Genomic DNA, 72,089 nt, shown 5'->3' with positions numbered 1-72,089 from the left:
TTTGTTGTGCTTCTTGGTAGAGAGCGAGCTGTAATGTCACAAAGATAAATCCCTATTGGGGAGGGGTAAATTCGGGTGTTTCTCAGTGGATGAGCTCAGTGGTTGAGTGTCGACCCATGAACCAGGAGGTCACGGTTGATTCCTGGTTAGGACACATGCCCAAGTTGGGGGCTTGATCCCCAGTAGGGGGCGTGCGGGAGACAGCCAATGGGTGATTCTTTCTCATCATTGATGCTCCTATCTCTCTCTCCCACTCCCTTCCTCTCTCTGAAATCAGTGAGAGCATATTTTTTAAAAAATGACTATAAATGTAGCTGGCCTTAATTCTGTTCCTAAATGATTTATTTGCAGAGTTATGTGATAATTTTTTCATGGCTCCTTAATGAACAGGGTGAGTCACCAAGAAATTCCTAATGTGAATAATTATTTTGTAACCTGAGTCACAACTCCTGCATGTATCCGGCTTCTAAGTTTGGATTTCCAAATGTCAGGTTTTCCTAAATAGGATCACATGAATACAGAGCCAGAAAACAAAAGAAATGCCTAAGCAACTACTAGGAAGGGATGCCTGTAGTCCCTGCCAAGGCATCGGCCCATGAACATTTATTAAATACCCATAACGGTAACCAAAGAATACTTAGCGTTAGAAGTATATTTATGTCCTCTCTATGCAAATACCTCACCAACATGAGGGGAAAGATGATAGACCAGTTTTACAACTAGCAGCGATGCGAAGACATAAATATAGTCAGCTTTCACTTTACTGATGGGTTTTGTTTAACTCTTTTGGAATTGCCATGTGTTTTCGCATAGACACACATTTATAAAGGGTAGTTCGGTTTCCCAGCCAGCCCGCAGAATCCGCTTAACCCATATGCCGCTGAACACTACTATGAAAGGAGTTGCTCGCCAAGGTTTTGGGATTTATTTATTTCAAAATGTGCTGAGTACTTACTTGGTGGGTATACACAGGCGACATAGGTCCCGGATGGTAAGGTCATCACGTTTGAATCAGGCAGTAACTTTCCATTTCTTAGTCTAAGTGCCGAGGTGGAAGGTAGAATAGTGTGTGTGCGAGTCCATGAGACAGCCAGCCGAAGGTGAAGGGGGTCAGGACAGAGCTCCCAGAAAATGTCTGAGCTCATTTTGTTTTGCTGGAAGACAAGGTTGGAGTCATGGAAGGGAGGGAACGTGGGAGTTTCCTAGGGTATGCGAAGGGGCCTCAGATCTGAGCCTATTGAGGATGGGCGGGGAGGGTGATTACCACGTACGCAAGAGGGAGATCCACAGGAGTTGACATAAATGGGTTTGTCTGCCCATTTGAAGATGAGACGTCAAGTAAGGGACTAACATGATCATGTTTTTACTCTAAAACTTCATTGGTCACGTGTTAATACTGGATGGGAGGAGCTGTAAATACAGGGCACCTGTTAAAGGACTGGCTAATGTAAGTTGGGGCTGTCTATGGATCTTATTTTTTATTATTTTTAATTTTTAATTTTTTTATTGATTTCAGAGCAGAAGGGAGAGGGAGAGAGATAGAAACATCAATGATGAGAGAGAATCATTGGTCGGCTGCCTCCCACAACTCAGCATGTGCCCTGACCGGAAATCAAACCATGACCTCCTGGTCCATAGGTCGATACTCAACCACTGAGCCACGCCGGCCAGGCTCTGTGTCTTATCTTTCCAATTGATTTCCAGCCCCCATGAACATGCACGTCTAAGAGGGAACTACCTCAAAGTGGAAAGCAGGCCGACCGATGTGTCTTCTTTCCCCCCAGGAATAGCCTCCCATTTTGAAAAGACAGAAGCTCCCGGGTGGTAAAGGGGGTCAGTTTGCTGCATGAGCATCTCTTTGTTGTGGCTTCCAGATCGCAGCCTGGTTTCTGGGAAACGAGAAGATGTGGAAGTGAAAGAGCCTCTGGGCCCCACATGCCCAGCGGCCGCGGAGCTGTAAGTACACACGGGGCGCGCTGCCTATTTAAAGGAGAAAGGAGAAGTGCGAGCTGCAGGCAGGTTGGCCGTTATCTCGGGGTTCCTGCCGTTCCTTCTGCTCCGGAGCCACTCGCTTTTCAGTGGCTTGTTGAGAGCTGGTTCGCTGACCCCCAAGCAAACAGACAAACTAATGATTTGTGGGAAGCGACCTTGTCCCATAGCTGCCTTTCCCTTGTTCTGAGCATGCTCACATAGATCCCTTGGGCAGGAATTACTCACAAGGGCCTGTCTACACAGCACATCTCTGCAGAGAGAGGTGGCCACGCTGTGGAAGTGTGTTAGCTGTCATTCCTCCGCTCCTCTGACAGACCGATGGATGCTTTGAGTTGTCCAGGTTCTCACGTGCTTTCTCAATCACTGTAATTAGGTGAGCAGAATGACAAACCATGTGGCCTGCGGGGCAGTGCTTTGCAGATCTCTGCAACTATTGGATAAGAAAACATGTTTCCATGGTCAGAAATCCTGATTTAGGTGAAGGACGGTTGGAATCACCTTGACGATCAATCCTTGGGAAGCGCCTCATTTATTTCATCTTGTTCGGTAGGTCTTGGCACAGGTTACTCCAGTCCGAAAGACACTTTAATGGAGCAGCTACTGAAAGCAGGTCTCTGTGTAGGTTCTCAGGTGTGTGGGTTAAGGGATCATTGTGGAAGTAAGTCAGAGGAATATGGGAACTGCGAGAAAAGCAGAGGAACCCCATCAGGAAACAGATGACCTGGTTCCTGGCCTTTTAGGGAAAATGACAAAATTAACTAAAGATATTTTTGAGTAAACCTCAGTGGGAATGCATATAGTGCAAACTGTGGACATGTGCATTTGAAAGAATGCTTTGCTCGATACTGTAGGATAACCTTCGTGAGTCGGGACTGGTCTGGGAAGACATGGTAAAGAGGTGAAGAAGTGGAGGGAGGTATTTCTGTATGAGGGTGGGTTGTGTAGGCAGGCCAGAGTGCATAGAGCGGTAATTGGTTATTGGTGAGAAGACAGCGCTGGGGAAGGCAGGACAATTTTCTAGTGAGAGTGGTATTGCCGTAAAACTCTTCTTGCTGCTGTTCAAGTTAGGTGTAAGGCAAGGCCATCGGTCTGCTTCTACTCCTCTGTCCAGTTTGCCTGAGGTGTCTCATAGGAGTGATGATAACCAACAGTCATCGGGCCCTTAATGTACCCACATGCTGTGTGTGAGTCATCTCATGTGGTCTTCAGGCTAACCCTGGGTGTTACTGTATGTCATCATCATCGCCATTTTATACACAGGGCATGCGCCAATCAGGATGAGTTAGGTTATGATATGTAATGAGCAACCCTCAAATCTCAGTGGCTTAAAATGTACCCGCTACCATGGATGGGTTACATTCTACATGGGGCAACAGAGGGGGCTTGGCTCATTAAAGTCATACAAAGACCCAGGCTGGCAGTGGCTCCATCTTGAAATACTTTTCTATTCTCTTTGGGGGAGGGGGAGGGGGAGGGGGAAGGGGGAGGGAAAATGAACCTGGTGACCTGGCTCCGAGTTTTTGTTTGAAAGTGATACATGGTATTTCAACTAACATTTATGGGACAAAGCAAGTCGTATGCTTATGTGTAACTTCAAAGGGAAGGGATATTCTAGCATGTAACTGGGAGGAGAGAAGAGTAATATCCGCCCAGGCTGTAGTAACTTACTACAAGGAGCCTTAGGCACAAAGAGGGGAAGTGACTTATCAAAGCTCTCTCAGCTAGTGTGCTTTCGTAGCCCTCTCCTCTGCAGAACCTACATTTTGCCTTATATACAAACTGGGGGGAGTAAGAGGGGATGGTTGATGGAAAGACTGTAATTAGAAATGAGATTCACTTCTTAACCCCTTGCTCTCTGCTTCTAGATTGTAGTGATCAGCATAGAATCTTTGAAAACATGATTTCATAGGGTATCTTTGGCCAAGTGAGAAAAAAAAAAAAGATCGAAGGTGTAGAATGCTGAAACTGTATTCACATACTCCATTTATTTGTCAGAATGCTGTGGACTTGTCCTTGTTGGAGGATGTTGGAAAAAGTCATTTAAAAATAACAGAATGTGTCACAGTTGGCCTCCTTTGATCCTTAAGATGTTTAAAAAATGAAGAAGACGATTCTGCTGCTTGCTTATTTTGGTTATCTTGATGCCTGAATTACTATAGAGTTCCCTAATTCAGGCATCAATTGCTGGGTCTCGGATAGAGGAAACCATCAATGAGAATAAAAAGAGAGAAAGGCCTTGAAGGGCCAGGAAGGCTCACAAAGAGAAGTACATGTTGGAGGAAAAGAGTGGAGAGTGTGAAACAGGGGGTGGGGTGAGAGTATGACATGAGTAGGCCCACCCACATTTATATTTTCTCTTCCAAGAAAATCAAATTTCTGGGATAGAAGATCAAAAATAAAAAACATCCTCTGAAAAGAAGCTGTTAAATCATTGGGCCCAGCCAAGAATTCGAGCACTTCTGTGATCTAACCCCTCCTTGTTGGGGTTGGCAGACCCTTTTTCTGGAGCACTTCTGCGGAGTGACTAAAGCATCCGAGGCCAGAGAGAAGTCAGTGTAGGAATTTTATCCTGCCTTCTCCTCTCTGAGTGAGGCGCACAAAGGCTCACATGGCTTCCTGCGGCCCGTGGGTCCCCTGGTGTCCAACATAACGCCCAAAATAGCATTTTGTTTTTAATGGCCACGGGTGAAGAACTATTTTCTGTTCCAAGAATTGAGACTATGTTATAATTGGGAATTTGCAGTAGGGCCCCTTCCAAATATGATATTGAAACCTAGATTTTAAGGCCAAATATATATTATATGGGTGGTACTGCTAAATTTTGTGAGCAAAGTGAAAAAAATATTAAAATAAAAAAGGAACTTTCTCTGTGGTGTAGCAGAGTCAGAAATTATTATAAATGAAGTAACGTTTGGGTGAATGAGATAGCTTTATTTTATGGAAGAATTTTAAAGATTTTAAGGAATGATGCTTTATTGCACTTGCTATGCTGACCTCTCTTCCTCTTTTCTTTTTGATGGTAATATTGAAGGAACTTAATTTAGGTCAAGCATTGAGGTAAAGAAAAAAAATTAGTCAACATTATAGGATCACTTTTCTTTTCTTTTTCCTTTTCTCCTCCTTCCCTTCCCTCTCTTCTTTCCCTTTTCAGGACTGTTTGAGAGTAAATTGCAGTTATAGTACTCTTACCCCTAAATACTTCAGTATATATCTCCTAAGTACCAGATTATTCTTGGTTGAGGAAACGTACCATTGGTACAATACTATTTTCTAAAATGCAGTTGAGATTCCAAGAGATTTTCTTTCAGAAAATAAAATGATGCTCATTTAAAAAAATGGAATAGGGTAATAAGAAGGGAAGTCTTCTAGAACTTTCCACACCCTCCTTTCTTTGCCTTTTTCTTTTAGATAACCCATTTCTTCTCAGGGACTGGCACCCATATTGTTTTCCACCTCCACTGGTCAATGCTTTTAACCATCAATATTCCGGAAACTTCCCCACGTCTCTATCCATTGAGCCAGACCAGCTAGGGCAGGAAGCCAATATTTTCAATGAGTTTATAAAAATCTTTTATGAAAAATAAAGCAAAGAAAAGCAAGTTACAGAGCAATGTTTATGGAATGAGTTCATTATTATAAATAGAGATAATTTCTCTCTCTATGAACATACGCTTGTATGAACATAGAGAAAACAATAGAAGGATATACATGAAATTAACGTCAGTTACCTTAGAGAAGTGGGATTGGCTTTTAAAAACATACACTGCTATACTTACACAGTACACACATTCTTTTTGTAATAAAAAATGAAAGAATAAACTGATGAACAAAATAGATCCAGAAACTTAGAAACATGGAACAGATTGTTGAATTACAGAGGGAAGGCAGGGGAGAGTGGGTTGGAGGAAAGAGATCAACCAAAGAACTTGTATGCATATATGCATAACCCATGGACACAAACAATAGGGTGATGAGGGCCTGGGGGAGGGGGTGGAGGTGGGCTAGAAGAAGTCAATTGGGGGAAAAGAGGGGACATATGGAATACTTTCAACAATAAAGATTTAAAAAAATAAAACAAAAAGATTTTGAAAAGCAAAGTATTCAGAGCAAGCACACAGACCTGGTTTATTACAAAGTTCCCAAATACCGGAAGAGGAGGCTATTGGTGGGGCCTCAGGCAAGCACATTGCTGGACACATAGTGATTGATTGCTGAATGAATGAATGAATAAGTGATGTGGGATTGTACCTGCTCTCATTTTGTATAAATCCATGTCTCTAGAGAAATCATCTTGGTATTCTTCAATGCGAGGTCACGTTTTGCTGATCTGAGAAGAGAAGCAGATTTGGAAGGAAGTAAGATTTCATTTTGGAGAAATAAAACTTGAAAAGCCCATTTTCAAGAAGTGAAATGAGGCTTTCTAGTTGAATGCTAGGAAAGGCATGAGCATGTGCCCTCTGGGTTTTCTATATTGTTGCCCCCAAGTGCCCTCTGGGCCTTATTACTTCTGGATTCCGAACACTCACCTTCTAGCAGCATCCTCTTTTTTCAAGATGCTCTAAATGCCAGACTGTGCCCCAGGGCACCACGCTAAGCTGTTAAAATACAAATGGTTAAAACAGCCTCGCTTTGTGTTTGTCTCTTCACAGCACAGACTCCAGTAAGTCTGTTCCATTATCCAACGAAGAAACCCTTCATCGTTGGGTTCAGTCGGCCTCTACGAGACCCTAGCTTCTGTTTGAGTTCAGTCTTGGAAACATCTGACTTGAATTTTCTTTAAACATCAGCTACATTCAATGGAAATGACTTCTTTTCTCCTCTCTCCTTTCCTCATCCTACACTGGGCTGGCCTTCAATTCTAGCTTCTAATTGTAACTGCTTTGAAGTCAGCTCATTGGGGGCCTCACACCAAGGAGTGGGACATGTGGCCATGTCAGAAAGGCATCAAGCAAGGAGGGGTCAGTGCCTGAAGCCCACACCTCTCCCCCCACTTGGAGCACCCCCCCCCCCCACCTTAGATATCCCACATCACCGCGAGGGATAATGTAAGCCATCCGATACTCCTTCGTACCTTCTCAAATGCTTCAACACAGGCCTGGAAAATCTGCGGGCTCCTCGCACGTTCTCAGATACATTCCTTTGTGCCTGGCTGAGGTGAAATGATACAGGCTCAATGGAAGTGTCTGGGCCATGCCAGCGGGTGGTTTGGGGAGTAGTGAACGCCCTCTCGGCTTGTCAGCTCTGACCACCCTGAGCCTCCAGGAAGGCTGGCTCAGCCGCATCCCCTGTTACCCTAACGTTCCGCGTGGGGCATTAGTACACACATGGCTGGAGCCTCGTAGTTGGATTGTGAGCATGGCTGTGGATGAGGCACAATGCCAGCGACCTGGTGGCATTGACAAGGCCTGGCATCAGCATGGTTCAGTGTGTGGGGCTGAGGAAACCTCAACTCTAGTTTTCTCCTACCACCCCTTTGATCCAAGACCTCAGAAAAGTCCTACGCCCTCTGCTCACCTCCACCCTGTCCACAGTCAAGGGCAAATTCCATGGAAGAGTGAAATGCTCTCAGTTATAGGGATGGGAAAAATGATACTCTAATGATCCGACATTCAAGTGAAATGTAATGAAAATAACTTTAGCTCGTGTACTTTTAATACATTTCATATACCACACAGCAGTTTACTGGGACGTGGATTTAACACACCACACTAACGGCAAGATAAGAATTACCGAGTTGAATGTGGGTTCACTAAATATGTTGGAACCCTTTTATGGTGTCGACTCTGAGGACCCGGGCTAACACCTCTTTATGGACGCATTGAGAGGAATTGGACTTTTACTGTGTGTAGTTGTTATGTTTCAAGGGACATGATTTCACTGGTAGCTTTGCCAAAATTTTGCAATAACAAGATTCTACCGTATTTCTATTTTAGCACCACAGTATTATGCACTGAAGTTTATTTGCAACAAACTCATAAAAAAGGAATGAATTTCCACGAAACCCAGGTTACTCAGGGTTTAAGTTATAATCCAGCATGAGGATTATGGCAACTCTTTGCTTCTCTTCTTCATCCTCACTGTTTGTCGTTTTAGGTACATGCTCCTGCTTAGCAGCTCTTTCCCCAAGAGGAGTCAGTGGAATCTAATGAATTAATTTCTTGTGAGAAACACTGCCTAGATGCTTTTATATTGTGTGTGTGTGTGTGTGTGAGAGAGAGAGAGAGAGAGAGAGAGAGAGAGAGAGAGAGAGAGAAGGAGAAAGAAAAGGGAGGCATTGGTAATATTTCTGATACCTATACAGTGAAATTCAAATTACCTGGACCTCATAATCACTTCTTCCTTTAATCCATTTTAAACAGATCATGAAGAGATTGTTGTATTTTATCATCATATACAGACCATTAAGGACAGGAATAATCCATCTGTAGGCTATGAATAACACACCATATGTGGAGAATGTGTACAAACCTTGAGCTAACATAGGGGTTAAGCTGTCTACAGAGATATCTCAGCTTTGGGAAGACATGTAAACCTTCTGAAAAGATGATTAAAAGGAGAAGAATCCTATCGTCAAAAAGAAAATCTTAACTCGGGAGAGCGAAATTGGTGTGGGGCTGGTGCTATCCATTTGATATCTGATGACATTGGGATTTCCTAACTAAGAAGAAAAAAAGAAAAGTTGCAGAACAAAGTAGTTGCTCAGTCCTTCCAGTGATGTGTCTACATTACGTTAAGCATCAGTATGTTTGATTGAATTCTTTGTCTTTGGAACGCTTACCTGGGGAGAAGTCCCTGTTTCACTGGAAGATACTGACCCCCTTGGGCTTATACACAAAGCTTAACATTCATCCCGTTGTACCTCGGTGTTCATCTCACCAGTAAGCCTGCTTTTATCTTTTCAACCCGGTTGCTACTGGGTGTTGGGCCATGTGGACTCTCTCCTTTGGATGACACGAAGGGTACATAAGCACTGAGCACTCCCAGTCTGGGCCACTGCCTATAAAAGCGCTGACCCAGCTGGTCCTCCACTGTGGGGGAGCCAGCCTGGACTCTCATTCGGCACAAAGCAGAGCAGACTCACTCAGTAGCATGATTTGTTCTCACTTTGCCGCTGGCTGCTTCGGTGCTCTTGCCAATACGCCATGGTCATCTTAATGTTGGGGGGTTAGCAGACTCGCTAACAGGCACCCCCCTCTCCACCTCCTTAATGAAACTTTGTCTTGGTCTCCTAGGAACAGCTCCTTGGAGCCCAGTGGACAGGGAAGTGGATTAATAGCTGTAAAAAAAAAGAGAGTACACTTTAATGGAAAAATGAGGTATTTTCCATTGTGGTAAAGTGTCTTTTTTCAATCATAAAATTGCTCAAAAGAGGAAGCAAAAAGAGGAACATGTATTCATTTGTTTTAACTTGAGTTCGTAAAATGAGTTCTTGAGAAAGCTAGTAGCCATCTATTTCGAAGAATGATGACTTCTTTTTGACATCTAAATACTGTATCGTTTCTAGAATATAATTGTCTCCCATAATGATCGGAATTTGTAAACACGACTATAGATCAACAGCTAGTAGTCCTGTGGGCAGTTTCACATGCCAACATATAAAGAAAGAAGGAGGGAGAGAGGGAGGGAAGGAGGGAGAATATTTGCAGATTTTGAATATTCAAATGATAAGATCAGAAACTTAAGAGTAAGATGAGACCCTCCTATTGTGACCAGTTGACAGATACCAGAAGAGTATTGTGCTAGCAGGTGGGGAGATATTTTCAAACATGGTGTTTCTCAGTAACCCTTGTAGTCCAGAACTGTGTATGGATGTTCACGTTGGAACACATCCAGGGAGCAAAGATAGAATCAGACTTGTTATTCAAAGACCCCCCATGTTCCCAGGACTCCCTAGTTGGGGAGCTACTTTAATTACAGCTTATTACTCACAGCCGTCCCATGGAGAGCTAAGCTTTGGGCTACAGACTGTGGAAAACCACTGCATAGAAGCCACCTACAACATCCAGCCGCCAGCTTGCCACTAGCAGCAGGAGGGAAGGAGAAAAGGAGGCAGAGGTGCTCGCTAACCAGTTGGAAATTATGGTCCTAACAAGACTGTGAGTGAGGTCAATGGTAGGGGTGTGGGGTGCTATGGTCTCCCCAGAGTTCTGTTTTGAGCCCTGCCAGCTTTGGCTGGAGACTTCTTCTTACTGTGCTAACTCCCCAACGTCACAGTGACTATGGCAGTGTCAACAGTAGCACCCCAGCAGCCATTTATTTGGAAAGTGAGCCCTTTCCTTCTACACCTGCACCTGTCTGCCTGGCAGGGTTCCCCCTCTTTTCCTTTTCCTTAAGCAGATTCTTTTCCGAGTGTGAGGCTAAGGGGAGGACAGCCAAATTTTCTAGGTTGCGTGTAGTGGGGCACGTCTTTAAAAAGCTGGGGATGACTTTAAGTGGCATCAGGAATCTGCTCAGGAGTTGGTTGTCCCTGCTGGTAGTTCTCCAAGTTCATGTGTAAGGAACTCAGAAGAGGGGCTGGGGAAGGGGGGTAGCTCATCAGCTCGCAGAAGATCAGCTGACCGTAAACATGAACTTGTCATGGGGGGTCAGTAGCATAGATTGAGCTCTTTCTATGTGCTGTGTTCGTGGCCACCATCTTATTCAACCCCAATCCATCAGCAACATTTCAATGAAGATACTGTTATCCATAAGAATGAGGGCGGGACTTGGGCACACTTGTATACGCGGGGCACCTGGCATGTTTGCGTTTTGAATGATTTAATAGATATTGTCCTTACAGCTGAAGAAACAGAGGTTTGGTGAGATTTAATGCCCGGAGAAGCTTACCCAGCTGGGTAATGACAGAACAGGGAACCACGCCTAGTACCTGGTAGAGGTTTTATGCTGTACGAGGAGCTGTGTGTCCCACAATCCCCATTCCTGTGGCCCCAGATTGGGGTTGGGCAATTTGCATGAGACTTGGAAGGTGGGATGAAGCAGCAGCCATTGTGCTCAGAGGTGGGGCTTCCTCAGTTCCCATCTGATCTCCAGAAGGTTCTATGAGTCCTGGGCCAGCACCTCGTGCAGTTTTGTGGCAAAGGATGCCAGTTCTTCTGCAGGTTATCTGTATTGTCAAGGTCAGAGAGGGGAGCCAGACACAGGTTCCAGGTTGTCCTTTGTCTCCCGGCTTCAAGTCCAGCTTATCTCCCCCATCGGGGACTCTGCTGACCTATCGCGACTCCAGGGTCACTAACAGAGGCAGCGGTTCAGACTCCCATAGATGTCTTCGCCGGCTCCTGCAAAGGTGCTGATCTGATCCCTGCAATAAAGCCTTTACTTTACTTCACATCGCAGATGGTGGCTCTGCTTTCCCCATCAAACCTTAGCTGTGACCCCTCAGACTCCAACATTCTAGAACAGCGGTTCTCAACCTGTGGGTCTCGACCCCTTTGGCGGTCGAACGACCCTTTCACAGGGGTCACCTAAGACCATCCTGCATATCAGATATTTACATGACGATTCATCACAGTAGCAACATTACAGTTATGAAGTAGCAACGAAAATAATTTTATGGTTGGGTCACAACATGAGGAGCTGTATTTAAAGGGCCAGAAGGTTGAGAACCACTGTTCTAGAACATGGTTGTAACTAGGACAGTAGGGGGGTGAGGGGACGAGCTGGCTCCAGTGGGATTCGAGCCATCTGGCTCTGAGAAACTGAGGACTTCCCCCCAGTCAGATGCTCCGAGGTCCCAGGTGGGGGTGCAGTCAGTGCAAAAGAGAAAATTAATAGGTCATTTCAGTGTTTCTGTTCAGCCAAACAGAGTACGGAGCGCGTTGTTCCATGGCGAATCCTGTTTTTCAGATAGGCTACAAATAAATGGGTGAAAATATTCAGTGGCCACTTGTGGGCAAAATAAAATGACACTCCCCCCCGCCCACACACACACACCGATTTCCCAATCAATGCTTTTCAATATCTCAGTCACAAGCTTCATCTACACGCCAGTCATCTGTGGGGAAAGCTAAGGCGTTCTGTTCCCAGCGCCATGAACCACCTGGGGGATGCTCGCTCCCTACTCTTCATACATTTGGTGTCAGGGAGATCCAGGCATCAACACGTGTCTCTTTCCCCTTAGGCTCTTTTTCAAGGGTTATTTTATTTTTTTCGAGTGTGCTTTTTCTGGAAAACAATTTTGCAAGGTGCAAGCGACTCAGATGAGGTGCTGAAACCTTGGCCGGAGGAAAAGCTAAGCAGAACCGACCAACACATACTTCAGCCCCAACGGCAACAGTTCTGAGGTTTACCCTTTGCCATTCTGCACGTTCCTCTGCAGCCTGCTTGCACACTACGGACCCCGGGACTTTCCTGGGTTTCGCTACCTTCTGCTTTTGGGGTAATATGGGTTTGACCGCCTTAGAAAGGTCCAATTTTCTTCCATGGTAGCAGCAGGGCTTTAGACAATCCATTGTTTTGCTCCATTTGTACGAGCCTTCTCTGGCTCCTTAGAGCATCTCTCCTCAGCCCCAGATTCCCTGTATCTCTACCCACAATCCCTTCAGTCTGTACACAAGACAACATGCCCACAGATTGGCCCTCCTTGTTCCACGTGGGTCAGGGATGCCCACTAAAATACAGGAGGTGCAGTGAAATTTGAACTTTATCCAAACTAGCAATTGTTGGTATAAGTATATCCCCAACTCTGCATGGGACATACTTATATTAAGAAAAATCATGGTTGTATAGCTGAAACTTAAAAATAATTAAAATGTTTTTATTGATTTTTCACAGACAGGAAGGGAGACGGAGAGGGAGAGAGAGAAACATCGTTTGGCTGCCTCCCACACACCCGCCTACCGGGGCCTGAGCGCACAACCCAGGCATGTGCCCTGACTGGGAGTCAAACCAGTAACCTTTCGGTGCATGGGACGATGCTCAACAAACCGAGCCACACTGGCCAGGGTCATAGCTGAAATTTAAATTTAACTAGGTAGGCATCCTGCATTGATTTCACTTACCAAGTCTGGCAACCTTGGTGGGGATGTTTCCTGCCTCCCACGTCCCCCAAGGCCCCCCACTTTCTAAATCCTACACACGGACAGGAGCGCCAACAGTAGGCCAAGCTCTGGACAGCTGAGGGGGTTCTCCGTGAGGAGTATGTATTTGCCCTCGAGCCTTTGGATGTGTTTCTTAGTTCTGCCACCAAAATAAAACAGTAGTTTGATAGGAACCTTAGTTTTCTAACTGCTTTGGCTGTGGAGCCGGAGTTAGAAACATCCTACAAGCAGCAACCAGCTTTCCCACTTGACAAGCAGCTGGAAGGCTCTCTGGGTTACACAGCTTTTCTTCTGTTTCCTTCCTCTTCTTTTCAGAGATGCTAGTCTCCTTTTTTTCTTACCAAACTAGTGGTCTTCTCTGTTCAACATCTGAACGGGGCCGAGCATTTGTGCGTTCAGATTTGGTGACTTGGCAATGGCTGGCCGAGCAGTCCATGGAAGGCATTCCTGACCGGAAGTGTAGACTCTTATTACCCAGGTGATGCAGTATAGACAGACAGAGGCTCATGAGTCACTGGGGCAATCATGGCAATAATTTCTGAAGTCAATTGTAGGTGCCATTTATTAACACTTAGCAGGCTTTTGCAGATTCTAAAACTAACATATGCTCATGGTAGAAAAAAAAGCAAACATACAAAAAGAACAAAATTTTTAAAAAAATCATTCATATATCTGACATCCACAGATAACCTATCTGCTAGTATTTTTGGTGTGAGTTTTTAATATTTTTCTATAAATATATTCTTGGAATAAAAGCATGCCACACAAAAATATTTTGTGACTTATTTTTCTTTAACGATGAATTGTGAAATTTTTTTCAGCATCAAGTTGGCTTGTAAATCACTAGTTCTCAGTGGTGTTGGGTTGCAGGTCTCAGACAAGAAAGCAATGCAGGTTTTGAGCAGGTACCCAGATACTTTTGGATACAATTTCAGACTCACACAATGAATCTGTAGTTCCTACAGGGCAAATAGGAGTTGTTTTAAAATATCACAACGGAGTTTAACTAGGACCAGCACATGGGACATTTTGAGGCTCCCAGTAAGAATTATTTTTGAACCCAGTTGGTGTGGCTCAGTGGTTGAGCATCAACCTATGAACCAAGAAGTCACGGTTTGATTCCCGGTCAGGGCACATGCCTGGTTTTGGGCTCAATCCCCAGTAGAGGGCATGCAGGAGGCAGCTAATCAATGATTCTCTCATCGTTTCTATCTCTCTCCCTCTCTTCCTCTCTGAAATCAATAAAAATATATTTTTCAAAAAAGAATTTTTTTTTATAAGCTAATGGGCAATTTGCCACATTGAGACCTTAAGTGCTGAGCTTTTTGCCTTTGTTTTCTTAGAATCTAGGTTTAGCTTATGGTAAAGAGGAACCATTAGCGAATTTGCAGACTGTCCTCTGTTTACATGTAAGCTCTGAAGTTGTTGAGCTGATGGGTCTTCTCTTGGTCACGAGCCAACAGCAGTCATGAGCGAGAAACCTTGTTTGGATTTCGCAAGAACTTGGTCACAAGTCTCGTGTTTCCTGTAGGAAAGCTGAGTGAGCCAGCGCCCTCACTCTAAGGCTGCAGCTCGCTCTAGGCGCACGGGCTCCTGCTGGAGATAAACACTCATGCTCCGTGGAAACACAGAGTCAATGTGTTCATCCCTGCGTGCTAAAGACGTCGTCAGCTAGTTCTCTTCTCTGTGTAACTTTTAGCCTGTTTCTATAGTCAGGAGGAGATGAGGCAATTTGGGAAAACACAGAAGGTGTAAGTTCTCTAAATGAAGATTATTTGGTCCTACTGCCCCCCTGCAGGTCTGGGACAGGACCGTGGGGGTTTCTGTAGCTCACACAATGCAGCAGTACGGCTGCTAAAATACTATTATTACTATTATGAACTACAGTGATGATAGGTGCTATTTATTGGGCACCCATTACCAGTGGTTCTCAACCTTCTGGCCCTTTAAATACAGTTCCTCATGTTGTGACCCCCAACCATAAAATGATTTTCGTTGCTACTTCATAACTGTAATGTTGCTACTGTTATGAATCGCCTGATATGCAGGATGGTCTTAGGCGATCCCTGTGGAAGGGTTGTTCGACCGCCAAAGGGGTTGCGACCCACAGGCTGAGAATCGCTGCATTAGACACTGGCCATTGGGTTGGGTGCTTGACCTAAATGACTGTAGATTCTTACCGCTCTGAAGAGAAGGGATCCTTTTTCTCTTACATGGAAGAGGCAGTGAGCTGAGTGGTTAAGAGCCCAGACCTTGGCTCTCCACAATCTGGATTCACACTTGTTGGCCTTGTGACCTTCAGCAAGTTACTTCACCCCCTTGGGACTCATTCCTCTCATCTGTGAAATGGCGGGGGAAATAAGGATTTGAAACCAAGTCGGCCGGACTACAGATACCTCAAGGGTTCAGAAGTCAGAGCCATCTTCTCCTTGTTCTTAAGCACGTGAAAGCGTTCTGTGCAAATGGAAAAGCTGCCAAGGATGATGGAAATAGCCTGAAATAGGTAGCGAGAGGTTTGAGTCCGGGCTCAGTTACTAATGAGCTATGTGGCCTTTGACCAGTGGGAGTGATGTTTACTCTGTCCACTTTGCAGGGCTGTGGGAGCTATTCAATGAGATCGTGTAGGTGAACTTGCTTATACAGACAGCAATTACTGTGCTTTTTGTCGCTACCATATCTGACTACACTGTTGGCTCTTGGCAGAGAGGGAATATTTATTAAATTCTACTCTGCACTAAGTTTGGCATAAACATCTTCGCTTCTGCAACACCCCCTGGCCTAGGGAGGGTCAGTACTTTGCCAGAGGCACCATGGTTGGTCATGGAGCTGGAGACTGCAAATGGAGACTACGTCCCCTTGTGTCCCTACAGAACAGCTCTCTATTGCATCAGCACTAAACACATTATTTTTGTATTTTTAAATCTCTGAAAACGAGGTTTTCTCTAAGACCTAATGTGAATAAGTTTTAAGACTACTTTAGCATTTTATTTTTCATGTGTTTTTCTTTTCACGTGTGCACACAAGTTTATATGATACAAAAATCCACATAAAATGTCTACAAAAAGCACTTTCAATGTGATAAGAAAGCAAAGTGACATAGTGTCTCTGGCAGCATTTTGTTCTTTCTTTTGGGTCGATAAAATAAAGGTGCATCTTAGGATGGACAGTATGCTATTTCAAATGACATAGAATGATTACTTACTTAATAAATGCCTAAGTGTGAGATGGTTTACATATATGATCTCTAGTCTATTGAGATTAAGTAGATAGCATCATTACTGTTCATTTGTTACAGATGAGGAAACTGAGATGGAGAAATGATAAAACTTGCCCAAGACCACACACCAAGTACATAGAACTAGAAATAAAACTAGATCCATCTGGTTACAGAGCCTGGGCTCTTTTCACTATACCATACTGCTCTTTGCTTCCAGAGGGAATATAAATTTGGTAAAGTAGTCAGAAGTACTGACTTATTTAGTATCCGGCCTCATATAATCCCATGACCACATCTGAAACCAAAAATTGTTATCCGAGACCTGATATCTGTGATATGTTTGGACAACTGGACAGACTATTTTGGATGGGAATCCAAAATCTCATATTGTGGGTTGTATATTTCCTCGCATATCCTCACCCCTCAACCGTAAAGCCACAGGACTTTCTCGAAGGCGCCGGGGAGGCTGTGCAGCTGGGATGGGATGGAAGCTACAGGCATGAACAGAAGTGGCCTCTGCTCCACAGTTGAAACCACTGGGCCTTCAGAGCTCATGGGCTTCCAAAGGGAAGCGGCCTTCACAGCATGAGGGTCCTATGTCCATCTTAAGCACACCACAGTACTGTTGCTACAAACAGGACCTTTCTGAAGGGTGTGGTGACTCTCACCACCAGGGGGACAGTAGTGAAGTTGTTGGTGCAGATTCAAGAACTCTGGGAACGTGGTTGCAGGCCACATTCATTCGTTCATTCATTCAAAGTCAACTATGCATTGGGCAGTGGGTATCTCAAAGCAAGTTGGAGGCAGCCTTACCCTTGAAGAGCCCACATCTAGGGAGATAGAGGGAGATACTGGTAGAGCTGAGATCCAGGGTTTCTAGATAAAGCAGCACGGGAGGAGCTGGGTGAAGGAGAGACTCATTCTTGTTGGGGCTTCTGAAAGTCAAAGTCATTGAGCAAGGCTAGCTTGGAGATAGGAACAGAAGAACTGAATTTTGATAAGGCCTATTTCTGTGGCCTTCAAAATCATATCGCAATTAACAATACTCGTTCATCTACACGCATTGATTGAAGAGAACTATGACTAAGAAATATGATACAGTCTTGGGCTCAAGTAATTGTGATCTAGTAGGCTTCTGTTACACTCCCTAAAATAATGCCTTGGGAATTAAGTAGAGGGCCCAGAAAAGCCGACTTCCAGAGCCATTCCTTGACTACCTTATAAAGGTGTCTTGGATTCATCCCTTCACCCTTTCTTCTCTGTGGGGCATCCCCTCTGCCCACCCTCACTAGCCACATTGCCCTCTTACTGCACCTTTTCTTCACAATGTGCCCTTCCCTGTTCCCAGGCTGCACAGAGAAGCCTGCTCTCAAGAGTGAGCACTGCTGAGAGAGAGGTACAATGTGTGATGGGAAACAGACAGCCAGGGGATTCTTGGGACCCCAATGCCTTGGGGAGACAGGGAATCATTTTCTAATAGAATGATGTCTGAAACAGTGACAGGAGCTGTAGGAGAGATCTGGTGGCAAGTTCCTACTTAGTGCTCCCCCCAAACACACAACACCGGAAGGGACCATCCTACTTTTCCCTGAGTTAGTTGGGCTTTGATCTGAGTCTGGAAGAAAATCCTGCTCTCCAGCTTCTCTTTGGGATCTTACCGTCCCCCGAACAAGTGTCCTTTTTTAAAGGTGAGAAATGGAAGAAAGAAAATCTTGAGGTTAGAGGATAAACAAGCCTGCATTCTTGTGGGTGAAAAAGCATATAAAAAACTCACTTCCCCAGAAGGAGAGATCTTTGAAATGAGTTCTGAATGTAGCATTTTAGGATGAAATTCCCACAAATTCTGCAGGCATTGCTTTTCGTCTTGTCTTCTGGAATTCAGAGTTGCTGCTAAGAAGGGAGATACCTATCCAGTGCCCAATAAAATAGTTCCCAAGAACTGTTTTCTTAGAAACTTTTTGCCCGATCTTCTAAAATTTCAAAATATTCTTGGGTAGTCATATTTCTTATTGGACTCTTAGTGGCATTTCAATCTGGATACTCAGTACTTGGACATTTCCTCATATTATCTTTTTGCTAATTTTATATTTATATATTTTTTCTGTTCTCTTTGAAACTGCTATTAGTTGGATGATGCGCTTCCTGAATGAATTTTCTCTTTATCTTATGTTTTACGCCCTCTTTTCTGTCTATCTTTTGGATTTTCTTCTGCAAGAATTTCTTCATTTTATTGTCCTACTCTTCTATTGAATATTCTTCTGTTTCTGCTGATATATATACATATATGTGTGTATGTATATATATATATGTATATATATAATTTTAAGGAATTTTTCTTGATCTTTGAATATTTCTTCTTATATAGTATCTTGTTTTTTGTCTCATGAGCACAATATTTTTTATCTCTCTTAGTTATTAATAATAGGGTTTTTTTGAGGTTTTTGTTTTATTTTGTTGCTCCCTGCATTCCTATATTTCTGGAATTCAGGCTTCAGATTGAATTCAGGTCTTCTCCATGTACCTTTGTTTTGGGCCTGGGATAAGGTTCAATGATTATTTAAAACATGTTCTCATGTAATATCAAGGGAACACAAAAGACCAGGCCCTAGGAGCACTTTTAAGGCATCTGCTCACATCACATCTTCTCATACCCCATTGGCCAAAGCAAGTGACATGGCCAAACCCAAAGTCAGGTGAGCAGGGAAATAATATCTGGTAGATACTATTTAGACTATGACTGTGAAATTTTAGGACATCAGGCAAAAAGAGAAGATAGGATCTTAATGATAACAGATACACACACGTACACACACACACACTAACATGTAAGCACAAGTCATAAAGCATGCATATTTATACGCCTTTAGCTTTAAGGATTAAATGTGTTTGGTTTGGCAGATATGGGCCATAAGAATTGCTTATTTGGTTTATAAAAGGACAAGAAAGAGGAATAACTTCTGCATTTTAATTTTCATGGTGGTCATGGTAAAGGTTATTATCTTATCAAAGTTCAGAAAATGGGGCCCCTTCTCTTTGTTTATCAAGGATTCCAGGACACCATTTGTTTTCCAAAAACAATCTCTCTTCATTTGGGTTCTGATCTATTATATCTTCATATTCATATTCATTGAATTGACCAAAGAGTCATTTCCATTACTTGAGCAGTAATATTTTTCCTTCAACCAATGCAAATTGGAGCCAATGAACACACTCTTTTATGGGAAGAAACCTACTAGGGCTCATGTAGGTGGCATGGTGGGTGAATACCCAGCCAGCTGCTTGCCCTTGGAGGTCTTGTTGGAAAGCTTGGCTCAGCTTCCGAGTGGAAACATGTCTAGTGGTCTCATCCTCTTCTCAACATCTGTTCGCTTCACTAAAACCACTGCAGGTCTTGGCACCGTGTCCTGGCTTGTCGGGCGAGGCCCCCGGAGTGGTAGGCGATATATTCTGTACGTTAGGAGTGAGGCATTGGGGAAGAGTTTATAGTATCTGTCCACATTGATTTCTCACAAGAGCATCTGAAGGCCCACCTCTTTCATGTTGTGAGCTCTTGATGGAGATAGAGCATGCTGTCTCAGAGTATAGATTTCAGAATGAGATGGCTTGCAACTTTGGACTCTACCTAAGATGTGTGAAACTTAGGCAAAACATACATACACACGCACTCGGTGGGATAAAGGAACATACCAGAGTTTATGAGCATTGGGATTGAATTCTGGGAAACCTTGTTCTTTGGCATCTGCCAATACGCCCTCTGGAATGTCTGGTGTGCCCACAATGTCTCCCACCAGCCATGCTTCCCTGTTTTCCACAGTCACTAGTGTAATTTCAGCCCTTGTCACTTCACACCTGTATTATAAAGACAGCTTAGTCCCTTGTCTCTCTGGCTCCAGTCTTCTCCAGTTCTTTGATTGATGGAAGAAGACTCCAAGACACGGCTCTTAACACATCCCTCTCTCCTCTGCCTTTGCTGAAGAACTCCGCCACTTCTTCACTCACAAGAAGGTGTTGTCCCTGCATCATTTCACCAGGCCCTTGGGGGGAGAGGGGACCCCAAGAATGTCTCCTAGTTAGGATCACCTGGGATATATTAAGACAGGCAGTTGTCTATCTCCCTTCTATTGATGGGACTATGGGAGCCACATTTAAAAAAATCTTTTCTTGCCTAGTCGCCATGGCTTAATGGTTGAGTGTCGACCTATGAACCAAGAGGTCATAGTTTGATTTCCCATCAGGGCACATGCCTGGGTTGTGGGCTGGATCCCCTGTGTAGGTTGTGCAGAATTGATGTTTCTATCTCTCTCTCCCTCTCCCTTCTTCTCAGAAGTCAATAAAAATATCTTAAAAATATTTTCTTGAAGTCTTATGTATAGATAGAAATGTGACAACTAGGATATTTTCACCTTGCATCCAGCACCCAATCAAGAAATAGAAAGCTAACAGCAAAAAAGGTAGCCACTATGCTCACTTCTAAAAGAAATCTCTGTATTTTTTTTAAAGCTTTCCAGGTTATAAGCTTGTTTTTTGGGGGCAACTCATTGTTTCATGAGAGTTAACAAGGAATAGTTTGTGGCGTTGAGGTTATTTCCAGATTCTTTTTTTATGTGCATATGGTTTTTGCCCAACCAAATAGTAGGCTTTAAAGATCAAGGATTTCTTTCATTTATTTCACATTCATTCCATTACTCTCTTCTGCGATATACCATTAAAATTGTTTTTGCCTTTGTTGACTTATTTGAGACAGACTTACTGTGATTATTATACATTGGTTCTAAATACAGTATGTATACATCTATTCTTAGGCATATTGGATACCTGATACATCTTTAACAAATTGACTTATTTTGTCTTTTTCCCTCTGTATCTCAGTAAATGGATAAAGAAGGGACTCACTCATGGCTGTGAGTTCGAGGCAGTCAGGTCTCAGTTCAGGGACCCCTAAATCCAAGGCTGAGCCTCCTGCACTGGGTTCTGCGCCCCACAATTTGAGGCTTCATTAGCATTTCTTAGAAATAGTTTTAAAAAGTGGAAATGACATCTAATACAGGGCTAGGCACATGGTATACAACCCATACACATTTACTGAATGGAGTAAATTTGAGAGAACTCATTGAAATAATGCTAACACATTATCTCTGATTGAAAAAAAAACCACACACAGCTCCTTGCATGATGTTTTAGTGACCGAAAGGTATGAGCTGATCATATTATTGCTTCCAGTGATAACTACCCTTTGCCACCTACCTGGTCTTCAACTCGATTGGCTATTGTTGTGCGTTCACGTGATGAAAACAATTTGTTCTTTCTGGGGTCTTAGGAAGGTGGTCACTTCCTCTCTGAGACATCATAACTCTGCAGTCAGGAACTGGGCATGAAACGGATAAATGTTGGCTCAAAACTAGAGGTCATGTTTTTAGCAATCTCCGTCATGTTGGCACAAATAAGACCCCCCCCCCCAAAAAAAATCCTGGTGGCAGGCACCTTTTTATATCATACAGAGAGATCGGGTGTTTACAAGAGCCACGGACAGGAGATGGTCCCTGTAAAAAGGAACTTAAGAAGCCACCGTGAGGCAATAGAAGATGAGTGATGAGTGACTCGTTGGTCCAGGGCACAGAAACTGGAAACATCAGCTCTGGCTGGAGAGGGCCAGGCAGCTCCCTGGGGAAGATGATCCTTGAAATGGATCTGGAAGGATGGTGATGCATTCCACAGGTGGTGATGGGGGAGAATACGACGACGGGGGTGAGAAAGTGCAGGGCAGTTTTGATGGCGAGCTTGGCTGGAGCAGAAGATTCAGACGGGGCCTTCAAGGTAGAGAAATCTGACGAGGTAGCTGGGTTGCAGACTGTGTGAATTCTGGGCCAAAAGTTAGGAAGTTTTTGCAGCGGCCACGTGTGAAATAGAAAAGCTATGACTTAAGGTGCAGTAGTGAACATCGAAGGAAGTTTACTAATCTTAGACGAACTGATTTGGAAAAATTCCATCAACTTGGTGATTGCATTGTAGGCGGTGAGGATTTTTTTTTTAAATATATTTTATTGATTTTTTACAGAGAGGAAGGGAGAAGGATAGAGAGCTAGAAACATCAATGAGAGAGGAACATCGATCAGCCGCCTCCTGCACACCCCCCACCGGGGATGTGCCTGCAACCAAGGCACATGCCCTTGACCGGAATCGAACCCGGGACCCCTCAGTCTGCAGGCCGACGCTCTATCCACTGAGTCAAACAGGTCAGGGCGGCGGTGATTTTGAGAGAGGATTTTGAGATATTGAAGAGGCCCAGGTTTTGAGCCTCGGTGCCATGCACAGAAACCCTCCATGTTTTCCTGTTACAGCCATGCTTCTGGAGACCGTAGTCTATGTTTACTGTCTTCCCTTTCATCTCAAATCACTGCTCCATCTGCTGGCATCTGCCCTCTCTATCTCATTTAACTCGGCTTCCAGCCTGCCAGATCTAACGGGCACGGTTCTGTCTTCAAGCATTGATCTCTTTACTCTCTGCCCCACTGATTTTTAGGGTTCCTTTTCAGCATGAAAAACACTGCAAACCCCCTCCCCCCAAAAAAATCAGCAAAGGAATCAAAGGTCTTTAGCATAACAGAGCCAAGCACAGTGCCTAAAGCAGGGGTCCTCAGACTTTTTAAACAGGGGGCCAGTTCACTGTCCCTTAGACCGTTGGAGGGCCGGACTATAGTTTAAAAAAAACTATGAACAAATTCCTATGCACACTGCACATATCTTATTTTGAAGTAAAAAAACAAAATGGGAACAAATACAATATTTGTATTTGCATGTGGCCCGCGGGCCATAGTTTGAGGACCCCTGGCCTAAAGGGCAGGATGCAAACTGTCTTCTCTTGAATGCATGAGTGCAAGGTCTTTTGTTTCTTTATAAGAAAACTGGAGGACGGTGAGTATAACCCCGAGTTTGCAGGTATGACAATGTCTAATTAATGAATTGCCCTAAAGAGACACCAGAATGTATGAGGTGCTAAAACACATTGTGCAAGCAGAGATTACATTGGACCGAGTGATTTATTAGACGAGCCCAGCAAGTGATATCACTGGCTCAGGGGAGTAGCCCTGGACTGGTTTATAAGATCACTGAACTTGGAGCGATCGCGTTGTAGATATTTATTGTTGTTTTAACTGCAGGAACCCAGCGTAGCTTCTAGGTTTCCAAACTCTGGAATGTGACGTTTTATGAGGCCCGCAACTCCAGGGAAAGCGATGGAAGATAGTAAACTATCATGGCTAACGGAGGGAGAGTAAATAGATGTTCCCGCCGTTGGTTTTATTGAGCTGCCCTTTTGTATACACATTCGAGCCCATGTTTATTATTTCCCTTAATGACTGCTGTATCGCATTCTCAGTTTGCAAGTTAAAACACTCTCCCCCCCCCCCCCCCCCCCGCGGCCACATGAAGCTCACGTGGGACTTCAGGCCCAGCTGCAGTCTCTCTGTCTGTTACTGTGGCTTCCAAAAGCAATAAAGATTTCACAGTGAAGTTCAGGTTGGAGATCTTAGTGTTGCCCGAAGTGGCAGAAAATCAATCTCTCTCTCTGTCTCTCTCTCTTTCTCTCTTTTTTTTTTTTAAAAATATATTTTATTGATTTTTTACAGAGAGGAAGGGAGAGGGACAGAGAGCCAGAAACATCAATGAGAGAGAAACATTGATCAGCTGCCTCCTGCACACCCCCCACTGGGGATGTGCCCGCAACCAAGGTACATGCCCTTGACCGGAATCGAACCCAGGATCCTTGAGTCCGCAGGCCGACGCTCTATCCACTGAGCCAAACCGGTTCTGGCATGTCTCTCTCTCTTAAAATAAACAGAGACATGCTGATCAGAGGAGATAAACTTGTATCTGGTTGCTCTAATAAAGAAGCAACTCCAGGAGCCACTGGGCAGAGGACAAGCCCACCAAGAAGACCATCTTGGGAACTGTCTGAGAAATACGTTTCCTCTATACAAATTGGTGGACTTCAGCCTCCAGCCCGGGTTTTGGAGCCTTGATTTCGGAGTATGAGGTTTTCTTTTCATTTACCTCGAGGGGATGTCATGACCTCCTCAGGTTCAAGTGTATTTACAAATCACCTCATTTTTCAGATGAATATAGGCCTCGTGGAAGGTTTACTGTTTTTCTTTCTGGCATATGTGAAAAGCGGTCCGAGAAAATGCACCAGAATTCAGCCCCTGGGCAGAGAGTAGGGGATGGATGAAACCTCTTTGTTTACAGTCAGCAGGGAATGGTAACGGGGTACAATATGGTATGATTAACTGTTATCTCCATGCTGTATGCTAGATGTCCAGACTTCACTCATTCTGCATCACCGGCTCAAAATGAATAAAGTTTGATCAAAAGGAATCAAAATGAACGTTTCTCCATTTCTTTCCCCATCACCCAGTCCTTGGTAACCACCATTGTGGTACCAAGTAGATTACGCAATATGTGCCTTATCTGTGTCTGGTTTATTTCACATAGAATAGGTCCTTCAGGTTCATCCATGTTATCACAAATGGCAGAATATACTTTTTTTAAAAAAATATATTTTATTGATTTTTTACAGAGAGGAAGGGAGAGAGAGATAGAGAGTTAGAAATATCGATGAGAGAGAAACATCGACCAGCTGCCTCCTGCACATCTCCTACTGGGGATGTGCCCGCAGCCCAGGTACATGCCCTTGACCAGAATCGAACCTGGGACCCTTCAGTCCGCAGGCCGACGCTCTATCCACTGAGCCAAACCGGTTTCGGCAGCAGAATATACTTTTTAAAGGCTGAATAATATTCCAGTATATTTATAGTTATAGTTATAGTTATATATGTATTTATATGTATGCATATATCATATTTTCTTCATTTCCTTTGGCTTTATCCACAGTAGTGAGATTGCTAGGTCATGTGGTAATCCTATTGTTTATGTTTTGAGAAACCTACATACTGCTTTTCATGATGGCTATACCAATTTACATTCCCACCAACACTGTACAAGAGTTCCCTTTTCTTCACATCCTTGCCAATACTTACCTTTTATCTTTTAGCAGGTGTGAGGTGATGGCTCATTGTGCTTTCATTTGCATTCTCTTGATTAGTGACATTAAGCATCTTTTCATGTACTTGTTGGCCATTTGTATGTCTTCGTTTGAAAAATGTTTACTCAGGTCCTTTGCCCATTTTATTATTATTATTATTATTTTTAAAATATGTCAGTAGTGGAACGATCCACCCCTTTTACTTGCAAGGTGTGAACAGAAAGCTACTATATTTCTCTAGGATATTGCCCATTTTTTAATTGGGTTGTTTGTTTTCTTGCTATTGAGCTGTTTGAGTTCCTTATGTACCTCTTTTGGATTTTAACCTCTTAGCAGAGATGTGATTGGCAAAGATGTCCTCCCATTCTGCAGGTTGTCTCTTCACTCTGTTGACGGTTTCCTTTGAGTTCGATACAGTTCCATTTGTCTATTTTTGCTTTTGTTGCCTGTGCTTTTGGGGGTCAGAGCCAAAAAATCCTCACCCAGACCAATGACAAGAAGTTTTTCCTAGTAGTCTTACAGTTTCAGGTTTTATACTTAAGTCTTCAATCCATTTTGATCTGATTTTGTATATGGTATGAGATAAGGGTCCAGTTTCATTCTTCCGCACATGAAGATCTGGTTTTACTCAGACCGTTTATTTATTTTTATTTATTTATTTTTTTAATCCTCACTGGATAATTTTTTTTCCCATTAATTTTTAGAAAGAGTGGATGGAGAGAGTAGAAGGGAAAGATGAAGGAAGGGAGGGAGGGATAGAGAGAGAGAAACATCAACGTGAGAGACACATCAATTGGCTGCCTCCTGCATGCGCCCTACCAGGGCTGGGGATTGAACCATGCCCTTGACCCGGGAATTGGACCCAGGACCCTTCAGTCCTTAGGCTGATACTCCAACCACGGAGTAAAACCGACCAGGGCTACTCCATGTACTAAAGAGAGTATCTTTTTCCCACTGTGTGTTCTTGGCAAGCAGGCACACAGTTTATGAAAGTTCTTGTCCCGCTGGTTTCATGATTTCTCAAAGTAAAATCTCAAACATTATAGACTTTTAAGAGAGGAAGTAGTTTCAATACTAAGACGTCACTATTAAAAAAATTAGAGCTTACTAGTGTGCTGGGGAACATGAGACATTTGAATAGAGCTGAGTGCTCTAATGGAAAGTCAGAATAGTCTAGAAATTTCTTGGGATTCAGTGAACACTCCATAAATGATTATTAAAAGCATAACAGACCCTACCAGGCATCAGGATTGGCCATCAGGTTTATCACTGGGTTGTGTATGAGATGAGAAAACGCTAAGATTCTGTGCCTTATTTTTTTAATTCAAGTAACAAATTAACTAGTGGCTGGAGCTGGTTGAGTAGTGTAGAGAGAACAACTGGCTGTCTATCTTAGTTATGTAGCAAATACTCTTTTTGGGGTCATTAACAAGGGTTGCTCTATGGTGGAAAACAGTTATGGAGCAATTTGTAATTTTAACAGTGTTTTCCCAATCCTGGTCTTATTCGTTCCTTACAGCGACCCTAGTAAATCATAGACTGTATTAGCTTGGCTTTAGAATCAAGCAGCACGAGGGAGGAACCGTAGCTCCAACCATGATTGGTTATGTGGCGTGGCACAGATTACTTAAATTTCCTGAACTTCTGTTCTTTTTCTCTATAAACTAAGATAATCATATTTTACTGTGTTCGAGCACTCTAGAAATTAGTTAATGATAAATGCTTAGCAACATTGCGGGTGTCCAGCTTACTGGGGACAGTTATTGTCGTTATTGTTCTTGACATCACTGGGGAGGGGTCAGTGATCCCGGGTTTATAGACCTGGAGGCCCACATTGTTGAAGTGACTGCTGCTCTGTCTCAGGCGCACACAGTTGCACCCTGAGCTCCAAGAGGCAGCAGCTGAAGAGGGAGAACCTGGGCCCTGGCAATCTCATGTGCCACCTCGATGGTGGCATGGCTGACTTTTTGGATAGACGGTCTCATCGCGATGCTAAGACCTCAAAAGACCTTGGGCTTCTTTTTTAACTCATGTTGCTGCCCAGAAATATTATAGAACCCCTTGATATGATCACTTTGAATTTTCTTATTATTTCAGACACAATAAAAAATTCTAGTAGCTGCTGAAACCGGTTTGGCTCAGTGGATAGAGCGTCGGCCTGCGGACTGAAAGGTCCCAGGTTCGATTCCGGTCAAGGGCATGTACCTGGGTTGTGGGCACATCCCCAGTAGGAGATGTGCAGGAGGCAGCTGATGGATGTTTCTCTCTCATCGATGTTTCTAACTCTCTATCTCTCTCCCTTCCTCTCTGTAAAAAAATCAATAAAATATATTTAAAAAAAAAATTCTAGTAGCAGATTATTAGACGATGATCAATAATGTCTGCTTTGTGATCATTGTATTAAACGCTAGCCTGCTGTGCAGTGAGGACGGCGGGGGTTGGAACTAGTTAGTTATTGCCCTGGGATTAACTATCCAATCATCTGAAAACTGAGTAACTATCATGTGGCAAGCGATTTATTTTTCTTTGCGAAAAAAAGTTTATGTGACTCGAACATTCTCTGAGATCAAATTTTAGGACTCTTAAGAACCTAGAAAAGGTGATAAATATTTGTGGTTCTTGACTTATTCCCCAGGAGGAGAAAGCCTTTTTACAATCACAGCTGAAATGGAGAGGAGTGGTATATCGTTTCCATCATATAAGCCATTGGTTTGGACCCACTAACATTTTAGGCTGCTGCCCTGGATCCCTAAGTTCAAACGAAGCCTGGTTTTGTCCACCCACTTAGAGGAAAACGTAGGAAATGAGAATCTAATAGTTCCTGAATTTTGCCTCAGGGAGCTCACATTTTTACTTTAGAGCAGCTTGTCTTGAAAAGTCAGTGAGTGGGGTAGTCCTCCTCTGATGTTTGCCTATTTTCCTAAGAAATGTATCGTTAGTGACGGTAAAAATATATTCCGTTTATTAATTCATTTGGTCATATAACAAAAATTTCTTAAAGTGCCTACTATGCAGTGGGGTGCCAGTAAGCCTACTCTTTGGAACAAACAGCCTTGATGTTCAGTATTTGGTGATTTCTGGGGCTGATTTCAGCTCTCAATGTAATATCACTGATCACAGAGTTGGAAAGAGGCGAGGGAGCAGGATTGGTTCTGCCAAGCTGGTCTGAGCCAGCTCCAGCCCAATCTTTACCCTATGTGTCACATACCTTAGAGATACATACAAACATACATACATACATATTCCTGTGAGAGTGCGTGCGTGTGTGTGTGTGTGTGTGTGTGTGTGTTGTGTGTGTGTTAGTACCAGATGACAATGGAAAAATTCAGCTAAATATCAGAAAGAGAGAAGGTGGTTTGATTTATTTTTTATTCAGGTGATAAATTGGAGTTCTAATCAATTAGAGTGTGAATGAAAACTGGATGTTTTAAATTAGTTCTATACACTGTCTCCCTTTCCATGATCAATACAGATTGCTCTATGGTTTAAACTAGATCAATAGAAATAGAACTAGTTCATAATTTTCAGCCGTATTTGAAAAGAAGATGGAAATGGAATTATATGTTTTATTTCTTGGACACAAGCCATTGAACAGTGTGTATCTATGGTATGGGTTCAGTTAGAACTGTTATGGTGGTGGGAGGAGTGTCATTACATTATTACAGGTATATTCTTCATCTCCGTTGGTCAGAGTGGTCTACTAAAGTTAAAGCTCTGGCCCTAGCTAGTTTGGCTTAGTGGAAAGAGCCAGTCCTGCAGACTGAGGGTCCTGTGTTCAATTCCGGTCAAGGGCACATGCCCATGTTGTGGGCTCGATCCCCAGTGTGGGCATGCAGGAGGCAGCCAATCAGTAATTCTCTCTCGTCATTGATGTTTCTATCTCTCTCTCCCTCTCCCTTCCTGTCTGAAAAAACAACAACCCACCATATTTTAAAAAAGAAAGAATGGAAAAATTTAAAACTTTACTCATATGATAGACAAAAAGTGGTATATCATTTTAATTTGCTTAAGAGTGCTAGTGAGGTTGAACTTTTTGGAATGTTATTTGTTCATTTGCATTTCCTTTTCTATGAATTATCTGCTCATATCCTTTGCCTATTTATTTTTGTAATTTAAATTTCATTTTTTCAATTACAGTTTATATTCAATATTATTTTGTATTAGTTTCATGTGTACAGCATACATACGTTAAGCTTACATATGACTTGGGGAAGCATTGTCTGAGTAATACCCCTTTAATATCAATGACAGCAAAATTATTTATCTTACAAGTCAAAGCAAAAGGATACCCAAAAGTTGAGGTGTTAGAAGGGCCATAGAAGACCATGGAAGTGCATGGACAAACTAAACTTGGGTCAAGGCTTACTGACAAATTTATTAGCTGTAACATCTTGACCAAGTCCCTTAAGATTTCTGGACAGATCCCTCATCTGTAAAATGGGAATGACACCTTCCCCTGCTTACCTCGTAGAGTTGTTGTGAGGATGAAGGAAGAGATCGATGATCAATGCCTTTTAGGACATTGAAAACACATATATATTTTTGATCCCTATAAAGTTCAATATTCCTCTCTGATGAACACACCCTGAAAAATACAACTGATTTTCATTTCCTTCAACCGGAAATCTATAAACCATGTTCACCATCTACCTAGTCCTTTAAAAATCAAATTGGCCAATATTTTCCCTTTCCCCACTACAGATGCAGGTCAATTACAATGACCAAAACGTTTTCATGCTGCAAAGAATGCCTTTGTATTTTAGAAGCAGGAGGCCTGTCAAGCAAATTGCTCTTGGCAGGAAAGCAGATCATATATCTTGAGCTTATCTACCTCCGGGAGGCAGTGGCCAACCCTGATCTCCCTTGGATCCGCGCACGGAGCTGTGGCAGAGCCTCTGTGCCGTCTGGGCTGGGGCCGCCTGGCCCCAGGCATCTGAGGAGCCCTCCCTCCCTCCCAGCCTGTGGTTTAGGAAGCTCAGCCTCTTCCCCTCCAGCGATGACTTTTCTGCTGTCATTTCCAAACTACCTACTACTGTTTATTTGGAATCTAAACATCTGGGAAGCTTTAAGAGACCAAATTTGTCGAGGGCACAGTCTGCACTCTAATTTTCTGTGCGCGAGACGCATGGCAAGTAAACATGTTGATAGCGGGATTTATTAAAATGTAGCTTCTGCAATATCATCTGGGGTTGGGGAGACTTAGTTCAATCTCCCATGGCACCATTTGTGATGGAATTTTAGGTCTGGAAGAGACAGAATGATCGCCAGCTTAACCCTTTCATTTTGCAAAGAAGGGGCCCAATTCAGAGAGATGGTGGCTTGTGGCAGGGCTGGGAGCAGAAAGGAATAGCTTCTTACTAGTAGATTCTCTCCAATGACTGGTACTGCGCCATTCTGAAGGTGACACGCGAGCCACATGCGACTCTTTGGCCCCCTGAGTGTGGCTCTTCCACAAAATACCACGTGCGGGCGCGCACCTTCAGTGCGATTGAAACTTTGTGGCCCATGCGCAGAAGTCGGTTTTCGGCCTGGGCGAGTCTATTTTGAAGAAGTGGCGTTAGAAGAAGTGGGGGTATGTTCGCTGAGGTCGACCCCTCAGATTGAGGACGTTTTTAGCAAAGGCCAGCTTAGGAGTACCCTAATTAAGTTAATAACAATGTACCTACCTATATAGTTTAAGTTTAAAAAATTTGGCTCTCCAAAGAAATTTCAATCATTGTACTGTTGATATTTGGCTCTGTTGACTAATGAGTTTGTCGACCACTGTACTAGTAGATTCTCTCCAATGACTGGTACTACGCCATTCTGAATGTGACACTAATGCAGTGCAAAGAGTTAAAGAGTGTGCTTTAGCCCTAGCTGGTTTGGCTCAGTGAATAGAGTGTCGGCCTGTGGACTGAAGGGTCCCCGGTTTGATTCCCGTCAAGGGCACATGCCTGGGTTGCAGGCTCGATCCCCAGTGGGGGGTGTGCAGGAGGCAGCCAACCAGTGATTCTCATTATTGACGTTTCCATCTCTCTATCCCTCTCTTTCCTCTCTGAAATCAATAAAAATATATTTAAAAATAGATAATAATAAAAGCGTAATACCAATATGCTAATTAGACTGGACAGCCAAACGACCTTCCAGATGTCCTTTCGGACGACCTTCCAGATGAAGCTGGGGCCGCGAGGGCCGAGCCCCTTGCATGAATTTCGTGCGTCGGGCCTCTAGTAAATAAATAAAGAGTGTGCTTGACAATCCAGGAAAAGGCAGAGCCAGGGACAGTCTCCTAAAAACAACTGGCTCATCAAGTGCTCAAACCCAGTCTGCTAAACATCTGAAAGGAGTGGGACCATTGGGAACGCCAGGTTTGTACCTTGAAGAGTCTCTTCTTGGATAGTTTCTTTCTCACTTATTGGAAAATATTTAATAGGAATAAATGTTTTTACTTTGGCCGATAGTGGGAAATACTGGATCTGATCAGAACTTGAGTTTCAAAAATATAAATAACCAGCCCTGTCCTGGTGGCTCAGGTAGTTGAAGTGTCGTCCCCTCTACTAAAAGGTTGCGGGTTCGATGATCCCCAGTTGGAGCACGTATGGGAGGCAACTGATCCATGTTTCTCTTTCACATCGATGTTTCTCTCTCTCTTTCTCTGCCCCCTTCATCTCTCTCTAAAAATCAATTAAAAACAAACAGAAATATATATATACACACACACACACACACACACACACATACACATACACACACACACACACACACACACACACACACAGATTTTACCATCTTGTAGCCAGTCTCACCAGTTCTGTAGAGTGGTTGTCATTAAACTTGGGGACAAAGAAGATCTACCTGTCCATATCCCTTTGGCTGGTTTCTGGATTCTTCTTAACCTGCCCCCATCTGACTTAGCAACTTGCAGGTAGTATCTACTTGTCCCTAATAGCAAGCCTGCTTTCAGGGGATTCAATTCCAATTTTGCGAAGTCTTCCAAATCTTGCGAATTTTGGTCTCCAAGTCTTGTTCATGCCCTTCCTTCCCTTGGAATATCCAATGTCTTCTCACAGGCAGCGTTAGTCAGCTCCGGCCTCTCCCGGCCCTCAACTTCAGGGCCCTCCCTCCATGTCCCACATTTCATGCCTTCTGTCCTTGTCTCTCCCAATTCAGTTTGAACCTTGGAAGGCTAGGAAATGCAGAATCTTCCTCGTGAGTAGCCGGAAGACCAGTAGGCTACTGTAAGTGGCATGAGCGAATTGAAAAGGAGAAATGCAGTTGAATGTGGGGAAGAGAGAGGGGCAGGTTGAGTGGCTGCTACTGCTTCCTGTCCCAGAGCTTGTGGCAGTCAGGCCTGGAGCAGCCCTCTCCATATTGATTCTTGAATTCTCATTACCTCAAGTTCAATGACAGCCCAGGGGGCTTCTCATTCCCAAATTTCTCTGGCTTATTTCACGGTCTCTTTCCTCTGAATGACCCTGTTTTTTCTTTGCCTCATGGCAACAATTATTGGCTATATATATTGTCCCTCTCGCCTCAAATAGTTTCAGGTGTTTACTTTCAAGATCTACAAGGACTCTTGTAAGAAAAACAAATGAGTACAAGTTTGCCAGAGGTCAACTAGAAATGCCTCTTTTCTAGGCTTGTCATTCCCAATGACACATCTCTATCACAGCCAGTCGCCTCGTATTATCATGATCTGTGCCTGTGTTTCCTTCTCCCAGGATTCCCTTGTGAGCTCAGCGTTACGGAGTTTGTACCTGCTGAGCACCTAACACAGGGTCTGGTGTAGAGCAAGCCCACAGTAAATGTATGTGTGCAGGACACGAAAGACATCTTAGATTTCTTCAGTATACGTGCTGCCGAAGTGAGCACAATCTTAGGTTTCTTTAAAGAAATGTTTCATAATAAGTGAAAAACTTTTCTTTCTTCCTTCCCTCCTTCCCTCCTTCCCTCCTTCCCTCCTTTCCTCTTTTCTCCCTTTCTTCCTTTTAGTAGTAGAAAAAAAATAATGATCTGGACACCTCAGGAACAAAATCGTGTCTTTTTTCTCCACCTCACAACCTGAATATACCCTCGACTTGTTCTGTGTGCTTTGTCTGCATGGTGGTGAGCATCTGTCCTTTCTATTTAAGGTTATGTGTGACTATTTTCTTCTGTGGAAAAGAGAAGGCCTAAGCTTGCTGCAATGGTTTGCTGAGGCTGGTGAAATGGGTTGGTTTTGTTGACAAATAGCCTTGGTCTGAACTGCTGACATTTCTCAGCCCTCCGCTGGGTTGCACAACATTGTGTAACCTTACGTGGAAATAAATGAGTTTATTAGCAATGAGCTGTGTGTTTGTGGCCGGGTCGGTGCGCGATAATAAGCATCTTTTGTGGGCTCTTACAGCAATAATGACACCGCTCTTTTCCAGCTCACCCTTTACCATAAACTATGCCATTATTCATTTCAGTGGGAGCATCTAACCTCAAAGAATGTTATGAGAGGAGCTCGTTGAAACGGAGTAATGGACAGTAGGTTCAGCGTAATCCTCTCCTGGCAGGCCCCTGTGCTAGCTGAGCAGCCGGCTTCTGCTCTGTTGGTGGTCTGTCATATTTCTACTTTAAGCCATTCACATCCAACACAGCTCTGCCACGCTGGACCCAGGGGTTTTCAGTGACTGAAAACAGCACTGTGTTTTCCGGAGGCGGCCCTGGTCATTGGGGGGTGAGCTGTGCCTCTAGGGTGGGCTGCTTGAGGAGACTCAGCTGAACCGAGGCCCCTGCCCTCTCTGAGCACACGATTCGGCGTAACTGAGCAAGCCACTAAAGGTGCTCAACCCCCCAAATGCAGGAGCCCAGAAACAAGCACAGAACCCCTGAGCTCAAAGATGGCTGGAATGGTTGGGCTGTGTGGGGTGAGGTAGAGTTAGGGAAGGTACGAGAGAATGGGAGGTCTGGAGATTATGGTCTACAAAAGGGAGTAGAGAGAATGTTCTAGTTTGCCTGGGGTGGGTCAGATGGGAAGTTAAGGAGGAAGGAGCAGTGAGTTGTGGGAAATGGAAGGGAAATGAAACCATTACATAAGCAGACCCGCTAAAATTCCCTCAAGGGAAAAAAAGAAAGTGTCATCACACTCTGTCTGAGTCACCAAAGAGTTAGAGGTAAGACATTCAATCAGAAGCAGAGTCTGGGCTCCGTTCAACAGACATTGATTATGGTGCGTCTGCTCTCAGCAGGGTGGGGGGTTAGGTGGTGTCGGAAGACCAAGGTCAGAAGGGGCCCTGCCCTGACCTCAGTCTAGTCAAAGACAAGCTGTCCATGGATTATCTCAATACCTGTGCTAAGTGCTGGGCTAGGGAGAATGCCCAAGGTGTTATGGGAGCACAAGGGGGTAGGACCCCATTTGAGCTTGACAAGGGTGGAAGGTGAGTTTAAAAGGAAGCATAGGTTCACTCTAATCAAGAAGTCAGTGTGGGGTGGGGGAGTGGAGAGGGTGAGCAAGGTTCCTACAGGTAGAAGGATCATGTGAGAAGAGACCTCATGCATGAAACCACGTGATTTTTGCTGAGGCTGATGCCTGAGTTTGAGCCTCTGGCTCATCAAGTGTGAGTGGAGGTGGCTGGGTGGTGGGAGATAATCCGGGAGCCCAGGCAGGAGCTGTGTTTCCACCAGGGGAGCTTATCCTGTGGGTCGTGAGAACCCACCAGGTGCTGGAAGCTGGGCACTAGAATTTTGGGGGTGTGAGGAGGGACAGTCCAGAGACTGTTGAAATGAGAGGTTCCAAGGAATTGGCTAGAGTGCTGGCAATGAGAATGGAAAGGAGTGATGAGTACTAACATCATTGTTCATTTGAGATTCTGAAGGAGCTGGAACTGTTAGGACATGGAGGAAGAGATTAAGGAAAGAGTCTGACATGGCTTTGAGGCTAACTTCATGGTGATGCCTCCAACTACCCTTGGGTCTGACAAGTTGAGGCTCCTCTTGGCATCTATTCTAAAAGAAGATTGGTGCTTGGCTGGCATGGCTCAGTGGTTGGCCATCGGCCTATGAAACAGTCACGCACGGTTCAATTCCTGGCCAGGGCACATGCCCGGGTGGCGGACTCAATCCCCAGGGTGGGACGAGCCATGATTCTCTCTCATCATTGATGTTTCTATCTCTCCCTTTCCCTTCCTCTCTGAAATCAATACAAATATATATTTTTTTAAATAAAAGAAGACGGGCAGTGCGTCTACTTCATCCCACCCACTGGTGGTCTGATTTTCAGAGGAGTGGAGGGTCCTCTAGGTCCCAGCTCCATCTGTCACGGGTAGCCTTGTCACGGCAGGCAGGTGAGTGAGCCTCTGAGTTTGGTTCCTCACCTGCAGGTGATGGTAGTGATGCCTGCCCTAGAGCAGTGGTTCTCAACCTGTGGGTCGCGACCCCTTTGGGCGTCGAACGACCCTTTCACAGGGGTCGCCTAAGACCATCGGAAAACATATATAATTACATATTGTTTTTGTGATGAATCACTATGCTTTAATTTTGTTCAATTTGTAACAATGAAATTGGGGGTCACCACAACATGAGGAACTGTATGAAAGGGTCGTGGCATTAGGAAGGTTGAGAACCACTGCCCTAGAGGATGCTGTGAGGACCACGCTGGAGGTGGATGTGACAGGCCAGAGCACGGTGCTCCCAGTGGAGGGCATCATTCCTGAGATGTCTCTCCATCCATTTTCTCTGCTCAGCTCTTGGCCCTGAGCAGGGAATTGGTGGGGCTTTGTCCCAAAACCCCTCTCACCAGGAATGCTAAGAGAGCAGACACTCGGAACCAGTAGAGACGACTCAGCGTTTCAGAGCATGTGTGTGTGTGGGTTGAGCGTTGAGTCAACATTATTCTAACACCTTTTAGTTCCCGGACTGTTTCCAGTGTATGGTAGTGGCAGACAGAGGCCCAGGGCCGGGCGGGGCCTCCGAGCCCACGGAATCCCTTCTTGCTGCTCTAGGAAAGCCACAATGAGATTTTTTTTTCCCCTCCTCCTGGCAATTTCTTTTTTTTTTTTTTTACGTTGAAAAATTTAAGCAGATTTCAATGTTTTCTATTAAAACGTAAAAGGAATCAGGAAATCTTCAAGAAAGACATTGTTTGCAGTTCTGTATATGGGAAAGTCAAAATGAGGCTAAGAAAATGATACTTCCCTCCCCCCAACAAAACAAAACAAAACAAAACAAAAAGTTTCCTATAAGCCACATGGCTCAGAGTTCACAGATGAGAAAGAGACAGAAGTTCCTGAAAGGCCCCTGTGACTGACATCAATTCCCCTTGGTGACTGTAAAAACTCCTGCTGACCTCGGCCAGTGTTTGGTTCTTCCAGAAGAGCTAGAAGGTTCCACATGAATTTTTTTTAATGTTGGAAAAACCAGTCAGGAGAAGAAAAAAACAAAACAAGCAAAGTTCTTTTCCCCTCTTCTTTTTAATATCGTTTTCAGTAGCACAATGCATTGAAAGTAAGGCATAGTTTCCTCAGTGTACTATGGCCTCAGGGCATGATTTAGATGGAAAATTTAAGTAAGATTAATGCAATTTATTATCCGACAGGATATCCCTACAAGCCACACTATTTGGCTGAATTTTAGATTCCCGATCTAATATTTCAGATGAGATTTCCAGATGGGTGTCTTATTCCTGTATTCGTTTAGTCAGGGTGATATAGAGTTTGTAAAACAGGAGAGGTTAAACCAGTTTTCACACTTGATTCATCATGGAAATTACTTTGTTACTGTTTGAATTCATTGACTTTTGTTTATTAAGTAACTCCCTAAAAGCCAAAGCCAACACAAACTAGAGGCACATTGCCAGCTTCGCTAATTTATACGATGACTTCTTCAAAGGAAGCTTTTGAAAAAAAAAAGCAGGAAATTTATGGGCGCATTGAAAAGCTGCTCAATGCTTGCTCCTTGCCCCGAGAGAAAGGAAAGACTGGGTTTATAAGACTGGGACACACACACACCCCCCAAACCCATTCTAATTTCCTGGAACATTTCGAGGCAGATAAATCTTTACAACAAATTGGATGACTAATTAGCAGAGCTTTTGCTACTTCCATCAGGAAAAGGATGGATAGCATACACGCTGTCCGAGGTGACTAGCCACTCATATATTCTGCCATTTTATAAACCACGAGCAAGTCTATTAAGGGAGGTGAATTCCAGAGCACCCAGTGGGGCTGCTTTGAATGGAGGGACAAGCTATGGGGAAAGTGCCCTGTAGACAATGACCCGCCCTCCACAGCCCGCTCTCAGGGAGCCGTGGGGGAGGAGGCCGGTTGAGAAAGGAGACGAAGCCCCAAACCAGCACTGCTTTCTGGGATATGAAAATTTCCTGAAGTCTGGGTTTGGTAAATTGATTACAATCTCTATTCAGAGGCCTATCAGAGCAAAGTCGTGGGCTTGCAGACATAAATTTGAATTCCAGAGTCTCCGACGAACCCAACTCATAAATGAATTCCTAAATGCTGACTGAGCCAGAAGACCCAGCTTTGGAAAACCACTTGGCAGGAATCATTAGTTTCAAAATGAGATGAACTGCTCTATTTAGGCCTCATTCAGAACTTTACAGAAATGCCAGATTTCCATAAACACAGGTTTCCTTGAATTTCCAGGGCTCTGATGAACTGGTAGATGAGGGTGTCCCACAAATGGAGATTTGTATGCAGCTTTCAACTTGGACGGGATGGGAGCGGGAAACCAACACAAAGCATGCCCTCTTCCTACGATGTTGACTCTTCCCTTGTTCCCCAGAAAGCTCTTTTTGTGATGAGAAGTTTGGAGAATTAAAACTCAGCCTATGGGTTAAAAAAATGTGGCTATCGGTCACTTCCATGTCATTTCTGTCATCATCTGTTAAGCTTTCCATGGCTGATCGGCAGCCCACTGCTTTATGGCGTGTCTTTAATGCCCCAAAGGAACGAGAGAATTAAAAAAAATACGCTTCTGTCTCTGCTGAAAAAGTCATAAAGTTGTGGCTTCTCCCAAGTAAAGAGCTTGCTTGCAAAGAGGTATTTTCTTGTTTTAATGTGTTTTTGTTTTTCCCTCTTACGGCTGCTTTTCTCCGTTGATTCGGGCACACTGGGCAGAGAACCTGCAATTAATGCCACATAGATCCCCAGTTAAAACTTTGGTGGTTGCTTTTTTTTTTTACTTCCATATTCAAGTCAATAAAAACAAAATAAATTTGGAGGGTAACTAGTCCTTTTTTTTGTATTCTGAAAAGCTGTTTCCTTCCAAGGGAGTTAGCTTGGAGCCCAGGACTGACTTGAGTTAGTGGATGTATTGCCTCCCTGGACTTTTTTCCAAATTTCTTTCAATGTTGGTCATTTGTCTGCAGGGTTTTAAACATCAGAGATTATAAAAGAAGAAAGTATTAGTTAAGCTAGTTAGACTTCTTCAAACAGGTTGACTGTTTAGTTTTTACTAGAAGGGCTAAAAGGTATCCAAAAACCAGATTTATTTATTTAAAATATATATTTTTATTGATTTCAGAGAGGAAGGGAGAGGAAGAGGGAGAGAGAGAGAAACATCAATGATGAGAGAGAATCATTGATTAACTGTCTCCTGCATGCTCCCCACCGGGACTGAGACCACACCCAGGCATGTTCCCTGACCAGGAATCGAACCGTGACCTCCTGGTTCATCGGTCGATGCTCAACCACTGAGCCACACTGGCCGGGCCAAAGACCAGATTTATGAAGTATAGGTTTAAGCTTAATTTACGACAGGCTGGAAACACCCACAGTTATGAGCAACTTGGGCTTCGGTTTAAACCTGTTTCCGGGTAGGAGACATTCACATGCTTGTGTCTAAATGAATTGAATCACGCAGATGGTTCCTGTTCTGGATGCAGAAGGGAGTGAAAGAGAAGTCACCCTCAGAGCAGGCCGCAGGATTGCAGGAGCGTTCCTGAAGGCGGAAAGGTGTGGATCTAGCCCCAGGGATGACTGAGCAGCAGTCCGTGTAGTAGTTTTCCCAAGCATGAGAGGTTCAGGACTTTGCTCTGAGATTTGTCATGATAATGACACCACCTCCTCAGTGTTTGACTAAGGCTGTGCCCGCAGTACCTGGAAAGCAGCCTGGAGCTAGCACTAGGGGTCAGGCACTGTTCTTAGATCCGTACCTGTCGTGTTCCGTCATCTGCCGCTCACTCTCCTCTTCTTCATCATAAACATCATCATTACATCACGCCCTGCCCTTAGTGACTAACTTCGAGATTGACCAAGGCAAACACAAGTTAGCCAGTTTAACGATTTTCTTCTTCTCTTTCTCTCTCCTCCCCCCACTTTCCCTTCTCTTTCAAGAACCCAAACCAAGAAGATAAGTTTTCAGAAATGGTCCCCGTAGAATCCAAGGCAAACATCTATGTGTGAGGGGCTTGGCCCCCGTGGGATAAGCAGATGCCGAGTCCTTGGCAAGTACTCCTGGGTCAGGCTCCCTTACGGGGCTTCTGGGATTCGCTCTTGGACCCGAACAGTGCAAAGATCCTGAGAAAGCCCACCCCTTCATCCGACAGAATGAGATGCCATGGAACCGAGGGTTTGGAGTAAGGACAGCAGAGGCCTGGGAACACTGGGTGAAAGGGGGTGAGGAGTGTGGGTGATAAGAGAGCAGAATCCACCCAACGCTAAGTCCGAATTTCCATCCCACACCATGGGCAAGATTCATTTGATCGCAGGAACAAGAGGCGTTGCCAGCAGAGATCCTGTGTGTGTGTGTGTGTGTGTATGTGTGTGTGTGTGTGTGTGTGTGTGTACTGTGAATGCAGAGGGGGTGAGTTCTACATGAATGCACTTCCTGCGACTCGGTAATTTTTCTCTGGATCCAGGATGCCTCTCATGTCCCATCCTGTTCCTTTCCTTAGGAGTTCCTCGTCGGCTGCTGCCTGCCAGCTACTGGACAATGGTGATCCGCCACCATCACTGCTGCCTGTAATGTCCAGGAGGGAATTGCATTTGCACTACAGGTAACGCATAGTGGTTCCTCTCTATCTCCCCTCATTAATTGGAAGTTCTTTTGTTGTTATGGTTGCAGGCTTTGTGCCTTCTGGGCACTGTACTGGGCACCAGGAATACAGTGGAATTTGTCATCTGTAGAGGAGACTGGCTCAACCAAGTCCTCTTACAGAAATGTAACTTGCAAACGAGGTGAATTCTGGGAAGGCAGACCCCATGGCATAGCACATCACCATGCATTTAGCTGCCCAGGAAGTCTGGCTGTGGCAAGGGAGCGGGGCCTGGGTGCAGAGCAGGAATTTACCCGGGGAAGAGGGGAGCGAAGAAGGTTCTGGTGAGAGAAGCAGGTTGTGCGAAAGCATGCGTGCTCCCAGCCAAAACCGTGCTGTGGTCTGTGTGTGGAGGTGGAGAGAGTGTCCCTTTCATCACCTCGGAGCTGAAATTTGTCACCTGGATCTTGGAACCAGTTCTGCCACCGGTGCTCCAAGTTTTAAATGGCCTCTTAGGTAAAAGGGCTCTTTCTCTCCTGGATCTAAACCTTCACTATTTCTCACTCTAAAAAAAATAAATAAAATCAGTAGGAGGAGTAGGGCTGAAACACAAAAAGCCAGCAGGCACATCTGTGCCTTTCTTCTTCCATGTTCCAAGGGAGTCCGCCTCTCCTTCCTTCAGACAAGCAACACTCCCACCCCCCACCCCCCCACCTCCCACCTTCCACCAGCCTTCTTGTAGATCATTTCAAGCTACAGAAACACGAAGCGTTCAGTTGAGTTTGCCTTTGGGGACATTGCCACTTTACTCTGTAGGAAGTTACATTGTCCTCCATTACAGAACCCCCCAGATTCCATCTTCTTTGTCTTCATGCCTTGAATCGGAGATTTGACCTATTTTATTGCTGCTTTCCTGGCAGCTTCAGTTCCTCTAACATTCTGACTCCCCACCTCAGACCACACCTTGTGCAGCCTTGAGTAACGTGCCTTCCTCCCACTCTGATCCATTGCCCTGGACCCCTGTGTCCCTGGAGGCTATTTTAAAACTGGCACCATCCATGGTTCATCTCCAGGGAGACCTGGGCACCCATCTCTCTGTGTGGTGACCCTGAAATCATAATGTTAGGAAGAGCGGCTGTTAAGTGTTTTTTAATGAGGTCTTTTGTTGTTGTTCTGGTTTTAAAAATAGCATACTAGCTTTAGAAAATGGAAAATACAGAAGTAAGAAGTAGTAGTATTTAAAAAATCATCCATACATGCAGAAATGACTAGTACAAATATTTTTGTGTATTTTCTTTTAGCATATGCATATATATTGTATTGAGTTGTAAGAGTTCTTTATATAGACTATGTGCCAGTATTTTTATGGGCTAGAAGATTTATAAATCTTATCTTTCAGTCTGTAACTGGCTTTATATTTTATTAGTGGTGCCTTTTTTCACATAATTACCATTTTATTGTGTGTGTGTTTTTAAAATCTTTATTGTTGAAAGTATTATATATGTCCCTTTTTTTCCCCATTGACTTCTTCCAGCTCGCCCCCGCCCCCAACCCCCACCCCCGGCCTTCCTATTGTCTGTGTCTATGGGTTATGCACATATGCATACAAGTTCTTTGGTTGATTAACAGTGTCTTTTGAAGAACAATAGGTTTTAATTTTTAGGAAGTCCAGCATATTATATATGTTATAAATTATAAATATATTGTAAATTATAAATATCTATTATTATATATGATATTTTATGCTTATTTAAAACATTTTGCCAGATCCAAAGTAACCAAGATTTTTCTCCTTGTCTTCTTCTGGAAGTTCTATAGTTTAGATTTCTACAGATACTTCTATGACCCATTTTGAGTTAATTTTTATGACATTGTCATAATAGACCATTTATATGTATATTCTGGACTCTTTAATCTACTTTTATATCAATGCAAATATCATACTGTCTTGATTACTGTAGATTTATTCTAACTCTTAAAATAAGGTAGTGTAAGTATTCCAACTTTGTTCTTTCTGTTTTAAACTATTTACTTATTCTAGGTCTTTTGAATTTCCCTATGAATTTTAGAATTTTTGCCAATTTGTACAAAATGGCCTGATGGTATTTTGATTGTGATGATTTTGTATTAGTCATCAATTTAGAGAGAATTTACATCTTAAAAAATATTTTCTTTTTTGCTATTATTTGCCCGTGAATATCCTCTTATAATTTGATAGGATCTAGAGTGATATCCTGTCTGATTTCTAATATTGGTAGTTGATATAGTCTCACTTTTCTCTAGATGTTTATCAAGTTTGTCTACCTTCTCAAAGAACCAGCTTTTGATTTAATTAATTTTAATATTACTTTTCTGTTTTCTATTACATTGATTTCTGCTCCATTTTTTATTATTACTTAGTATTTGTTGTTCTTTCCCTTGTCCTTTAAGGTGGATAGTAGGATCATTGATTTGAGGCTTTCTTTTCTAATATGACTATTTAAAGCTATGCAGTTTCTTTTATGTATTATTTTAGCAGGACCCCACAAATTTTAATATGTTTTCTTTGTCTTCTATTTTAAACACTTCTCTTTTTCTGTTGATGGGTTATTTAAAAGTGCGTTATTTAGTCTTCAGATATTGGGAGATTTTGCCAAGATTTTTTTCTGTTACTCATATTTTATTTAAGTCTATTATGGTCAGAGAACATATTTTGTATGGTTTGAATATTTTTAAATGTATTGAGACTTGTCTTATGGCTTAAAATATTGCTGATCTTGAGAAATGTTCTGGGTACACTTGGAAAAAAGTGTATTTTGCTGTTGTTGGGTAGAGTGTTCTTTAAATGCCAATTAGGTTGTTTGATAACATTTTTGTCTTCCATATACTTACTATTTTGTGTGTGTGTATTTGTTCTATCATTTATTGAGAGAGATGTTGAAATATCTGACTATATTTGTGAGTTTATCTATTTCTCCTTTGACCTCTCTGAGTTTTTGCTTTATGTATTTTTGAATCTCTCTTACTAGCTGCATAAATATTTAGGATTGATATGTATTCCTGATAAATTAACTGCTTTCTTATTATGAAATTACCCTCTTTATCTCTTACCAGAAATCAATTTTGATATTGATATAGCCCCTTCCATTTTCTTTGATTAATACTAGAATGATACATCTTTTTCTGTCCTTTTCCTTTTAACCTGTGTCTTTATATTAACATTTTATTTTTTATAGTTGGCAAGTGTCTTTTTTTAACTTGTTTTATGTTTGTTTTTCAATCTATAACCTCTGTCTTTTCCTTATTATGTTTAGATCATTTACATTTAATGTGATTGCTGTGTATTTTCTATTTGTCCCATCTGGTTCTCCACCCCTTTTCCTCCTTATTGTGGATTGGTTGCATGTTTTTTGTTCCATTTTATCTTCAGTATGGACTTATTTGTTACATCTCCATTTAAATACTTTTTAGCTTTTTTGGTTTACCATATATAACTTTTGCTTATTACAGTCTACCTGCAGGTCATATTTATACCATTTTGCATAAAGTGTAAGAACTTCATAAGAATATACTTTCATTTCTCCTTTCCTCCCTTAGTATTATTATCATCATACATTTTACTTCTACAAATGCTATAAGCCCAACAATGCATTTCAAAATGATTTATGCTTTCAATAGCCAATTTTTAAAAAGAGAGTTTAAAAAAAAATCCTACCAAATGATTTACGGTGAAACATATATTTTGCCTTTCTGGAACTCTAGTTCTGCTGAGGCCCTCAAATGTGTTGCTTAAGGAGCTTCTCGCCCTGAAAGTAATTACCACAAGTGAGACCATTGACCCAGATGAAGTCGAGCAGCTGGAAATGATGGCTTCCCCTTGTCCCCTCTAGAGCAGGGCTTTCCTTGCCCTGAGGGACCTCCATCCGGGACCGGGGACCTTAGGGGCAGGGGACCAGATATTGGGCAGAAGGGGCTACCACGATCACCTGTCTCCACGCTGGCCTTGCACAAGACCGGGCTGTCACTCACACGGCAGCATTTATATTTTCTGTGCAATAAGCCTAAATCCCAAACATTGGAAAATACGTCCTCCAGGAACCATTTTATGAGCCACCGAAGAGAAGGAGGCAGGCTGTGCTGCCGCCCCAGAGACCACAGATGGGGCTGGCTCTGCAGTGAGTCACTCATGTCCAGGGCTCGTCGACCCCTCGGAGGACAGAGGACGGTCAGTGCAACGTGCCCTCCGAGAACCGAACCGTTAACGGTTCTGCAAAGAATGCCTCTGGGTTTCTGGCCAAGCACCGTGCTCTTTGGCGCTGGACTGGAGATCAGCGGGGGGCAGGCGGTGGCAGTCCGGAGTGACTTTCACTGGGAACTGGCCGAGCATATAATTATATCATGAGTCAAGCTCTCTCCAGGGAAGTAAGATGACCAGAGGAAAATGAAATAACATTCTATCCCACATGAATAGAGGCCCTGGCGGAGAACGCTGACTCCTGAGAAAGATACTCAGACCAAGAAATTTCCCAGCATTCACGGCTTGTCCTTGTGCCCTTCTCTGGAACATACAGGGAGGATACGGGCACCATTTATGTCCCGGCCTTAAACTTGGAGAAGCAAGGGACCAGACACTAAACCATCAGGGACAGACATCACTGATAATAAACTGAAGCCATTTGGCTGGAAAACTCCTTGGATCCTTTGAGCTCCAACAGGGCGCTGCTTACTCAGGAAGACATCAGGCTGACTAATGTGGTGGGAGTGAAAAAATGTTTTCTCCTCGCTCCACCACTTCCAAAGGTAGATTTTGATGGATCCAAGAATAGCAGCCTGTTTGTCTCGCTGGTGCGGGTTCTCCGTCTTGTTCCTTTTTGGTCAGCATCCAAAGAGTTAGCCTCTTTGCACAGTGGCGACCTAGTAGCCGAAGCCAAAGAAGTATGAATGGCACTCGCTCCCCTCCGCGAGATGATATAATTAGCCAGGGGACTTTTGATCAGTTCACCAAAGAAAAACAGTCACGGGGCAGCCCCGGCTTGGGCTGTGTGGTTAGAGACATCAAAATAAGAATGATACTCTTTTAAGATGATTTCCAAAAAAGGGTGATTTTTTTTTTTAAAGACAGAAACTGCAAAAACAAGGACACAAACGCTCTGAGTGGGAAAAAAGAAATAGACTTTGCACTTGACCTGCCTTCGGTCATCAGCCATATTTCTGAAGGTAACAAGCAGCCAGGTGGCATTTGTGGGAGAATCTGGGCGGTACAGTGCAGGGCCGGGGAGTCGGTCAAGGTTAGATTCAGTGTCTGTTCCGTGTTTAGTGTTCAAGGTGAACATAAAGGTCATTGACTTGGACCTGAAGTGTTGATATAGAAAGAGAAGCATTTGAAACAGACTGAGTTTCGCTTTCATGTTTACCCCTGAGATGTGGCTGTCCTGACAGGGGACAACTTTTCCTTTCGGTTAGAAGTGGGTGATAGGTTCACAAGAACACACACACAGGTCCTCACCCTCAGGAGTAAGGATGGAGGCAGCTTGGCATCAGCATTGTCCCTGTGTTGCCTGGCCGGCCTGGCTCAGTGGTTGAGTGTTGACCTATGAACCAGGAGGTCACGGTTCAATTCCCAGTCATGGCACATGCCCGGGTTGTGGGCTTGATCCCCAGTGTGCGGCATGCAGGAGGCAGCTGATCCATGATTCTCTCTCATTATTTTTTTAAAATATATTTTTATTGATTTCAGAGAGGAAGGGAGAGGGAGAGAGAGATAGAAACATCAATGATGAGACAGAATCATTGATTGGCTGCCTCCTGCATGCCCCTTACTGGGGATCGAGCCCACAACCCAGGCATATGCCCTTGACCGGAATCAAATCCACGACCCTTCAGTCTGCAAGCCGACTCTCTAGCCACTGAGCCAAGTGGGCTAGGGCTCTCTCTCATTATTGATGTCTCTGTCTCTCTCTCTCTCTCTCTCTCTCTCTCTCTCCCCCTTCCTCTCTGAAATCAATAAAAAGGTATTAAAAAAACAAAGAAAAACATTGTCCCTGTGTTAAATATCCCTGAAATGATGGTACTGAATCACCCCGTCAACAATCATTGGCAGCCTGTTTAATATTCATGCAATTATTAGAGGGTGAAGAAGAGCATTGTAGGGGTTTGAAAAAGAAGGGCCTTGTAAGAAAAAGCTTGTTGTGGTCCATGCACAGTGTGCTGTTTCTGAATGAGAATGTTCTGCTCCCTTCCTCACTGCCTGTCCCACCTACACTGCGCATCTTAATGATGTGACGACTGTTTACAATGTGTAGCTGCCTGATCTCAATGGATCGTCACGTGGAGCACCATCTTCACTTCCCTCTTCCATGGACCATAGCGGTTCTATTCTAATTCTAACCATTAGAGACTCAGTCTTTTGAATCTAGCAGAAATTTCTTAGTTTTCAGAGACATCTATTACCACATTTCTTCTAAGATGATTTTTTCCCCTCTGATCATTCACATTTCTGCAATTGAGATGCATTTTGAAGTGGATATGTATATTTAACCTGGAAGTTGTTTTCATCCCCCTTGTGTGGTTATGAAACTGAGAAAACTGAGTTGATATTGAGAATGTAAAATAAAAGGTAGAGAGGTTTCTAGGGTAAAGGACCTTAAGATGTGTTAGTCACTGAATTGTGTCCCCCCACCACACCCCCTGCCATTCATATATTGAGCCTCTAACCCAGCCGTGGGCAAACTACGGCCCGAGGGCCGGATCCGGCCCGTTTGAAATGAATAAAACTAAAAAAAAAAAGACCGTACCCTTTTAGGTAATGATGTTTACTTTGAATTTATATTAGTTCACACAGATACTCTATCCATGCTTTTGTTCCGGCCCTCCGGTCCAGTTTAAGAACCCATTGTGGCCCTCGAGTCAAAAAGTTTGCCCACCCCTGGTGTAACCCCGAGTACCTCAGAAAGTGACTGTGTTTGGAGATGTCGTTAAAGAGGTAAAATAGGGTCACGAGGGTAGGCCCTCATCCAGTGTGACTGATATCCATATAGCAGGTGGTCATCTGGAAGCCAAGGAGAGAAGCCATCGGAGGAAACCAACCCTGTTGACACCTTGACCTTGGACTTCTAGCCTCCAGAACTGTGAGGAAATAAATGTCTGTTGTTTGAGCCACCTGGTCTGTGGCACTATGTCACGGCAGTGCTTGGGAACTAATACAAGGGTTCCTTAGTTAAATGCTGGAGGGAAGAGAGCTTGATCACCAGTGGCCAGCGGGAAGAGACCCACGAGGCCAGGAGGAGACAGGGTGAATTGAGAAATTTAGAAATTCTTTATCTAAGTGTCAATGATTGGCCATTTTCCAGATGTCAGATCTCTCCACAAAGAGGAATCCCAGCTCCTTCTCTAACTTCATAACATGACAGTGGAGTTTGGTACCTGCATGACCATCCTTAGTTTTGTCATTGTGTTTTCTCATTGAAAAGAAACCCTCCCTCGTTTCCAGAACTTCGTTCTGACTGGTCAGATTTCAACTCGCGGTTGGCTGTTTCTATAGAAAGTCAAACTAATAGGCCAATTCTAAGTCACTTGGGAAAATAGATCCCTGAGATTGATTGGTAGCTAACATCCAGGCACCATTGTAGACACTGTCCTGAAAAGAACCCTGTTTTTTTTTCCATCTCCCTTTTCTTTGTGGAGTCAAAGCTCCCCCTTGAATATTATCTTTGAAATATTGTCAAAGCAGTATTTATAGGATCTCTGCAAAATAGCTTTGGAAGCTCTTGGTAGGGGAAATGTGGTAGGGAATCAAATTAGATTGGGTCACAAGGGAAAGTGTCTGTAAGAAATACGAATGGGACCCAGGGGAAATGGAAATTGAAGGGAAACCAGACTCAAGCTGCAAACCCTCTCTTTTGCCAAGTTGGACTCGGATTATGTCATCATATGTAATTTCAAGGAATGGGCAAACCAACTTGGATAAAAGTAAAAGTGATCTGACTCGTTTTCTCAAACATGAATTGAACCAGAGAGAGAGAGAGAGTTTTCTTTCAGTCCCTGATGTCTCCCCCCCCCCCCTGTTATTCATTCTCAGAAGCCTCATTGCTTTTCATCCTAAATGAGATGCAAAATGCTAGAATTGCTTAAAGGTAATCATTTCCAGGTTATGTACAACTTCCTCACACCTTAATATTAACGTTCTCATATTGCATTCAACTAAAGGTGAAATTGTCCTTATTAACAGCTGCAGGATATAGACGGCCTGTGTATGTCTTCTCTTCTCACTAATAATCGCATGTTGCATTTCTTCTGTATTTCCCAAAGGGCATAGTATAGTCTCAACTACTTTGTAGATGTATCAGTTTGTTATTGCTGCGTAACAAACCAAGTCAAAACTCACAGTCTGAAATTATTTGGCTCATGATTCTATGGCTCAGCATTTTAGGCTGGGCTGTCTTGGTAGTACTGCTGACCTGTACCAGGCTTGGCTGATCTCAGCTGGGGGAGTGGGGTAGTGGGGTGGTCCATTCATGCTTTTGCTGTCAACTGTTGGAATAGCTGAGGGCTCCCTGGTTGTGAGTGGAAGGTCTCGGGTCTCCTGCAGGTGGTCTCTTCACTGGCGAATGGCACAGGCTTGTTTCCATGGCAGCTGCGTTCCAAGAATAACAAGCAGACATGCTTTAATGTACAAGTGCTTTTCATGTCCCTGCTGATATCCCACAGGACCGAAGAGGTCACATGGCTAAACCCAGAGTCAGTGTGAGAGGGCACTGCCAAAGGGCACGGACAGAGGAACAGGGGGGCATTGGGGCTGTTGCTACAGACAGTCCATAAGAGTAGGTATTTTACAAAAGGCAATGTTCCCCACTTTCATCATTCATTGTGCAAATAAATAGAGTAACTCTCACATCACCAGGAGGCATATATGCCGTTATTCCAATGGCATTTCTTCTTCTTTTTTTTCTCTCTGAGAGCAAGAAATTACAGGAAACAAGCTATTGATTGAATGTTTGTGTCCCAACAAATTCATATATTGCAGCCTTAACTCCCAATGAGGCTGGAGATGGGTCCTCTAAGGACGTAATTAAGATTAAGGGTGGGGCCCTATTCTGCTAGGATTAGTGTCCTTATAAGAGGGGATACTAGAGTTCTCTTTCTGTCTGTCTGTCTCTCTCTCTCTCTCTCTCTCTCTCTCTCTTTCTCTCTCTCTCTCTGTATTGAGGAGTGTCCACATGAAGATGCAACAAAAAGGCAGCTATCTCTAAGCCTGGAAGAGAGCTCTCACTAGAAACCAAATCTGCTGGCACCTGATCTTGAAGTTCTATCAGAATTTTGAGAAAATGGAAGTGTGTTGTTTAAGCTACTCTGTGGTGGCAGCTCTAGCTGACTAACTCAAAACAATAGAGGAGAAAACTTCCTCTTCTTAGATTTTGAACAAGATGTAATAATTTGAGAATATTTTAATTTTTTCGTGATAAAATCAATCAATCCACCAACCAATCAGTGACACTGAAACCACCTGTACTCTGTTCTATAAAAGCAAGTTACCTCAAACATACACATCGTTATTGTTATGTGTTATATGTAAAGGTGATATGTCAATAATACCTCAAAAAAGCTGGAAGAAAAGTAACAGCTAACATGTATTTTGTACTTAACCATTTACCTGGCATTGCACACATATTACAATCTTTTATCTTCTCAACAAGCTTGAGATAATTATTATTCTTACAATTTTACAGATGAGGAAACTTAGGTTTACAGAAGTAATTATTTGTCCCAAATAACATAGCCAGTACGTGGCTGAATGGGTGCTAAAATCGTGGTCTGTCTGTCTTCAGTGCTGCTCAGAGCTCACTACTCACTATGCATGTTGTCACTCCCAGAGCAGCCAGCCTGTACACTCCCAGAGCTGCCAGCCTGTACAGGAAATAACATTTCTACCAAAGGCCTTCTTCTCTCTCCTTTCTATTGCTGCTTCTTTAGATGCTCATTTTTTGTTGGCTCCTGGTCTAGTTGACCAAGAGTTTGACAATGCTGAGTAGCTTTGGCTAGGGATGAAGTTAAACATTTCTTTTCAACAAGGGTCAAGTTGACCCTTGTCAACCAATCCAGCAGAAAATGACAGTGAGTCAATGCTGAAATTTTTCATCAAATGTGGAAGGCATTTTGAGGGTCAATGGGAAAAGGAAGCTTTGACTCACGGTGTCTACTGTAAGCCAAGTAGCATTTCGGAGAGTAGATGGTAATTAGTTGATAGGGGCATCTGAGGTTTAAAAGGGGAGGGGGGCCCTAGCTGGTTTGGCTCAGTGGATAGAGCATCGGCCTGTGGACTGAAGGGTCCTGGGTTCGATGCCGGTCAAGGGCACATGACTGAGTTGTGGGCTCGATCCCCAGTGGGGGGCGTGCAGGAGATGGCCAATTCTCTCTCATCATTGATGTTTCTATCTCTCTCTCTCCCCGTCTCCTTTCCTCTCTGAAATCAATTTAAAAAATTAAATATTTTTTTTTAAAAGTGGGGAGGGGGGTGGCTAGAAGGAGATGGGTTTCAGGGTTTTTAAATATCTTACCTATGATATTCTGAGTTCTCTGAGACATTTCAAGTAGGTCCTTTACATTCTTCTATGAATCTCAACCAGGGCAAATTCTCCGCTTTCTTGAGGAAAGGGTATATATACCAGGAGGGAAATTTGATGATTAAAACAAGCACTAAAAACACTTGACACTATATGGAGAAGAACCCACTATTATGGCCATTATCAGGGTCTTTGTCTCCTTCTGCACATACTTATTTGAGGAGCATTTGGACTGAGAGGATGTGGGAAATCTAAAAGGACACATCATTGTTTACGCTTTAGGGGAAAGAGCCCAGAGCAATTACCAAAGCCACCGGGGCAATTAGAGACCCAGAGGGAGCTCTGGTAACATGTTTGGCTTCAGTATAAAGTGACTGGAAGAAATGAGTACACCATGGTTCGTCCAGGAAATCTCAGATCTCTTTGCCTTTGGGCACCTCACACCCGCCTACCAAACAACAGTGTCCTAGAGTCTGCATGTGGCAGTAAGTCTGTGTCATTGTTTCCCATCTTCTCGTGTGGCCTGGGAATGTCACTAAGTTTATTATTTAGGAGGAGCATTCCCGGGTTGGAACACCAATTTGCACGATAAGCAACAGAAAACAAAAAAAGAGGTCAACCTGCCTTGTGGGCCTTGTAAATCCTGCGTTGTCATGGCAGCCTATTGAAGTGGCGGTAACTGGGAGTCCCGCTCAGTGAGCTCATGAGAGCCCGGGGCCCCTGAATTTAGTGGCATTGGCTAGAGTCCTGCTCAGTTCATTTTCCTTCTGACCGGGAGACATTCCCTGCAGGGCTCCGAGGCAGCCATCTTGTGATGTGTCCACGGCACTTTTACTTCTTCCTTCCCAATCTGTATACCTTTTATTTTATGTTCTTGTCTTCTTGCAATATAACTAGAACGTTCACTATGAGGTTGAATAGGAGTGGGGAGAGAGGTCCTCCTTGCCTTGTTGCCAATCTAGAGGGAAAGCATCCAGTTTCTTAACCATCATGTATGATATTAGTTGTAGAGTTTTGTTTTTTTAAAAATATATTTTATTGATTTTTTACAGAGAGGAAGGAAGAGAGAGAGTTAGAAACATTGATGAGAGAGAAACATTGATCAGCTGCCTCCTGCACATCTCCTACTGGGGATGTGCCCGCAACCCAGGTACATGCCCCTGACCAGAATCGAACCTGGGACCTTTCAGTCCGCAGGCCGACGCTCTATCCACTGAGCCAAACCGGTTTCGGCTAGCTGTAGAGTTTTTGTACACACTCTTTCTCAAGTCTAGGAAGTACTTATCTATTACCATTTTGCTAACAGTTTTTTTAAAATATAGGTTTGTATTGATTTCAGAGAGGAAGGGAGAGGCAAAGAGATAGAAACATCAATGATGAGAGAGAATCATGGATCGGCTGCCTCCTGTACACCCCACAGTGGGGATCGAGCCCACAACCCGGGCATGTGCCCAGACCGGGAATTGAACCGTGACCTCCTGGTTCATAGGTCGACACTCAACCATTAAGCCATGCCGGCTGGGCTTGCTAAGAGTTTTTAATCATGAATAGGTGTTACATTTTGTCAAATACATTTTCTGCAGCAACTAATATGGTCATAGACATGTTCTTTAGCCTGTTGATGTGGTGGATTACTTTAATTGGTTTTGAATGTTGAATCATCATTGCATATCGGGGATAATCCCACTGAGTTGTATGTGTAATTGTGTGGCACACGGTTGGATTCAATTTGCAGACATTTTATTGAGGATTTTTGCATTTATGGTTTTGAGAGATATCAGCCTGTTGTTTTCTTCTCTTGTAATGCCTTTATCTGTTTTAGGCATTAGGGTAATACTTGCCTCACGGAATGAATTAGGAAGTGTTCCCTCTGCTTCATTTTTTCTGGAAGAGATTTTGGAGTGTTGATATAATTTCTTCCTTAAATATTTGGTATCATTTACTAGTGAAACCATCTGGTTCGGGCGCTTCCTTTTTTTTGCAAGTTTATTAATTATGAATTGTACTTTTTAAATAATTAGAGGCCTCCTCAGATTATCTGCTTCTCCTTATGTGAGTGTTGGTAATTTGTATCAAGGAATTGGTCTGTTTAATCTAAGTTCTTCGTGAGCATAGAGTTGTTCTGAGTATGCCTTTATTATCTTCGTAATGTCATGGGATCTGTAGTGATGATTCCTCTTCCTTTTCTGCTATTGGTCCTTTGTGTCTTCTCTCTTTTTCCCTTGGTGAGCCTGGATAAAGATTTATCAATTGTATTAATCTTTTCAAAGAATCAGCTTTTGATTTAAAAATGCTTTTCTGTTATTTTCATTTGTAATTTAATTGAATTTTGCCCTACTTTTATTTTATTTATTTTGTTCTTTAGGATTATATGGCTTTTCTTTCTCTATTTTACTTGGGTGCAAGGTTAGATTTTTAATTTTAAATCTTTCTTCTTTTCTAATACATGTGCATTTAATGCTATAAGTTTCTCTCTAAGCATTGCTTTTGTTGTATCTCACATATTTTGATAAATTATGTTTTTATTTCCATTTAGTTTAAAATATATTCAATTTCTTCGGTTGCTGCTTTAATCATGTCTTTTTTTATACAAGTATGTTGTTTTATCTCCAAATATTTTTGAAGTTTTATAGCTTTCTATTATTGATTACTAACTTAAAATCATTGTATTCTATAAAATACTAAGATTCTTATTCTTTTACATTTGCTAATGTAATCTGTCTTGTGAATGTTTCACGTGAACTTGAGAAAATGTGTATTCTGTTGTTGGTGGGTATAGTATTCTCTATCAATTAGATCAAGGTCATTATTAGTGTTATTCAGGTCAGTTATATCCTTACTGATTTTCTGCTCATTTAATCCATCAATTACTGGAAGAGGGGTATTGAAGTCTACAACTAAAAGAGTGGATTTGTCTATATCTCCTTGCAGTTATATCAGTGTTTACCTCAAACATTTTAGACACAAACATATTAAGGATTTTTAAAAAAATATATTTTATTGATTTTTTACAGAGAGGAGGGGAGAGAGATAGAGAGTTAGAAACATCGATGAGAGAGAAACATCGACCAGCTGCCTCCTGCACACTCCCTACTGGGGATGTGCCCGCAACCAAGGGACATGCCCTTGACCAGAATCAAACCCGGGACCCTTCAGTCCGCAGGCCGATGCTCTATCCACTCAGCCAAACCGGTTAGGGCATATATTAAGGATTTTTATGTCATATTGGAGAACTGACTCCTTTATCATTATGTAATGACCCTCTTTATACCTGATCCGTTTTCTTGCTCTGAACTTTCCTTTTCTGAAATTAATAGACCCACCAGCTTCCTTTTAATTAGTGTTAGCATAACATATCTTTCTCCACCCTTTACTTTTAACCTTTCTATATTTTTATATTTTAATTGTATTCTTTGGACAACATATAGTTGAGTCTTATTTTTTGTTTATCCACTCTGACAATCTCTGTCTTTTAATTGGTGTATTTAGCCCACCCACATATTAAGTGATTATTGATATAGTTGTATTAGTAGCTACCGTGTTTTTAACTCTTTTAAAATCATTGCACTTGTTCTTTATTCTTTTTTCTTTATCTCTTTTTCTACATTCTCTCATTTTCATTGAGCATTTTACATAAGTCTATTTTTTCCTCTCAGCATATTTATTATACTTTTCCTTTAAAATTTAATGATTCTCTAGAGTTTGCAATATACATTTACAGCTAACCTAAGTCCGTATAACACTTCACCTGTAGGGCAGTCACCTTATAACAATGTAGTTTCAATTTCTCTCTTCTGTCTCAGTCCCTTTTAACATTGCTTTCATTCACGTAATTAATATGCTCCAATCACACAGTCCCTTGTTACTAGTATTATTTTAAACAATTAACTTTTAAGTCAATTAAGAATAAGAAATATTAAAGATTTTATTTTACTTTTATTTTCTCCTTTCTAATGCTCTTCTTTAATGTAAACACAGGTTTCTGACTCTGAAGTTTCTGACTTTATAAGTTTCCATTTTACAACCTTTTCCCCATCCTAAAAAGCACCTTTTAACATTCTTGCTGGGTCCACTGGCGGCTTTGAATTCCCGCCATTTTTGTTTGTCTAAGAAAGTTGTTATTTTTCCTTCACTTTTGAAGGATAATTTTTGTTTTGGAACACTTAAATATTGCGCTCCATTCTCTTTTTCTTTGCATGATTTCTGATGAGAAGTCCACTGTAATTCTTATTCTTGTTCCTCTGTAGGCATGGTGTTCTTTCCTCTGGCTTATTTTAAGACTTTCTGTCTCTGGAATCCCGCAGTTCAATATGATATGCCTATATATAGAGTTTTGGGTGTTTTTCCTGCTTGTTGTTCTCTGAGTCTTCTGGATCTGTGGTTTGGTGTCCTCACTAATTTTGGAAAATTCTCAGCCATTATTACCTCAAATATTTTTCTACTCTGTTTTTTTCTTTTTTCCTCTGGCATTCCAATTATACATTGCTAGGTCTTTTGAAATTGTCCCACACTTTTTTGATGTTCTGTTCTTTTTAAAAAATCATCATTCTTTTTTTTCTCTCCATCTCAGTTTGGGACATTTCTATTGCTATATCTCAAGCTCACCGATTCTTTTCTCAGCGGTGTTTGGTCTTCTAATGAGCCTATCAAAACCATTATTTATTTCCATTCCAGTTTTAGTTTTTTTGTGTAAAAAAACAGACAACAAAACCAAGAACATCTGAGCTAATATCTCAGGAGTAAACCCCCATAATAAGGTCCAAAATTTCTAACATTGCCCATGATTCTTTGTTAGAGTTTCTATCTCTGCTATGTTATCCATTTATTTTTATACATTGTCATTTTTCCCCATTAGAACTCTTAAATATTAATCATAGTTATTTTAACTTCTCTGTCTGGTTAATTCCACAATGTGTGTCATGTCTGAGTCTGTCCCTTGATACTTGTCTGTCTCTGCAGCCCTGTTGGCTTGGCTACCACATTTGCCCTTAACATAAGAAGAGACTATGTGACCGAAAAGGAAAGAGGGAAAGACATGGAAGAATTAGGGGAGGAAAGGTCTGTAAGGTGTTTCTGTTTTATTTAGTCCACAAAAAAAGAGAGAAAAAGTAGCTGGGGGAATAGCTCCCTCCACTCTTGAGTTCATGTTGATGATGTCTTTGGGTGCCCTTGCCAACAAGGTGCTATCTAAACGGTCAAGCTCTTCAGGTGGATCTGGGCATCATCCTTGGCCCCCACAGTCCATACAGTACAGCCATCTGCAGTGTCAGACTGAGTTATTCCTGGACCTCCACCTACCTGCTGTGTGACTCTGGGAAAATTACTCCAACTCTCTGTGCCGCAGTGCTCTCATTGACAAAATGACCTTCAAAATGGTCTTATGTAGATGAGATGGATACATCTTTATCTATAAAAAACAGGACTTGATATGTGGTAATCACTCAATGAATGTTAACTATTACTGTAACCAGTCCTTCTCCATTTTACACACATCAGTCCTGTCTCCACATGATGAGTTCAGACTCATTTTGAGCTTTCCTGAACGTAGATATATAGCCATAGCCTAGGGGCGAGGGATGGTTTTTGGTTCAGCTTTAGAACTCATTTTATTTTTTAAAAATATTTTTTTATTGATTTCAGAAAGGCAGGGAGAGGAAGAGATAGAAACATCAATGATGAAAGAGAATCATGGATTGGCTGCCTCCTGCATGCCCCCTACTGGGGATCGAGCCCAAAACCTGGGCATGTGCCCTTGAATGGAATCGAACCCAGGACCCTTCAGTCCGCAGGCCGATGCTCTATCCACTGAGCAAAACTGGCTAGGGCAGTGGTCGGCAAACTGCGGCTCGCGAGCCACATGTGGCTCTTTGGCCCCTTGAGTGTGGCTCTTCCACAAAATACCGACTTCTGCGCATGGGCCACGAAGTTTCAGTTGCACTGTACATGCGCACAGCACGTGGTATTTTGTGGAAAAGCCACACTCAAGGGGCCAAAGAGCCGCATGTGGCTTGCGAGCCACAGTTTGCCAACCACTGGGCTAGGGCTATAACCCACTTTAAACTGCTGGCATCTTAGTTTAAATCCAACCTCAAACTTTTAAGGGTTTTGCTCATTTACTGAGTCCAGCAAATAACTCCTTGTGCCCAGTGCCTACCGGGTGTGGTACAAGATATACCTTCCTCATTTGGCATTGACTCTCCTGATCCACTCCTCCCCCTCCCGACGCACCCACCCTCTCCTGTACATGAAATCCTATTCTTTGGCCGCTGCGCGTCATGTAATTGTAGGATTTCATCTTGAACCCCTGCCCAGAGACCTGTGGGCAGTAGGCATGTTTAAGAAATCTAATAAACGAAGGGAAAATAAATGTATAGAGTGCAAAGGAAATGGGCCAATACTATTCAGAGCAAAACCCCAAAGTGACTGCCTGCTCGCTAGAACAAGTCAGTAATGTAAACAGTGAATGCAAACATGCTGCTTAGTAAATACCTAGATGTGTGCTTTCTGCCTTTCTCTGGGCCTTTGCTTCCTCGGAGGAGTTTTACGACCCTCTTCTGGCGAGTAAAGTGCCTTGACCTGAGGCTAAGGTGGGTCAGCTTTCTGTTCCATTCGACTCAGCTCTCGGGTGACCAAGGCTAGGCTTCGTGGAGGCTGTGAACTAATTTAATTTTCTTTACTAGCTCCATTGAGAAAAGTAGTGTGCATATCGAGTCTACACAGATGGGGGATGGGAGGGGGGCTCTCAATGTGCTTGTAAGCCATCCTTTCACTCTGTTGGCTTTGTCCCTGGATGTGCCTTGGTGGGCTTGGCTTCTGTCCTGCTCCCGCCTTAATGTAATTCATTAAGTGGCTCCCAGAGCAGCTAATCACATGGATACAGTTTCACCCAATTGGCCACCCCACACCAGGGTGAGAAGGCGCTCCTGCCTGCATTTTACTAATGGATGAAAAACCATCCGTCTATCCATCTATATAGTTGATAAATAGGAAGAATGCCTGCTTAGGAGTTTGTTCTGTTGGTGTAACTCCTCTTGAGGAATAACCGTGCCTTATATTCTTAGGGTACTTTGTATTTGACAAAGAACACGCACACATGCAACGGTTACAGCCCTGGTTCAAATCCCGCCTTGGCTAGTGGCTCGTTCTGTAACGGGAGGCAAGTCATTTATCTTTCCCGAGCCCCGGCTTTGCCTGCAGTAATTGGAGACCATCATTATAGAGGATCCTTAAAGGAATGTGTGAGGAATGTGGTACAAAATGCCTGTGAAAATACTTTGTGAACGGAAAGTGGTGTAGAAGTATTAGTTGCGATTAATCTTTCTGGCCATCTCACGAGGTAACAGGCAAGTATTTTTACTCCCACGAAAAAAGGAGAACACTGAGCGTAGCAGGCCCTGGCTGGGCCTTTCCCATGTGCCTTTCTTCCATGTGGAAAGTTACCTGAAGCTGGTTCTTCGACTCTTAGTCAGCTTCCGGGGTCTCCCCGTGTGAGGGTGTCCTTTGACCTTGGGGCAGGCCAGAAGTACTGGAGAGCTAACGGTTCAGGAGTGATCCCCACTGAATGAGGGACAGGAGTAGGTGGGTAAATACCCCACCTTGTCACCTCTCGGTGGGACAGTTCTGAGTTGAGTTCTACTTAGTCTTTCAGAGAGTTCTGGGCGGGGTGGGAGGGTGGACGGAGCCCCAGCTGCCCAGAGCAGTGAACAGCTCATTGATGATCCCCACCCTGTTTCTCATCTCCACGAACTCATAGTGCTTCCCGAGATCGCCTACTGCCGCCACCTCCAGGAAGCCCGCTGCTCCAAAGCCATTGTCTCAGATCTGCATTTAGGAGAATCCAAATACGAGAGTGAGGCTCTCAGGGGTTTAGAGATTCATGCTCAGTCACACACCCCATAAGGGGCAGAAGCGGGTTATAAGCCTTCTCTCTGAAATAAACTACCACGTGCAGAATCCCCCAATACTTTATTTAATTTATATGGAAAACATAGTGATTAATGAAAATAAAAGAACCCCAATCCCTTTATCCGTAAATTTATTAAGCACATTTTGAAAAGACAGGGGCAGAAGCACACATATTTGGCTGGATAGATCAAAGTTGAATAGCCAATAAAAATGAGATCTGAGAGACAAGAATGGAGAATGTATTAAAATCTTTAAAAAATCTGCAACCATAAATTTAAAAACAATCATCTTTATAGTAAGAACAATAAAAGAATGGTGTTTCTGCTTCGGGAAGATGGCCTGACATTAATCAAAGAAAAGAAGGCAAAAGCATTGGAATTTTTGTTTCTGTTTTATTTATTTTTTCTTCAAGGAGAACAGCCTTCAAAAGATGATAAAATTTGGCGCTCGCTTGCTTCAGATTACACTGACACTAACATTTGGGGAGGAGCAACTAGGAGGTCACTAGCAGCCCCCAAAGCATTCCTGTCTCAGGCCTAGATACCAGTCAAGCTCAAGTGCTGCAAAAACTGGAAGATATGATAACAGAACCATTTCAATAATTATCCTCTGACCATGAGGACTTGGAGAAGGGCCCGAAGTTCTGACACATGGATCTGTAATACAGAAAGGATGAACAAATACATCGGAATGTTGTTCTAGATGAAACAATTCTAAAATGGATCGTTAGGATACAGTAAGTTGATATTTAGAAAAAGGAATTGGTCCCTGCTAGGAACCAGGGAAGGTTTGCTGAGACAGATTCTTATGATCAGCCTTATTTTTAATTTGTGACTGCATTATATGATGTCAATTGGGGCGTGGTGTACTGAATATTGTTATACGTAAGAGCGTATGTTCACCGGTAGCTTTGCGGTGACTGGCAGTTTTGTTTGTAGATTTGTGCCTTCAATGAAGAAATGTCAACTGAAAGGCACTATCACTTGGTGGACTTAAAGTTCCTCATACATTTCATTAAGCTCCTGTTTCAAAGCCTATTTTTGCTGTGATTTAGTTGGGGAACAGTGACGTTTTGGTGTCAGGCCTGGGTTCACTTTCAAAGTCAGTCATGAAACTCTTAGTTTCCTCCTTTACAAAATAAGGAGGAACAAAAAGTTATTTCATGGTGTTCTTTTGATGAATCCATGCAATAAAGTATGTCAAAGAACTTTCATAGATTGTAAAGCCGCCTGGCTGGCGTGGCTCAGTGGTTGAGCATCAACATATGAACCAGGAGGTAATGATTCAATTTCCGGCCAGGGCACATGCCCTGGTTGTGGGCTCAATCCCCAGTAGGGGCTGTGCAGGAGGCAGCCAATCAAAGACTCTTTCTCATCATTAATGTTTCTATCTTTCCCTCTCCCTTCCTCTCTGAAATCAATAAAAATATATTTAAAAAAATATATTGTAAAGCCTTAAATCAATGTTAGTGATTATTATATCTTAACAAAACTGTGTTTACATTTCCAATCCTTATGAGAAAATCTAAGTCCAGGTACTTCTCCGCTTTCTTGTCTGTATCAGAATAAAAATAAAAATAAAGAAAAACCCAACCCATTTTTAGATTAGGTCCCAAATCACTTGATCTGTTTTTTTATGGAAAGAGTGCCTGTCCAAGGGGTCAGCAATGACAGCCCGGGGGCTGAATGGTCTTTAAATAAAGTTTTTAAAAATATATATTTATATATATATTTTATTGATTTTTTACAATATCAATATATTTTATTGAGTTTTTACAGAGAGGAAGGGAAAGGGATAGAGAGCTAGAAACATTAAAGAGAGAGAAACATCGATCAGCTGCCTCCTGCACACCCCCCACTGAGGATGTGCCCGCAACAAAGGTACATACCCTTGACCAGAATCGAACCTGGGACCCTTCAGTCCGCAGGCTGATGCTCTATCCACTGAGCCAAACCAGTCAGGGCTAAATAAAGTTTTATCGGAGCACAGCCATACCCATTTAGTGATGTCTAAGGCTGTTCTGAGATACCTTGGCAGAGTCCAATAGCTGTGACAGGGATCTTATGGCTTACAAAGCTAAGAATGTTGACTATTGGGACTTTTATAAAAATCTTTGCCGACTCCTGGCCTACACGAAACAATGTGCATGTAATGTGAAACAGCCATATATAGAGCCATTCTTAGGAAAGATCCGTTTCAGCAAAGATAAGGAAATTCTGGAGTTTATGAATTACTGTAATCAGAAATGGTAGTCCAAATATTATAGACAGCACGCACATTTTCTCTAATAAAGTCGCAGGAGAATTATTGAGTTTTGTGAGTGTGCAGCCAGAGAGCATAACAAAGAATCGGGACACTGGAACATGGATTTGAAAATGTCATTAGCGTTGGAATTCAAGGAGTTGGTCTGAAGGACCATTTGGGGAGAAAGACGCCAAAGAGAAACTGAGTGAGCTTTGGGGCTGCCTGGCTATGATTTTCCCTTTCACTCTGATGGAAAGTCTGGATCAGTGTTCTCACCAGTCTAATCATGTGTGCAAGTTTAGGAAATTCCCCCCGAAGCTTCCAGAAGCTTTCAAGCCTTAGGCCACTGAAACACTGTATGACTTGAAATAATAGTTGCTTTGTGCTAACAGCCTGGCATACTGAACTTTGTTTGGCTTAGTTATAACTGCTGAACCCAGCATATCTCCCTGTCTTTGCTAAAATAGGAACCAATGTCATCCTTTGCCCCAAATTTACACTGCACCCAAACCTTCCTCAAGACGTTTCCAAAGAATTCAGTGCATTTCCAAGAGCCTTGCCAAGCAAGCGGACTACTCAGATTTCTAATTCATTGGTCAAGGCTAAATGAAGACATTAAGAAATGTATTTCCTAAGATTTCCCAACCGGCCAGAGATGGCGGTGGTGTGGGTAATGCTGGGAGCTTAGCCATTATCAGCCCTGTTCTAGTGGTGGATTCTGCGTGTGAGTTAGAGGCAGTAGATTGCTAAATTATGATAACAAAAATCCTAACCTTGAATTGATTATATAATTTGGGGATGGGTAACTTTTTGATTAATTTTTTAAGTATATGATTTTGTGCTGCTGAAAATAAATTGTGTACAGCAGCGGTTCTCAACCTGTGGGTCACGACCCCTTTCACAGGGGTCGCCTAAGACCATCAGAAAACACATATATAATTACATATTGTTTTTGTGATTAATCACTATGCTTTAATTATGTTCAATTTGTAACAATGAAATTGGGGGTCACCACAACATGAAGAACTGTATTAAAGGGTCGTGGCATTAGGAAGGTTGAAAACCACTGGTGTACAGGGATGTCCATCCACACCACTTTTCTATGTGGGGGACCCAATGAATTGTATTGGGGAGAAAAGGCATCTTTGGAAAGATTTAGTAGAAAGTGACCTTAACCTAGATCTAGAGAAATATGTGTGAACTTGAGTCTGAATAACATTCAACTAAATCATAGAATTTTAGAGTTGGAAACATTGGTAATGGTTCCTGCCAACCTTTCTCAACTTTAACCCCATTTTGTAGGCGAAAAAACTGAGGACAATGAGGTGGTTTTACTCTAGTCAAGCATCTAGTTTCTGGAAGAGCCCAGATTGCAACCTGACCCTGAAGTTTAGCGCCGTTTCCTCTACACAAAATTCCTAAGCTAATTGCGAGGGAGTGTGCCTGGGAAGGAATTCAGTTAATGGGGTTCGAACTGAGAGGACCATTTTGCATTCAGGGAGCTTGGCCAATGCCGAGGAGGCCGAGACCGAGGTAATGACAGTTTGGAAGGGATCTGAAAGGCAAGTTATTGCCGTATCACAAACAATGCGGACAACTTTATGCCGGTGACTGATTGGAAATAGAACTCGACCCTTTAATTAGCAAATTCTTAACAGGCTAAGGGTGAAAACGAATGCTAATAAACATGTCTGACATCCTAGAACCTGTCAAAATCCCGTCAGGAATGGGGCCAGTAGAGCTCCTGACAGGGAAGCAGGATGACTTGAATAGTGTCAGATAACATGTGTATCTATTTCTACCACGTGATTGAGAAACACTCTTAGCAGCAGGCAATGTGACTATCATATATGTACATAGGATGGAATCACAATCATAAGTACAAATTTCCACCGCACGATCAAACTGTTGAAGTAATTGAAACGGTCTGCATCCTATTTGTGGGAAACTCTCAGTGAAATCAATAACACAGAACACTGGTTGGTTGTTACAGTCTATGCTACACACTGTGCTGAGTACTTTATATGTGTTATCTAATTTGACATTCACTACAATCCTGTGAAGTAGACTTATTACCCCCCACTTTACAGATGAAGCAACAGAAGCTTATAAAGTTTATTCACTTGTCCAAAGTGCCAGAGCTCACATGTGGCAGAACTAGGATTTGACATCTGGTCTACCATCAACCAAGGATTGGTTCTTAACCGCAGTGACTTGAACGAAGGCACCAATTTATGTTTCACTCAGGAAACAGATAAAATGAAGTGGTTTAGTGGATTTTTCAGGGAGAATCTTTATTGTCAGTCGTTATGGAGGGCCTAAAGGTACTAAGAATAGCCTAGGAAGATACAGTCCGGAAAATTTCTTTCAAGATGACCAAATCGATTATCGTGAGCAAGTCATCTTTACAAAGTGTCTGGGTTTTGAGACTCTCATGGGAGTAAACTGCCTCTGGTTGTTCTCCAACCATATCAACTTTGACTGCTGCTGGGAAGGGCATGGCCAGAGAGTCGGGAAAGATGGCCATTTGTCCCTTCTTTGAGTTTCCTTTATTCTCTTGGTGGTCATAGGAGGCCACTAGTGAATGAGACTGAGATATAGACAAGCTTCCTCAAGGGCATCCCTGCCAGGATGGGGTCCTTTCAAGGACAAAGTTGCTGTATCTGTCACAGAAGGCAGCGCTGGTGTCTCTCTTTTTTAAGTTTCCCTCAAATTTCACATAAGTATAATTTTAAAACCTGCATTCCAAAAAACTGTTTTTTCAGGAATGCTTTTGTACTTAACACCTCTGTGAACTCTGTGACCTACAGCCTCATCTGGAAGGTCTATTCAGAGGTGGCTGAGCAGGCTGCCAGACTCAGCCTCCGAACCCCATCATTTTTGCATTTCAAATGCCTTTTCCCTCCCTGGGAGCTGAAATTACATGTTCAGAGGCATTTGGATTAGACTTGAATTGCTTAGTCAAATCTTAGTCGCCTCTCCACACACAGACATAATCTCTAACCCAGGAGAGGGTGTTTGTTGGAACCCAGGGACTCAACCGAAGCGGGGAGAGCGGGAGGACTTGAATCACAATGTTCCAAGTCAGAGTCAGGTTCAGCTCACTGTTTTGAAAGTGTGAGACCAGGTCGTTGCAGTGTTGGCTAACAAAGGCCGTTGTTTGGAGTGTTCTCCACAAGCATTTTCTCATAAGGAAAGCTCTTCCTCTGGGACTGTCCCAAGTGAAACCTTTTGAAGGTCAATTGTCAAGTTCTAACGTATGATGATATTCAGTCTTCATCCTGGTCACACTCTGTGGTTTCTGTGCATAGGTGGGCATACCCTCCTAAAGAACTGATTTAAGATTCAAAAGTTTATTGAGTTTAATGGATATTTACTATTTTTAGTCTGCTCAGTACCTCTAGTACACTTTTGGGAAATTCCACTCCCCAGTTGTACCTGGTTCTTTAAAATAAAATAAAATAATTAAATAAACAATTAAATAAATAATAAAATAAAATAAATAATAAAATACAATATAAAATAATAAAATAAGATAAAATGAAATAAAATGTATATACACACACACATACACACTTCAGAGAGAGGAAGGGAGAGGGAGAAAGAGAGAGAAGCATCAAATGATGAGAGAGAACCATTGATCGGCTGCCTCCTATACCTACCCCCCTATTGGGGATCAAGCCCGCAACCCAGGCATGTGCCCTGACTGGGATTGAACCATGACCTCCTGGTTCATGGGTCAATGCTCAACCGCTGAGTCACCCCAGTTGTGCTGTACCTGGGTCTTGTGGTCAGGAGCAGTGTTTGTTACAGCCACCCCACCCCTACCCTGGACCCCGCCACAGCAGTGGGTAATAATGCAGACTGGGCAATCCTGGTCCAATTAAGGATGAGACTGTGGCTCAGGCAGAGCTAGATTACTTCAATTTGTGTAAAAAATATGCACTTTGGCAGTGTGTTGGTGGGTTCTTTGGATATAGCCATATACTGGTCTTTATTGTGACAAGGGACATGTGTGATGGCAGAAAAAACAGGAGCTATAAACGGGAAGACCCCGGTGGTAGCTTCATCAACAAACTGGTCACGGACTTTCTGAGAGTCCGCTTCCTCCATGATTCTAAAAGGATGATGGTACCCATCCTGGACATCACCAGGCTCTTAGGAGAGTAAAACTCGGCCAACAAACAAGAAATGACTTGGAAAGTCATCGGGTGCTGGGCTGGGAAGTGGGTGCCACTGAGGAAAGATGGTGGCCTTTGGATTAGGGAGATCAGGGTTCGAGCCCCAGCTGGAAAGAATTGGGGTCAAATTGCTTAACCTCTTTGAGTTTTAGTTTCCTCGTTTCTGTAATGGACATAAGAACATCCACTGCCCAGCTGTAGGAGAAATGGCAAAGCTGGTCGGAAGCTTCAACAAATATAAGTGAAGTTCCATTTATGCAAGTTCTCTCTTCCTTTGTAGGAAAGGCGGCAGTTAAGAGCATTGCTTGTTTTCTACTGGAGTCTAGCTTTTCTCGCAGGGTGAGGAAGATGAAGGGGGCAGAGAACTGGCTGTTTGTTCTCACTGCCGCCTTGGAGTCTGCCAAGCTGAGGAAGACAGATGCTCTCCGAAGCGCCTGTGTGCCATCACTGTTAGGGCCTCCCATCTGCTTTGGTCCTATTGCTGCTATCGCTGTGGGTTCTCCAGTGTCATTTGTCTCAGACTTGCTTATGTTTATTGGAAATTTTCATGGATCATTTCAGGAGTCTCCCACCTGCCTTTTTCTATACGCCCCCCTCCCCCCCTCCAGGCCCCATTTAGCTCTTCACTTGTCTTGTTTTTATTTATCTTCCTATCAGGTGTGTTGTTTGGGTAGAGACTTTGACAAATGTCTTATCTGTTGCATCCATCCTGGATTTCCCAGCTTTGTACCATGAAGACTCTTCGGGTATGAGATATAGTTTCCTTCCCCTCCTCTCCCCTCCCCTTTTTCCTGACTTTACGTCATCACCTCTTATTGTCCCTCTGACTCTGCACCAAAACTTTCCTTCACCTCTGGGTTAAACGTCATTGTCCCGTGATGCCACCTCCAGAATGTACTCTGGCTTCTTCCCAGGAAGTCTTTGCCCTGGTTGGCTCTCCACCACCATCATCCCATGGGCCCAGTGCCCTTCTCATTCCTACAGGGCATCTCCAGCTCACAACCATTGCAGGGGCACTTCTCCTTTTTCTGGGACCACAGGTTGACGTCACCAGGAGCATTTCTTAGGGAATAGAGCTTAAGGGAGAGAAGTGCCACAGAAAGAGTGGAAACGCACATTCAAATGTGTTAACCTGCATGGGACGCCTTAAAGTGGCCGCCTCGTGTTCAGTGGTTAATAGTTAGTACTCTTCAGTGCTGGTTTCTTATGCAATGCTACTTGGGGAGGTTGGGTTGGGAATATCTTGCAACATTTGGAGACTCTGAAACTTAATACTGTGCTGATCTAGCCGCATGATAGTTCAAGATCAACTGTAGGAACAGAGAAAGAAATATGGCTTTGATGTTAGAAAAAGGAATGTTTTGCTCACTATGATTATCAGTCATTTTGGGGCAGAATCGCTGGCTCATCTTTTGGAAGACTTGGTAAAAGTTTCATGCCTGGCTGTAATCCCTCCTTTCTCCTTAATTTTAACTAAAAGCATGCCCCAATGTTCTACATCTACTTTTTTTTAAAGTTCACTGATCAGCTTGAACTCGATCTAAAAGTGTGAGAAATAGAGGTATTTCCCTCTGCTGTGTTCACATGGTTTTTCTTTCTTTCCTGTTCTTCTGTTTAACTTTGTGCTTTCATGATAGCGCTTTTTAGGGTCCGGTTTGCATTTCTTGTATATTTCCTGTCCTCTCTCAGGGCCTGTGGTTTCTGGAAATCAGGAACCACATTCGGGTCTTTGCGTTTCCCCCAGAACCAACCTAGCACCTCATATGGAGCAGGTACCCTTTAATGTTAACGAAAATTAAAAATAAATCCGTCCGTGCCAACATGAAGGACCAAATGCCAACTAATGTTCAATGTAAGGGAGGAATTCACAATGTTACAGACACGCTATTGAGGAGAGCTCCCGCTGGGGTGCCCGCTCCGGTTTTATGGATGCGAGAAAGCAGCTGATTAAATATTCAGGAATGTTATGAGCCGGTAGTGAAGCCATTTGGAACTTGACATTGGCTTTGCTGGGACTCTTTACACCACGGAAATCAGCGAAGGCTGCACAGCAGGGTTGTTTGCTTCTTTTGAGAGTCAGTTGGCCGGCACTCCATGGACAGTAACCGCAGCAGCGAGCCTGGATCCCTGGTAGAAATGGCAAAGCTTGAGGACATAATTGAGCATTGGCTGTAGTCAAGAATTTCCTCAACGACCAAACTTTGCAATAGGAAGCCTCACAGAAGTGCAATCAATGAATTGTCAGCGGGGCAGTTCGACAGTTTTCTAAACAGTAGGGGTGAAGGCAAGTAGGACAACGTGCTTATAGCGCCTTCGCTGAAAGGGTCAGATCTTCGTCAAAAACAAAAACAAAACCAGACAACAGCTGGAGAAAGCAAGACAGACAGCTTCTCACAGGCAGTGTCCCTACATGCAAAGCTAGGTCACGGTATTTGTGAGCATTGAGATCTGTATTGTGATCTGTCCTATTGGCTCTAAAGACTTAAGATTCTTATCTTTCCCTGACACTGACATGATTAAGTCTATGGCAGTGTTAAGGAGCATTAGAAAAATACAATCTTAGCCCTAGCCCCGTGGTCGGCAAACTGCGGCTCGAGAGCCACATGCGGCTTTTTGGCCCCTTGAGTGTGGCTCTTCCTAAGCCTTAGGAGTACCCTAATTAAGTTAATAACAATATACCTACCTATATAGTTTAAGTCTAAAAATTGGGCTCTCAAAAGAAATTTCAATCATCGTACTGTTGATATTTGGCTCTGTTGACTAATGAGTTTGCCGACCACTGCTAGCCGGTTTGGCTCAATGGATATGTACCTCAGTTGCAGGCTCCTCTGGCCCAAGCCCTGGTCAACCAATCGATGTGTTTCTTTCACATCGATGTTTCTCTCTCTCTTCCCCTCTCTCTTCCAGTCTCTGTAAAAATCAATGGAAAATATCCTCAGGTGAGGATTAGAAAACAATCTTACAAGAAAATGTTAGAAGGTGTATTTGAAGTTATGCTAAGCATATTTAGTGCATATCAAAGTAGTATGGGGAAATTCTAACCCACTTCTCATTTTCCAGTTTCTAGCACAGTGGATGCTGCAACATCTGAGCGCTTCCTCAGTGACCCTTACCTGCAAAGACTGTTTAAACATCTTTCTTATTATCTCACCTGCTCATTCATTAACATTTTATTTTCACAGACCATTGTATTCGTAAAATCCTTCACACCGTGGAGAAAGAAGTGCTAGTCAAGTCCATGTAGATTGTGAGACTGTTCTGAAAGAATGATTAGAAAGCGATTTTAAGATGTTGTTGAAAAGAAATCAAAATATTCTTCACAAGGCGTCAGAGTTGTATATAATCTGAATATAGCAGAATATTGTCGGGCTTAATTTTATTTTAAAAAGTCTTTACGGCCTTGCAGTGTGGCTTAGTCGTTGAGCGTTGGCCCATGAACCAGAAGGCCACGTTTGGATTCCCACTCAGGGCACATGCCCGGGTTGCAGGCTGGATCCCCAGTAGGGGGCGTGCAGGAGGCAGCCAATCAGTGGTTCTCTCTCATCATTGATGTTTCTATCTCTCTCTCCTCTCTCCCTTTTTCTCTAAAATCATTAAAAATATATTTTAAAAAACCTTTATGATGTTGAGACTACAAAATAAATCACAGAAGAGAGCTTAAAGAGATTCCATTGTGTGTAAATATGGTATTTTTGGCTAAAAACTTCTGGCATCCTACAAGCGGTTCACGAGGTGCACTGAAGAATTCTGGGAAGGCTGGAGCTGCCTAGTTGATTCAGAAGGTCACAGCAGTACGCAGCGTGCAGCTCGCATATCAAGCTGGTCGTGACTGTTGAAAAGCGCCAGGCAGGGCCACTCAATCACCCAGTGGAGCGATCTCCAGAGACTTCTCTCAGGCTCCCCACAAGTGCTCCTTGCTTTACAGCAGTCCTCCGCATGCATAAAATTAACAACACGCTACCAGGGCTTCTTAGATCCTAAGTGGAGTCCCTGAGAGTGACATTCCTTCCCACACGTTTGCAGCCTTCCGGTGAGAATTACTGCTGGACTCCACTTATTCGAACAGAAGGTGTGAGTTTAAAGGTGTGAACAAACAAGCCAGCAGTGGATTAGCCGTCTTGACTCACGTACGGATGGATGCTTGAGTCACCCGGGGGCTGCATCTGAACACTTCAGGAACTGCTAAATCTTCACCAGCGCATCTTCGGGAAGGCTGACGTGGTCTGCACCCCTGTCTCCACGGAATCTTTCAGCTGGGCTTTCATTGTCCACCTGGTTGTTTTAGTGCGATGTAGGTCCAACCCTCACCACCTCCTTCTGTGAAGACTTTTAGAGCGAACTCTGCCAAGAGAGAACCAGCTCTTTCTCACCCATTTGGTGGTTTAAATCAGAAAACATAGAGACATTCAAAGGAAAAACTGAAGCTAGTTGAAGATTCACTTGTCTGTAGAGGAATGACGATGGCGGTGGTGGTGGAGGCTGTGATGATAGACATTTATTAAGTTATTAACCACTAATGTCACTACAGTAAGTCATTTCATCATCACACAGTCCTATGAGATAGGTACTATTTTTATGTCCATTTTGTGAAATGAAATCACCATGTCCAAGATCAAACAGCTCGCCACTGGTGTAGGCTGGATTTTAAGCCCAGCAATCTGAGCACAGAGCCTACCTCTTAACGATTACCCTTAAATACTCCAAATGATCCTCTGCGTGGTGCTCCCAGGAAGGACAGGGACAGCATCTGGGCCAATATGTCTGTGTTCTCCAAATGACAGACCCTACCCCAAGCTGAGTCTCCTGTTTTTCTTTGCTTTCTGTATCTCACCCGATTTCACATAGGCATATAAAGGAGAGTTTTTATTTGCTTGATTTTTGCAATAACCTTGTAGGCTGGATCCCCAGTAGGGGGCGTGCAGGAGGCAGCCAATCAGTGGTTCACATGTTGCAAATAAAAGTACAGGGTGCCCACCTAAATTGGAATTTCAGGTAAATAACTAATACTTTTCTAAAGTATGTCCCAAAGATCGCATGGTCCATACTTATATGAAACATTGTTTGATGCTCATCTGAAATTCCAATTTAGGTGGACTTCCTGTATTTAATCTGGCAACCCTATGTAAGCTGAGCCTCAAACCCGGATGTCAACACCATAAAAATCATTCAACGATCTCATAGAGATTGTAGGGGAAAAAACCCCAACACCTTGCCGTAGGTTTGTCCGGTTGGGGATGAAGTGCCGGTCAAGTTTGTCTTGGGACTGAGCTAAACAGATCAGGCGTGGCATTCCTGTCCATCACAGCTCTATTTCCTGGTGTTCTCTGAGTCCTGCTGCGAGTTTGGGGAGGTGTGCTTAGAGTACAGGTCATTTTACTTCGATAGATGCACAGCACTAGGAACCCGTCACTTGAATTATAATAAAATTCCTAAATGTTGTTTTAATGATGTGAGCCCCACATTGCAAAAGGTCCTCTTTGCCGTGGCCTCTAAAATAAAGTAATCGACCCTGACGCCATTCAGCGTGGGACCCATAACTCATGTCACAGTCAATTATCTCTGGGTGGACTTTAGCACAGTGGGAGCCATGGTCCAGGTAATGACAGGGGCTTACAGGGCCCATGTACCTGCAGGGGGCCAAGCCTGTGATTGAGGGCCAAGCCTCATTGAAGTTTGCATGCCCAGCACTTAGCCCTGTGCCCGGCACATTTACATCTATAACAATCACTTACTAAGCACCTACGGTGCATTCACGTGGGGTCAAGGGGGCAACGACTTAGGTCCCTCCCCTGTTCTCATGGAGTTACAGTCGGGAGAAGCGGTTCGCTGTATAAGAGAAAACATACTCAGGACAGAGCTCCAAGGCCTTGGGAACTGGAGGATCCCTTGGCTTCTTTGTACACAGATGAGGAAACCCAGGCCCAAGGATGGTTACGCTATTGGAAAACAAGACTGGGGCTTGGAAACCAGCTTCACCATTTAGTCCCTGAGCAAGTCACTCAACTTCCCTTAGCCCGAGTTCGCTCATCTGTACAATGGAGATCATATTGCCGCCTAGGTTATAAGGTGAAAATGAGAAAAAGTCTAGAGACCGATCATTATGTGATTGTCAAGGATAATGTTCAAAGACATAGAACTGAGGTTGCACAGTTGAGCACTTGAAGCTACAGACGCAACGACGTATAGTCGTTCAGAGCATGGGTGCTGGAGGCTAATGTTGAGGTCCTTCTATTTACTGACCATGTGACCTCTTGGCAAAGTGTTTAACCTTCCTGTGCCTCAGTTTCCTCATCCATGAAGACAATCCCGGTCCCTACCTCAAAAGATTATTGTGAGCATTAATAGAGTTAACACATGCAAATATCAAAAGCACTCAATAAGTGTCCTTCATAATCGGTATCCATTGCAACATCTGGGTGTGGAGGGATAGATTTGTTGTCTTTAGGCCGCTAAGGCCAATTGCCCCTCTAACCTGTCTCCTTCCATTTCAACGAAGAGAGATCCATTTTTGGAATAGAGCAAAAAGAGATGTAAGTTCCACTGTCGGTTTCTGAAATAATTACCTGGTCCAGGGATGTTTTTAGGATCATGTACTTTGATCGGGGACTTCTGAACAGCCCCCAAATAAAAATATCAGCAATGGCAAGCGGAGAGAAATGGAAAACTGATTTATTCATTCCCAGTCAATAAAGTAAGCATGCAGTAGCTGGGTTGTAAATACCCCTGCAAAGTGAGATTTACAAGACATAATATTGGAAGACAGATTCATCCCAGCTGAAGGCGCATTGCCGTGGAAGCAAGCTCGGTGGAATTTATAAGGCGAGGTCTTTGCATAAGGAGAGTCCAAAGGCCTTGGGGAGTCGGACGCAGGAGGTGAGCTCAGCACAAGTTGCATTTGCATCTCCAGGAAGGCCAGCCAAAGCGCTTTCTGAAAATATTGCCGGGAAAGGGGAATAAAAAAAAAACCACACACACAACCCAAGGAGGGGCATCAGCTTTGT

General features: G+C 43.2%; 1 pseudogene; it reads right to left on the bottom strand.

Annotated features, from left to right (window-relative positions):
* Positions 1-25,451: 25,451 nt before the first annotated feature.
* LOC111823500 lies at positions 25,452-25,534 on the bottom strand (annotated as a pseudogene).
* Between the last annotated feature and the right edge of the window lie 46,555 nt (positions 25,535-72,089).

The sequence above is a fragment of the Myotis lucifugus genome, unplaced genomic scaffold (assembly GCF_000147115.1).
Source record: "Myotis lucifugus unplaced genomic scaffold, Myoluc2.0 scaffold_514, whole genome shotgun sequence".
Lineage (NCBI taxonomy): Eukaryota > Metazoa > Chordata > Mammalia > Chiroptera > Vespertilionidae > Myotis > Myotis lucifugus.
The sequence above is the reverse complement of the archived record's forward strand: the minus strand, read 5'-3'. Positions and strand labels throughout refer to the sequence as shown.